This window comes from Hakea prostrata, chromosome 5, assembly GCF_041222555.1.
Source record: "Hakea prostrata isolate BN-2017 chromosome 5, UWA_Hpros_2, whole genome shotgun sequence".
NCBI lineage: Eukaryota > Viridiplantae > Streptophyta > Magnoliopsida > Proteales > Proteaceae > Hakea > Hakea prostrata.
Window position 1 is genome coordinate 48,017,447 of NC_142604.1, and position 72,089 is coordinate 48,089,535.

The 72,089-nt window shown below is 34.6% G+C and overlaps 2 protein-coding genes and 1 long non-coding RNA gene across 3 annotated transcripts in view; 1 reads left to right on the forward strand and 2 right to left on the reverse strand.

Annotated features, from left to right (window-relative positions):
• The window catches only part of LOC149016255 (uncharacterized), a 2,190-nt gene extending 1,404 nt beyond the window's left edge, over positions 1-786 (reverse strand). Inside the window, exon 1 of the mRNA XM_089157389.1 lies at positions 1-786. This exon is cut by the window's left edge and continues 262 nt beyond it. Within this exon, the coding sequence (XP_089013515.1) occupies positions 1-618 (618 nt within the window). The 5' untranslated portion in view covers positions 619-786.
• A 42,058-nt stretch (positions 787-42,844) lies between these two features.
• Positions 42,845-58,471, forward strand: LOC149016256 (C2H2-like zinc finger protein). The gene is made up of 3 exons (XM_089157394.1): positions 42,845-45,134; positions 47,493-48,069; positions 57,919-58,471. Exon 1 carries the CDS (start codon positions 43,058-43,060, stop codon positions 44,297-44,299), a length of 1,242 nt encoding a protein of 413 aa, XP_089013520.1. The 5' UTR covers positions 42,845-43,057; the 3' UTR covers positions 44,300-45,134; positions 47,493-48,069; positions 57,919-58,471.
• On the reverse strand, positions 50,008-57,054 carry LOC149016257 (uncharacterized). Its single transcript, XR_016173695.1, has 3 exons — positions 56,860-57,054; positions 53,721-53,773; positions 50,008-50,109 (listed from the first exon to the last, which is right to left on the reverse strand). It is a non-coding gene; the product is annotated as an uncharacterized LOC149016257 (long non-coding RNA).
• Positions 58,472-72,089: the final 13,618 nt, after the last annotated feature.

Sequence of the window (72,089 nt, forward strand, 5' to 3'; positions counted from 1 at the left end):
TCTCTTAGCTCTGTGGAGGCAATCAATTTCATCATTTGAAACAGAGATAATGGTGACTTCGAAATAAGCTTCTTGAGGGAAAGGACTATCGTCGAATGGAGGTCCTGGTAATGGCAGAGAAGACTTGATAAAACATGAAGGACTTGAAGAACGGCTACCTATGTCGATTTTTTTCAATTCAGGACTGAATCTAATCTTTTGCATATGATCCACCGACCCTTCACAAACGTCCCAGCATATTTCCATGGCAGGACAAGAAGGATCGGCGGCGAAGGCAAATCTGGACCAACCATACTCAACAGCCTCTGAAACAAGCCAAGGATGATCAGCCCAATCGAACCAAGAATCTGGAGGAACCCCACGTCGAAAAACACTGAAACTCATCCTGCTCGGCATGTCTGAATTATTGAAACCAGAGAAGCTATCTCGATCTTTGGATTCATTGGTCATGGAAACCTTTCCAATCCCTGATCGGAAGCTCTCTGCTTTCGACTTTGGTGTTTCATCTTTGCGAGTAACTCTTTTGTAATGACAAAATTTCCAAACGAGCACGATCAGTATCATTATAACAACAACCACGGACAACGCCGCAACTGCAACATTCACCATTGAGAACATCTCCACCCTTGAGTTTTATCCTCTCTTTCTCTCTTTATCAATATATATGTGAGGCAGCCTTTCTTCTGTTCTCCCGGAAGAAGAAATGCAATTGGGAAAGCTTGGAATGGCATTAATGGGTTTGATAAATATTGACAAATGATGCCAGCCAAGGCTCGTTGACAAAGACAGACCGAATAACAGCATGAGAATGCAGGCAACAACCAAGATGAAATTGACGGTTTCATTAATGGTTTTCACTTCAATAATCAAATACAACTAGCACATTAATAAAAGACTTGAATTAAGCTTCCAAAAGAGTGAGAGAGAAGGATACGGTGGATTCACTGGAGTCTTTTTGCTCTGTTCTAAAAATATTAGAAATTAGGTGAGTGACTTCAGCAGATCATTGAACAGGTCTTCCCTTCACCTTAGGAGGGGAGAGAGAGGAGAGAGAGAGAGAGAAGTGCAAAACGGCTATGTAGTAGCTGACACGAAATTCTTTTAGCAGAATTGTTTTTTTTTAGCTGAAACACCCTGTTTCCCATATTTTTATTTTTGATGGTTGTTGTATTCCAAATCCGCCATGAAAGACAAAAGAAAGAGTTTACTTTGAGACCTGCTTTGATCTATGTAACTACAGAGAAGTTGGGTTTGCTATGGAAGATTCCTACATCTTGTGATTAAGGCCTGAAGCACAACTGTTTATTGGTATTAGGCAACGAGGTAGGAATTAGGATTTGGATTTCTTTCTTTAATTGACATTAGAGATATGGAATTCATAATTGGCGTGTCTGATCAGGGAAGAAATCTCCTCCTTCATGTAAGGAAACTTCACAAAAAGATATTGTCATAAATTAATAGATACTTTAATGTGGATAATGGTAAGTAGGCATAAAGACTTGATAAGGGAAGTATAGTTGTGATCTTACCTCTTTCACATGCTAATCAATTTATAATGAGGCTTTGTCTTTAATCCAATTAGAATTTTTGATGAATGGGTTTTCAATTTCAATCAAGTCTAAGATTGATATTGTTATGTATGTGAGCTTGATTTTGCGTGACTGTGGAGTTGTGACAGGCAAAGTGAGCAAGTGTCGAGTTTAAGAGGGCAGTGCTCCCTTTACGTTGTGAATTGTTTGGTGAAGCCCAACTCACATTCAAATTCTTTATTTGACAGCCCATATTTTCTTGACAGATGTACAATGTTGATTATATCTCAGATCAAAGTTTTGATATAAATATGTAACTCTCCTCTCTGTGTAACTGATTTTTGACAATTGAAATTGACGGTAAATTTTATTTGTTAGGGATAATGGATGCACAACCACGAACAGAGAAGAACACAAGGAAAAAAGACATGATGGGAATTTAACATAGTTCGGCAAAATCATGCCTAGGTCCACCAGAGAGAAAAAGAGTTCCACTATTTCCAGGAAACCTCAAACCACTCTCACACCCACAAAGTACTACCATTTGCTTGCCCCCCATCCTTATCCTCAGGATAGGTTTCCCCAATTCTACAGGGATTGATTCCCCAATCTCCTACATAGATTAATGCCTATAGGTTATCACACAGAGACTATTTATAGGGAAACCTAAAACCTTAATCCCAATGTAATTACAATTTTGCCCCAATATTAATAATTGACCTAAAATCTGTTTCAATTAAAAATACAACTAAAACCATAATTACATGATCCACAGAATACAAGACATCCAAACCCAACATTCTTCCCCTTGAGAGTTTTTCACATAAAAATCTTGTGTCTTTGCATTGATTCTTTTCTTTTCTTCTATTGTGTGATTGTTCTCAAAATTCAATCCTAACATATGTAAGCATTTCAAACATTGGAGCATGGATTGATAGGAATATTTATTGTCTAATTCCAAAACTAATGGTGAATTAGACAATTAGTGTCTCACCACTTACTTTAGCTATTAATCACTCAGATCTAAGAATGGCAAAGAAAACACAGAGAGGATTGGGATTTGAAAGCAACATGAAGACCTAGTCAAGATTTGAGACCAGACAACAAAATCACAATGCTATTGCTACTATTTGTAGAATTGGGAACTCCAGCTTTAATTGGATTTTGCATGACTCTTTTCAAAATATTTAATTAAGCAAACAAGCTAAGTTCCATCATTGGTTAGAAAAAGATAATATAGAATGTTGTTGTGGCTGTTCTAACAATCATTGGGTTTGATTGAGGAGAATATTTGATTACCTAAAAAAAATCACTAGTAGGAGATGAAGACAAGGGAATACGTGACAATATTTTATATAAAATTACACCATTTAGATTAAAATAATATTTATATTAATGGGTTTTTTTAATTTATTATATATAATTCTTTTACTGATGTATCTGAGTTGATTTCAAAAAGTTGTATCCGAATTTCTTCGGTATAGTTCGGTTTCAAGTATTCATACAATCGATATGTACTGAAACCATACCGAATAGGTATCGTACAAAATTAAGGGATAGAAATGTAATTTTACAATTAAAACACTTTACCTTTTCCCTATCACTAATTCTCTGTTTTAGTTTTTCGTTTCGTCCTTCACTCTTCTTCTTAGATTTACTTGCTTTGTCTCTATTAATATCAGATTCTATTAATTGTTTGATTGCAATTTCATTAGGATCTTTATGAACTAATAATAAAAGTGGCATATTGTACCACACTAGATACCGTATTTAATTCGTTTTTTTCGCAAAGATTTAATACCAAAATCGTACCGAACCATTTTTGCAAATATCGAAACCATACAGTACCGTGTAAATTCAAATACGGTACGGTTTTAGTTTTAGGTATTCAAAGTTGGTACCATACCGAATTACCGAAACCGTACCGATTGACACTCTTATGAAGAGAGGGTCCACCTTCGAAATCTAATAAGGTGGATGACCAATCCTAAATGTATAATGTAAGGGGTCAAAAATCATTATAAACTCCCTTCCAGGGAGGTGAATCAAACCCCACCCCACCTCAACCATATACTAAAGTTTTTCTCATATGTGTGAATAGAAAAAGAAATTTTTTTTTAAAAAAAAATCTTTTTTTTTTTAATAAAAAAAAAAAAAAAAAAAAAAAAAAAGAAGAAAGAAAAAAAAAAGGAGGAGGGGAGAAGTAGTTGTTTTTTAATGCTACCGGGTTAAAGAAAGTTACTATAGAATTAGCTTCCAAAGCTTGATAATTTATTTATAATTGAAGAATAATCTTAATTAACAGGTCAACCTAGACCTACGTTGTTCCTAATGTTAAAAAATGCAAGTGGAAGATTGATACATGCATTTTGGTTATTATTGGATCATAGATGGGTTGACAAAAACATGTACAATCTCAAAACTAAATGTTTGTATTAGTGGCTCACCATATACATATTTAAGTCTTTCTTTTGTAACTTCCTCTTAATATTTAGCTACGAGTTGGGATCCTCTACTTGTGAGGGTAGATGATTGTGCTTGAATGGTTCACAAAAGGAATTGTTCTATCTTGAAATTTCACACGCATCAAACCCTTCCATCATATATTTTCAGTGTTTAGAACTGAACTCCTTTCTAAATAAATAATGAAAAGATGTAAGAAAAACACAATTTTTTTATACACAAAAAAGTAAAGGATTAAGATTTGCTACCTATTAATTATTTAATAAACATATTTTTAAGATAAATTAATATTAAATTTATTTATTTATTGATGAACTTCTACTAATTTTTTTTGTCAAATTATCACATCAAGTTTTTTTAGAAGGTTGGCTTGTTCAGAAGCTTCTTGAATAAAGAGAAAAAAAGGGCAGGCAGGGAAAAAAAGGGTCAAGGATTCAGGAAAAAAATTAGAAATATAATGCATATTACATAATACTTTTCTAACATTATTATTAACTAACTCCAATCATTTCAAATTATATTTTGTTAAGAGATATATTTTATTTTTTTAATTAGTTCCCCTCAATGTGAAAAATAGATAGAGGCTACATATGAAAAGTAAAATTAATAAACATTATAAGAATTTCAATTAAATTAAATAACAATTAAAAAAAAAAAAATCTTCTTTTGCTACATTCATATGTACCTCTACGCATATAGTGTAATTATAATTTGCACATTAAATTTCAAAATATGTATACCATCCTTGGTTTTATACTTTAATTGATAGCCTCGTTTCAAATGCCAATTATTCCAGAAAGCATGGGCGGTATATGTAATTTCTAAAGTTTGATGATTAAAAATGAGATTAGTCCTATTTCAAGAGAGCTATGCATAAATTTTCATTTTTTTATGTTGTTTTATGAATTACATGTAAGGGTTTAATATTTTTTTTTTTACCACATATGTTTTTTTTTCATTCTAAAATGGGAGTTTAATAATTACATGAGAGATTCCACAAGATGACCTGTTCTTCTATGTCAATGCCTGCTCTACCTATCAATATAATAAAACAAAATAGTTTAAAATTTTATTGGAGAGATTATTTAAGTGCTAATAAAAAAAATTTGGTAAGAAATGTTAATAATATTTTGTAGCATTCAAACTAATACAATTACATACTTTTCTTTCTTTTTTTTTTGTCAAGAATACAATTACATACCAATATGGTATTCCAACATTCTAATTTTGTGGATATAAATATTGTTGGTGCCATGAACCATGACTAATATAGCTCAAGTAAAGGGTTGATTTAGTAATTGACTAATTGATTAATTGCATTTATTAAATGCTAGCCTAGGCAATATTAGCTCGAGGTTAGGTCTTGCAAGCTCTTGATTGGAAAATTCAAATGAACTCAACTTAGAAGTTCTTAGTACCGATTGATTCCTACTATAATCCAAGACCAATCTATTAGTAAGTAATGTCAAAAAGCATTTTTTCTTATATGAGCATGGAGATATTATATATACTATCAGCAAAAGTTGAATCCACAAACTTTTCACTAAGATATGTTAGTATTACCAATCAAACAACTCTGTGTTGGCATATTTTAGGCATTAGTTCCTTTAATGTCTCTTGGCGGGATGTTTATATACATTTTGGTCTCCATGTAATTATATAATTAAATTGTTATAATTAATTTCTGATAATAAATAAGTTTTTTGTTGGGGTAAGATCTCTATGTCAAATTATACCAAACTTAGAAGAAATTTTTATTGTATTATTAATTTTTTTTCTGGTGAAAAATAAGAAAATTGTTATGATCTAACATCACATACTCAAGTTCAAACAAAATAATTAGAGAACCTCAGAAACTTAGAAAAACAACTATTACACTTTAATTGTCTTGTCAAGTTGAGAACGATCTAACCAAAACCCTATACAAATCCTTACATAGTCAAATTCAATATCTTGGACTTTTCATCTTCGTCAAACAACATCTACAGATATTAGACACATGGTACATTACTCAATGGAATCGAGTTTTTAATTTCTTCTATCTTTTGGTGGATGGGCAGGTCAGAAGATTACATTTCAATAAGTTTTTCTTTATATTTTTTTCATCTATAGTCATATGATGATATGATATATGAACGAATGATTCCATTGTTTATTTTTATAGTTTTCAAAGTACACCTCAACTTCTTACACCTAAACCTTATGAAATATTGAGAAAAATTATAATCATATGATTGTGACAAAGATTTGTTGTTCTTCGACAAGGATCTCTGTCATATAAATGGGAAAGACAAGTTTTAGTGCAAAACGGCTGCTTGGTAGCTGACACGAATTACAGAAACAGAAATTTATTTCAACTGAATACGTTTTTCTCATTTTATTTTTATTTTTGCTGGTTGCTGTATTCCAAATCCACCATGAAAGACAAAAGAAAGAGTTTACTTTGAGACCTGAAGCTTTGATCAATGGAACTACAGAGAAGTTGGGTTTGCTGTGGAAGACTCCCATATCTTGTGATTCAGGCCTGAAGCACAACTGTTTATTAGTATTAGACAACGAGAACGAATTAGGATTTGGAATTTAGAGATATGGAATTCATGATAATTGGCCTATTTGATGAGCGAAGAAATATCCTCCTTCATGTAAGGAAACCTCACAAAAAAATATTGTGATAAATTATTAGACTAAGAGAAGATTAATCTATACTTTAATATGGATAATGGTGAGTAGGTAGCAAACGTGATTAGAGTAATCTTCACACGCTAATCAATTTTACAATGAGGCTTTGTACTTATCCAACTAGGATTTTCGATGAATGGGTTCCCAATTTCAACCATGCAAAAAGTCGATATTGTTATATATGTAAGCCTGATTTTGCATGATTGCGGGAGATGGCAAGCAAAGCGAAGCGAAGCTTGAGTTTTTTACGACGGCAGTGAAACCCAAACTACATTTGGATTGTTTATCCAACGGCGTAAATTACCTTGAAAAATGTACAATGTGTGATTGTTCTTAAGATTCGATCGTAATAGATATGAGCATTCTAAACATTATAAAATAGATTGATAGGGATATTAATTGTATAATTCTAAAACTAGTTGTAGATTAGTGTCTCACCACATACTTTAGCTATTAATCACTTGATAGATCAAGGAGGGCAAAGAAAATACTGAGAGGATTGAAATTTGAAAACAACATGAAGACCTTGTCTATGTGCTAGCTTGGCAGATTTTAGACCAGACAACAAAATCACAATACTACTGTAATTTAGTGTTTTATAGAATTGGAACTCCAGCTTTGATTGAATTTCTGCATAAGCTAACAACCTAGATCCATGATTCATTACAAAAGAAGATAATATTGAATGTTGTTGTGTCAGTTCTGATAATGTGTGATTACTTAAAGAAAAAATCACAAGAAGATGAAAACTAAGGGAATATGTGATAATATTTTATACAAAATTATATCATTTAGACTAAATTAAATATTTGTATTAATGTATTTAATTAATTGATTACATTATTTTTTACTGATGCATCTAAGTGATTTAAAAAGTTGAGTTAACTACAAAGTATACTAGATAAAGTAAGAATTAACACGGCAGATGCAGTGAATATAATTGACGCTTTGGTTAGGAAGGCCTTCTTCATTTCGTTTATACAGTAATCCAATATATATTTTATTACAAAAAATATATATATAATAAATGACAATAGAGGAGAGATGAGGAGAGGGTCCACTTTTGAAATCAATAATGTGGACGACCACCCCTAAATGTAAGGGGGGGGGGTCAAAAATCATTACTTGCTACCCTCTAAGAGAAGTGAATTAGACCCCACCCCCACCTCATCCACATACTAAAGTTTTACTTATATAATTTCTTTTTCATTTTAGGTTAAATATAGAAGAATAAGGAATGGAAGTAATACCATAAACAAATGCTACTTACAATTAAAAGGTCAACATATAAAAAAATGTTACTAGAATTAGTGTCAAAAGCTTGATATATAGTTAACTCCCCCTTCTTAATCTATTTATAATTTAAGAATAATCATAATTAACATGTCAATCTAGACCTATAATGTTCTTAATGTTACAAAAATGCAAGTGGAAGCTTGATATATAATGAACTCCCCCGTCTTAATCTATTTATAATTGAAGAATAATCATAATTAACATGTTAACATAGACCAATAATGTTCCTAATGTTACAAAAATGCAAGTGGAAGCTTGATACATCCATTTTGTTCATTAATTGGATTATAGATGGGTTGACAAAGACATGTATAATTTCAAAACTAAATTTTTATATTAGTGGCTCACCACATACATGATTACAATTTTTATTTTGTAACTTTGTCTTGGTATTTAGTTATGAGTTAGGATCTTAACTGTATTTCAGTTGTACCTTTTTATCATGCACATACTTAGAAAGTTTGTCTACTTTTATCACTCTCTTTTGTAAATCTATAGTGAAAAAGTGTGAGAAGAGCACAATTCTAAAGCGACGAGAATAAAAATTTCAAATTCACTACCTATGAATTATTTAAAAATATATGTTTTTAAGATAAATTTCTATTAAATTTATTTATTTATTGATGTACAACTACTTATTATTTGTCAAAATTATCAGATAGGGTGTAATTGTCATAAAATCCAACTTCTTTAAATAATGAGGGTTTTAGATGGTTGGTTTGTTCACACTTCTTGAATAAAGAGGGAGAAATGTCAAGGGGAAAAATAAATAAAAATAGAATAAGAAATATATATAATAATTCTCTAATATTGTTGTTTAACTAACTCCAATCATTTTACGTTTATTTTATTAAGAGTTATATTTTACTTTTCTAATTAGTTCCCCTAAATGTGAAAAAATAGATAGACTACATATAAAAGTTAATAAACTTAATCAGAATAACAATTATTTCATATCTCAAGAGAGCTGTGCATAATTTTTCCTTTTTATTTTTTTAATGAATCACACGTAAAGGTTTAATATTTGTTTCTTTTACCAAAAAATGTATATATTATAGTTAAATGAGAGATTCACAATATTCTATGACAATAGGGATTCACATCACTACATGACCTGTTCTTCTATGGCAATGCACATTTTACATATCAAAATAATGAAAAAAATAATAATAAATGAACTTATTTAAGTGCAAATAATAGTTTTGAAGCATTCAAAACTAATACAATTGATATTATAGCATTTTAATTTTGTAGATATACATATTGTTGGCACCATGAAACCTAAGTAGTCCTGTTTAGCTAACACGGGTTGATTTAATTATTGACTAATTGCATTAATTGAATGCTAGTCTTGGCGATGATATATAGCTCGAGGTTAGGCATACTTAGCTTTTCAATGAAAATTTATAAGTCCATCGTGCCAATAGATTCTAGTCGTATAATCTAGGACCAATCTAAGTATTACTGGGTGACGTCCCGAGCCAAATGAGCAATGACTTTTGGTTGTAAGCAATTATCTATCCATTAATATTTTCTAATAAAATGATAATGAATACTATCCTAAATAATAATAATAATAATAATAATAATAATAATAATAATAATAATAATAATAATATAAATTTACTTGTGAGTTTTCTTAATCAAGCCTAAATTACATGTTAGGTGCTTTTAGTGGGGATTTACATGTAGGTATAAGGGCTCTAACACCTAGGGTAGCCGTTGGTTGAATTCAAATTTTAAAAATTAAAGGACCAAAATACCTCCCAACAATTATAAATATAGTTTTACAAAAATATTTTCATTCGTTATTCTTAAAAACCATATAAGATGGTGAAGGGTTTTTGGGTTTTGTTTTGTTTCTTCTCCTCAATATCTTGAATTAAGTTCCCATAGGAATGAGACAGAAAGAAACGGTGGCTAGATTCAGGTACTCCCGGCTCCATAGGCGGTGATTCACTGGAGTCTTCTTTTTAGGTCAGGTTCTTCCCAGGACTTACTAAAAATATTAGAAAATAGTTAACACGTTAGTGAAAGCAACATTGAATTCCTTTGACTTAAGCAAATCATTGAACAGTTCTTTCTTCACCTTAGGAGGAGGAGGAGGAGAGAGAGATTAGTGCAAAAGCTAACACGAATTACTGAAAGCAACATTGAATTCAGCTGAGCTAAATACCCTTCTTCCCATTTTATTTTTATTTTTCATGGCTGTTGTATTCTAAATCCACAGTGAAAGACAATGAAAGATGTACTTTGAGACCTGCTTTGATCAAATGAAACTACTGGGAGTTAGATCTTCTCTGAAAGATTCCCACATGTTGTGATTAAGGCATGAAGGACAACTGGTTTATTAGCTTTAATTGACAATTAGAGATATGGAATTGGATGCTGGAATTGATGACCTTAGCTTGAAATTAGAGTTGGACTTCATGCAAATAAAAGGATATGAAGTGATAAATTACTGGACTAAGAGAAGACTGGTAAGATTGGTCTTTACGTTAATTGTGGATAATGATGAATGGGTGCAAAGAAATTGCATGTTCACTGTGGGACATAAAGGATGTTGGAGATGGGCTTGAAGTCATGTAACTTAACCTTTTGTATTCTTACGGAGGAGAACTCTTTTGCTCATTCCCTATCTTGGAGGGTCTTGTCTGTTGCGGGTGGAACTGGGTGGGCCTTTCCCGCCCCCTGATTCTCTCTCTTTTTTTGGTTTTTTTTTTTTTTTTTTTTTTTTTTGGGTGGTTGTTGGTCCCCCCCCCCCCAAAAAAAAAAATAATTATTATAAAAAATAATAAATAAATAAATTTGTGACCTTAATCTTCATATGCTAATCAATTCTGTAATGAAGTTTTGTCTTTAATCCAACCAGGATTTGAGATGAATGGGTTTTTGATTTCGACCAAGTGGAAGGTTGATACTGATTTAGCACTACTGCAAGGGACTGCAGGGAAAGCAAACGAAGACCAAGTTCATGAGGGTGGCGCTCACTTTGTGCTGAAAGTTATTTTGGTGAAGCTTAAATTACATTCTGGATTCTTCATCCAACAGCCCAAATTACCTTGAAAGATGTGCAGTGTTCATTATATCTCAGGTTAAAGTTTTAATATAAATATGTAACTCCTCCTCTCTCTGTAAATGATTTTTGATGATTCAAATTAGTGGATTGTTGGCGGTCGTAAGTTTTTTCTGCCTGAGGATTTTCACACAAAAATCTTGTGTCTCTGTATTCTTTCTTTCTTTCTTTTTCATTGTGTGATTGCTCCTAAGATTTGATCATAAAAGGTACAAGTATTATGAAAATTGAAACATGGATTGATATGGATATTAGTTGTCTAATTCCAAAACTAACGGTGAATTAGTGTCTCAAGGTGCTACTAGCTAGGCATTTTTGAACTAACAGCAAAATCACAATACAACTGCTAGTGTTTGTAGAATTGGAACTACAGCTTTGATTGAAGCTTTGCATGACTTTTTTCTCCAAAATTTTTAGTTAAGCTAACAACCTAGGACCCAAGCTTGGGTTCCGATGTTATAAAAAGATGATATAGAATATTTTGTGGTTAATTCTTGATAATCATTGGGTTTGATTGACGAGAACATGTGATTACCCAAAAAAAATCACAAGAAAATGAAATTCTAGATTAAAAAAACAAACTTAAGTAGTTGTTTTCAAAAAATTTGTGTTGATTAAGCATATTGGTAGAGTAAAAATTGACACACTAGTTACACAGTGAATAATAAAGACCATAAAGGGGAGTGACTATATTTTACAAGTTTAGATCATTCATCAGTAAGAGTAGAGAATGGTTCTCTTCTTATACCTTCTTACCACACATTAGGAGAGAGATCTACCTCTAAGTCCTAATAAGATAAACTAGAGGTGGGGCCTCCTTTTGAATATGTGGTGAAAGGGTTTGAGGTTGGAGCAGTCCTCGATCTATCCGCAATCTCAACTTGTTATTTAGGTTTAGAGAGAGGATCCCCCTTTGAAACCTGATAAGGTGGACAATCAACCCTGAGTGTGGAGAACCCGTTAGTGTGTTTCTCATCCTCTAAATCTCTACGCTATGTTTATCTATCTTCTCTTGGGTTTTCATTGGTTTATGCAAAATTTTTGGCCTTCTCCTTTATTGGTTCAATGATCTCGTTGCTAATTAGTTTGTAGCATTTGATGTTATGTTTGTGCTTTATCAAGTGCTCCTTGTTTTCATTCAACAATATCAAAATTAACTCCTGGTTTTTATTTAAAATCCAGTTAGTGTGTTTCATGCTTTTCTATTGTGAGAACTCGTGTAGTATCTCCTTTTGCCTGAGGTGGAAGCGGATCTTGAAGAAGATTTGGTGCAAGCACTGTTGGCCTTCTACCTTCTTTTTTCTAAAAGGAAAGATAATAATCCTCTCTTGGAATTTATGGGGTATCAATGACAAATTCACCATGCAGCGTCTAGGGAAACTTTGTAGCAAGTTTAGTCCTAACGTGTTGTTTCTTTGTGAAACTAGATATAAAGCCTATATGGATGTAATATCAAAATTGGAAACAACTCCTTCACTTTTCCTCTATCTTTGAAGTTCCCAATAGGTATGTGAGAGAGTTTCAAGGAGGTATCTGGGTTTTGGCTTATAATTCTATCAAATTCAATATCATCTTTTCCTCTTCCAATTTTGTGGGCATACAGTTCTTTTCTTTGCACATCTTTTGTGGTTGTTTTCATTTACGCCCCACCACAATACCCAAATTGAATTTTTTGTTGGCAATCTCTCTTGCAAGCACTTCACTCCATAATTGAACTTTTCCTTCTTTGTGGTGATTTATTGAAGTCATGTTTCGGGATCTTTCCAACAACTGGTTAAGTCTAGGTAATGTACCTTTTAACCAAAAACTTGTTGTCCTTGCTAAATTTCTCAAAAGGTGGAACAATGACAAGTTTGGGAATGTGAACTCCCTTTGTGAGCGATTGAGGTTGAACTTTGGGCTATTGAAGCTTCATCCTCCCCAAATTGGTTAGAATACAACCAGAAAAAAAAAACCTGGCTTGGTTGGATCTACAATGCCCAAGAAAGGTTCTGGTTCCAAAAGGCTAGAAAGCAATACATTGCTAGTGGTGATAGAAATACTAGATTTTATCATCTCTCCTTGTATATTGATGCCAGAAAAAGAAAAATTGAGTTCTTAAAAGAGGGAGATTATTTGATTACTAAACATGCCTTGATTGCTAATTGTTTTGCTAATTATATGATCAACTTATATACTTCGCCTAAGCCTGTTAATACTAATTTTCTCTTTGACCTTTTTCTTCCCACTTCTTCCATTCTTAATTCTACTTGCATTGCTAATGTGCTTGATGAGGTAGAGATTAAATATGTTGTTCTTTCTATAGGGGCTTTTAAAGCGCTAGGTTTTGATGGCTTCTAAGCTGTTTTTTTACCAAAAATGTTGGGAACTTGTAAAAAATAAAACTGTTGATTTTATGCAAAATTTCTTCTTTATTGATCTGATAATATGATATATGAATGAATCGAGTTTTTAATTTCTTCTATCTTTTGGTGGATGGGCAGGTCAGAAGATTACATTTCAATAATTTTTTCTTTTAAATTATTTTTCTTCTTTATTGATATGATAATATGATATATGAATGAATAATTTCATTGTTTATTTTTATAGTTTTCAAAGTACACCTCAACTTCTTACACCTAAACCTTATGAAATATTGAGGAAAATTATAATCATATGATTGTGACAAAGATTTGTTATTCTTCTAATGTGACAAGGATCTCTGTCATATAAATGGGAAAGACAAGTTTTAGTGCAAAACGGCTGCTTGGTAGCTGACACGAATTACAGAAACAGAAATTTATTTCAACTGAATACGTTTTTCCCATTTTATTTTTATTTTTGATGGTTGTTGTATTCCAATTCCACCATGAAAGACAAAAGAAAGAGTTTACTTTGAGACCTGCTTTGCTCAATGGAACTACAGAGAAGTTAGGTTTGCTGTGGAAGACTCCCATATCTTGTGATTCAGGCCTGAAGCACAACTGTTTATTAATATTAGACAACGAGGAGGGATTAGGTTTGGGTTTATTTCTTTAATTGAAATTAGAGATATGGAATTCATGATAATTGGCCTATCTGATGAGGGAAGAAATCTCTTCCTTCATGTAAGGAAACCTCACAAGAAGATATATTGTGATAAATAATTAGACTAAGAGAAGATTAATCTATACTCTAATGTGGATAATGGTGAGTAGGTACCAAACGTGATTAGAGTAGTCCAGTTGTGATCTTAATTTTCACACGCTAATCAATTTTATAATGAGGCTTTGTACTTATCCAACTATGATTTTCGATGAATGAGTTCCCAATTTCAAACATGTACAAAGCGAGCGAAGCTTGAGTTTTTCACGAGGGCGGAGCCAAGGTCAGAAATGTCGGACAGTGTCGCCGTGTCGGTGGCTGGTGACACCACCGACACGGCGACATTTCGTGGATATGACAGCAACTTTTGGCAGAGATGTCGATGAAAATTTGATCCCTAGTTTTGGGGGTCGTTTTGGCTTGAATTTTGTTGTGTAACCTAATTTGAGGCCAATAAACACAATGGGAGTATTATTTTGGCCTAAAACATCACTTAATTTAAATTTTCTAATTGGCACATGTGAGGCGATATGCGGGCAAAACTAAAAATTTGAAAAACTCATATATACTAATGTAAACATGCAAAGAGAACATAAATACATAACTAGTGAAGAGAAGTATTAAAGTCTACAATTCATTATACAATTATGTTGAGTATGACTCATGTTTCACATTATGTTGCCGACGGATACGGGGTCCCACTCCCTAGTGAATGGGTGGGGGTCCAGGTAAGCCGCCCTGGCGGGAGTATGGGGTAGCGCCCCTGGAGCCTGTAGAGGTCTTAGATCACTTTGGCAAAAGTCGAATGAAATATCAGTGATAAACGAATGAAATTCTGTTAAATATGGTGAATTTTGAGATATATAGCCGAAAAATCAACTTTTCGTGATATATCGTCGATATTTTGTATATGTTGTGTCTCTGGGGGGATTCATGTCGTCCCCCAACAATAGGGAGACATATTGCCTCTGTGTCGGTGATATATCGCCTACACTTTGTATCGTGGACGGTGCTTGCCTTGTGCTGAAAATTATTCTGGTGAAACATGATCTACATTGGATTGTTTTATTCGACAGCCTAGATTACCCTGAAAAATGTACAATGTTGATTATATCTGTTAAAGTTTCGATATAAATATGCAACTCTTCTCTCTCTCTCTCTCTCTCTCTCTCTCTCTCTCTCTCTCTTTGTAAGAGTGTAACTCTCCTATCTCTGTAACTGGCTAACTGATATTTGACAATTGAAAGTCGTGAATTCTTGGAGGCCATGAGTTTTCTTTCACCTGATGGTTTTTCAGATAAAAATCTTGCGTATGAAGTCATTTTATTCTTCTTTCTTTTATTGTGTGATTGTTCTTAAGATTCGATCCTAATAGATATGAGCATTCTAAACATTATAAAATGGATTGATAGGGATATTAATTGTATAATTCTAAAACTAGTGGTAGATTAGTGTCTCACCACTTACTTTAGCTATTAATCACTTGATAGATCAAGGATGGCAAAGAAAAAAAGAAAGAAGAAACCGCCGGGGGGACCGACAAAACAAACGAAGGGGAAAGAACAGGAGAAGGACAAAAAAGAAAAAAGAACAGGGGGGAAAGGGGGGGAGAGAAAAAAAGAAAAAAAGGAAGGAGAAGACCGGAAGGGGGAGAAAGAGCGGGGGGGGGGGGGGGGGGGGGGGGGGCGGGGCTATTAGAGGAATAAGGAATGGAAGTAATACCATAAACAAATGAAACCTACAATTAAAAGGTCAACATATAAAAAAAATGTCACTAGAATTATTGTCAAAAGCTTGATATATAATTAACTCCCCCTTCTTAATCTATTTATAATTTAAGAATAATCATAATTAACATGTCAACCTAGACCTATAATGTTCATAATGTTACAAAAATGCAAGTGGAAGCTTGATATATAATGAACTCTCCTGTCTTAATCTATTTATAATTGAAGAATAATCATAATTAACATGTTAATATATACCAATAATGTTCCTAATGTTACAAAAATGCAAGTGGAAGCTTGATACATCCATTTTGGTCATTAATTGGATCATAGATGGGTTGACAAAGACATGTATAATTTCAAAAACTAAATGTTTATATTAGTGGCTCACCACATACATACTTAAGTTTTTCTTTTGTAACTTTGTCTTGGTATTTAGTTACGAGTTCGATCTTAACTATATTTCAGTCAATACATTTTTACCACATACTTAGAAAGTAGGTCTACTTTTATCACTCTCTTTTGTAAATGTATGATGAAGAAGTGTGAGAAGAGCACAATTCTCTAGCGACGAGGATAAAAATTTCAAATTCACAAAAATATATGTTTTTAAGATAAATTCCTATTCAATTTAGTTATTTATTGATGTATAGCTACTTATTATTTGTCAAATTTTCAGATAGGGTGTAATTGTCATAAAATCCAACTTCTTTAAATAATGATGGTTTTAGATGGTTGGTTTGTTCACACTTCTTGAATAAAGAGGGAAAAAATGTCAAGAGGAAAAATAAATAAAAATAGAATACAAAATATATAATAATTCTCTAATATTGTTGTTTAACTAACTCCAATTATTTTACGTTTATTTTATTAAAATTTATATTTTACTTTTCTAACTAGTTCCCCTTAATGTGAAAAATAGATAGAGACTACATATAAAAGTTAATAAACATAATCAGAATAACAATTAAATTTGGAAAAAATTATAATAATTTTCATTAGGATATACGGTCATTATTGTAGAAAGTTTGATAATTGAAAATGACATTATTTCATATCTCAAGAGAGCTGTGCATAATTTTTTCTTTTTATTTATTTTTTAATGAATCACACGTAAAGGTTTAATATTTGTTTCTTTTACCAAAAAATGTATTTTTTATTTTTTAAGATACGTGTTTAATAGTTACATGAGAGATTCACAATATTGTATGACAATAAGGATTCACATCACTACGTGACCTGTTCTTCTATGGCAACACACATTTTACATATCAAAATAATGAAAAATAATATTAATAAATGAGAAATTATTTAAGTGCGAATAATATTTTGAAGCATTCAAAACTAATAAAATTACATACTTGTATGGTATTATAGCATTTTAATTTTGTAGATATAAATATTGTTGCCACCATGAAACCTAAGTAGTCCTGCTTAACTAACAAGGGTTGATTTAATTATTGACTAATTGCATTAATTGAATGCTAGTCTTGGCGATGATATATAGCTCGAGGTTAGGCATACTTAGCTTTTTTATGAAAATTTATAAGTCCATCGTGCTGATAGATTCTAGTCGTATAATCTAGGACCAATCTAAGTATTACTACGTCCTGAGCCAAATGAGCAATGACTTTTGGTTGTAAGCAATTTTCTATCCATTAATTTTTTTTTAATGAAAATAATAATGAATACTATCCTAAATAATAATAATAATAATAATAATAGAAATTTACGTGTGGATCTTCTTAATCAAGCCTAAATTACATGTTAGGTGCTTTTAGTGGGAAATTTACATGTAGGTATAAGGGTTCTAACACCCAGGGTAACCGTTGGTTGAATTCAAATTTTAAAAATTAAAGGACAAAAATGCCTCCCAACAATTGATAAATATAGTTTTACAAAAATATTCTCATTCCTTATTCTTAAAATTAAACCATTTAAGTTGGTGAAGGATTTTTGGGTTTTGTTTTGTTTCTTCTCCTCAATATCTTGAATTAAGTTCCCATAAGAAACGGTAGATTCAGTACTGGAGTCTTCTTGTTTAGGTCAGGTTCTTCCCAGGACTTACTAAAAATATTAGAAAATAGGTGAGTGACTTAAGCAAATCATTGAACAGTTCTTTCTTCACCTTAGGAGGAGGAGGAAAGAGAGATTAGTGCAAAAGATAACATTGAATTCAGCTGAGCTAAATATCCTTAGATAATGATGAGTGGGTGCAAAGAAATTGCATGTTCACTGTATGACATAAAGGAGTTGGAGATGCGCTTGAAGTCATCTAATTTTTTTTGTATTCCTACTGAGGAGAACTCTTTTGCTCATTCCCTAGCCAGGAGAGTCTTGTCTGTTGCAAGTCGGACTAGCTAGTCCATTTCCGATCCCTGAAAAGTTTTCACGTAAAAACTTGTGTGTCTCTATATTCTCTCTCTTTTTTTTCATAGTTGCCCCGTAGAGCTCCCATTCTCATGCATTCAGAAGAAAATCTAATTGGTGTTGGTGCTTAGCTGCCGCAGCTGCTATTTTTTAGTAGTTTTGCAAATTCAAATGAAATGTGATGACCCAAGATGCAACAGAGATGGGATGACAAGCACAAGATATGCTTGATATCATCTGCGTTTTGAAGTTCTGGTCAAGCATTTCCTGATACCAAGTTCAGTTCAACAATGCTTTGATTGCATGGATTTGTTAGCACTGTTGGGTCTACAAAGGCCTGCTGTGCCCAGCTTCTAAGATTTGATCCTAAAAGATACAAGTATTATGAAAATTGAGACATGGATTGATATGGATATTAGTTGTCTAATTCCAAAACTAACGGGGAATTAGTGTCTCACCACCTAATTTACAATCAAGGATGGCAAAACACACAGAGAACGCGTCGGAATTTGAAAGAACACTAAGACCTTGTCAAGGTGCTGCTAGCTAGGCATTTTTGAACTGACAACAAAATCACAATACAACTGCTAGTGTTTGTAGAATTGGAACTACAGCTTTGATTGAAGCTTTGCCGTTTGCATTACTTTTTTCTCCAAAATTTTTACTTAAGCTAAAAACCTAGGATCCATGATTGGGTTCCGATGTTATAAAAAGATGATCTAGAATATTTTTGTGGTTAATTCTTGATAATCATTGGGTTTGATTGAGGAGAACATGTGATTACCAAGAAAAAAGAAAAAAAAATCACTAGAAAATGAAATTCTAGATTAAAAAAACAAGCTTAAGCAGTTGTTTTCAAAAATTTGTGTTGATTAAGCATATTGTTAGAGTAAAAATTGACACACTAGTTACGAAATGAATAATAACAACCATAAAGGGGAGTGACTCTATACTTTACAAGTCTAGATTCTTCATCCGTAAGAGTAGAGGATGGTTCTCTTCTCACACATTCCTACCACGCACACATTAAGAGAGGAATCTACCACTGAGTCCTAGTAAGGTAAACTAGAGGTGGGGCCTCCTTTTGAATATGTGGTAAAAGGGTGTGAGGTTGGAGCAATCCTCGATCTATCCGCAATCTCAACTTGTTATTTAGGTTTAGAGAGAGGATCCCGCTTTGAAACCTGATAAGGTGGACAATCAACCCTATGTATGGAGAACTAGTTAGTGTGTTTCTCATCCTCTAAATCTCTACGCAATATTTATCTACTTTCTCTTGGGTTTTCATTGGTTTCTACAAAAATTTCGGCCTTCTCTTTTCTTGATTCAATGATCACGTTGCTAATTAGTTTGTGGCATTTGATGTTATGTCTGTGCTTTATCAAGTGCTCCTTGTTTCCATTCAACAATATCAGAACTAACTCCTGGTTTTTATTTAGAATCCAATTAGTGTGTCTCTTGCTTTTCTGTTGTAAAAACTTGTGTAGTATCTGCTTTTGTCTGAGGTGGAAGCGGATCTTGACGAGAATTTGGTGCAAGCACTGTTAGCCTTCTACCTTCTTTTTTCTAAAAGGAAAGATGATAATCCTCTCTTGGAATATACGGGATATCAATGGCAAATTCACCATGCAGTGTCTAGGGAAACTTTTAGCAAGTTTAGTCTTGACATGTTGTTTCATTGTAAAACTAGACATAAAGCCTATAGATGTAATGCCAAAATTTGGGAAACAACTCCTTCACTTCTCCTCTATCTTTGAAGTTCCCAATAGGTGTGTGAGAGTTTCAAGGAGGTATCTTGGTTTTGGCTCATACTTCTATTAACTTCAATGTCATCTTTTCCTCTTCCAATTTGGTGGGTGTACAATTCTTTTCTTCGCACCTCTCTTTTGTGGTTGTTTTCATTTACGCCCACCACAATACCCAAATTGAATTTTTTTGTTGGCAATCTCTCTTGCAAGTGCTTCACTCCATAATTGAACTTTTCCTTCTTTGTGGTGATTTATTGAAGTCATGCCCGCCTCTGATAAATGTGGGGGGTTGTTCAGACCCTCCCTAACACTTAACTTCCTCCAAAATTTCGTCAATTCGTTTTCCTTGGTTGAGCTGCTAGGTGCAGGGTTTGCTTTCACATGGTAAAACCATTAAAATAAATAAATAAAAAAATAAATAAAAAACCCACCTTTCTTAACTCGGAGAAGTTGGACTATTTGTTCCTATCTCTTGCCATTTTGGGCATCTTCCCAAATCTAAATCTCTCTAAACTTGTTGCTGTTGGTTCTAATCATTCACCTCTTCTACTTAATACTAACCCTTCTATGTTGAATGACAGAAATTACTTCACTACCAAGCAGCTTGGCATGATCATGCAAACTTTTTTCGGGATCTTTCCAACAACTGGTTAAGTCTACGTTATATACCTCTTAACCAAAAACTTGTTGTCCTCGCCAAATTTCTCAAAAGGTGGGACAATAACAAGTTTGGGAATGTGAACTCCCTTTGTGAGTGAATGAGGCTGAACTTTGGGCTGATATTGAAGCTTCATCCTCCCCGAATTGGTTAGAATACAACCAGGAAAAAAAAAAAAAAAAAAAACCTAGCTTGGTAGGATTTACAATGCCCAAGAAAGGTTCTGGTTCCAAAAAGCTAAAAAGCAATACATTGCTAATGGTGATAGAAATACTAGATTTTATCATCTCTCCTCACATATTAATACCATAAAAAGGAAAATTGAGTTCTTAAAAGAGGGAGATTGTTTGATTACTAAACTTGCCTTGATTGCTAATTGTTTTGCTAGTTATATGATCAACTTATATATTTCTCCTAAGCCTATTAATACTAATTTTCTCTTTGACCTTTTTCTTCCCACTTCTTCCATTCTTAATTCTACTTGCATCGCTGATGTGCCTGATGAGATAGAGATTAAATTTGTTGTCTTTTCTATAGGGGCTTTTAAAGCACTAGGTTTTGATGGCTTCTAAGCTGTTTTTTGCCAAAAATGTTGGGAATTTGTAAAAAATGAAACTGTTGATTTTATGCAAAATTTCTTTCGACATGCTACCTTACCTTTTGGTGTTACACACTTTGTTTTGCTTCATCCCTAGAAAGATGAACATTCAGTGTTGACTAATTTCAAGCCTATCACTTTGTGCAATGTTTCCTATAAGATTATAGCTAAAATCCTAGCCTGTAGACTGAGATCCTTGCTAGGTGGTATCATCTCTCCCTTTCATGCTGGATTTGTGCCTTCTAGACAGATTCATGACAACATTATGATTGCACATGAAATTTTCCACTTCATATCTCACACTAAGGGAAAGCAAGGTTATATGGCTCTCAAGCTTGACATATCTAAAGCCTATGATAGAGTTTAGTGGAACTCTCTTCTGAAAACATTGCAATACTTAAGCTTTAATCCCAAGTGGTGTTATCTTATCTCTACCCTTAATTCCTCTACTTCTTTTTCAATCAAAATTAACTGTTCTCCTTTTTCTTGATTTTCTGGTAACAAAGGGCTTCATCAAGGGTGTCCTCTAAGCCCATACCTTTTCCTTCTTGTCATGGACGTCCTCTCCAGATTACTCTCCATTATTAGATGCGTCAATGATTTCCAAGGTTTAAAAATTGTCAAGACTGCCTCTAAAATCTCTCATTGTTTTTTTTCTAATGATACATTTTTGTTTTGTAGAACCAATGTGGATGATGCATGTGTGTTTCAAGCTATCCTTGATTTATTTCAAATATTACAGGACAGATAATTAATTTGGAGAAGAGTGGAATCTTCTTTAGCAGGAATGTGAATCAACAAACTAAGGATAAACTTGTAGATATCCTGTGAATTAAACAATCGGGCAAAAGGCCTCCTACCTTGGTACCTCCTCACTCTAGATTTAGAATCAATGATCACAACCACTCTTGACCAAAATGCACAAAAGATTGAGTGGCTAGAAAGCCATCTGTTTAACTTATGCTGGGAGAAATTATTGTGCAATCAATGTTATATGCTCTGCCCATTTTTCACATGCAATACTCACTTTTCCCAAAGAAATCTGCAGAAAAATGAACTCTTTGTGTCATAGGTTTTGGCTTGGTACATTGATTCAAGTAAACATCTCACCCTTATAGCTTGGGATAAATGTTGTATTCCTAAAGAGAATGGGGCCTAGGTTTAAAAAAAACTTGAGGATGTTAATGATGTCCTACTCCATAAGCAAGGGTGGAGACTAATTATTGAACCAAAGTCTATGTGGGCTAAGTGCCGTAAGGCTAAATACTTTCCAAAAACCTCTGTCTTTGATCCCAAAACTTCTCAAAAGAATGGCTCTCTTGTTTGAAACAGTTTGAGAAAAATTTTCCCAGATTTTGTAGCCGGATGGTTCTTAGGTGGGGAATGGACATAACACTTCCTTTTGGTTTGATCCTTGGGTGGAATCAACATATATAGAACCATTCCATCAGTGAGCTCAATCCTCATTTCCAACCTAGGAATATTAGTTTGGTTGAGGTGATACAATGAAGATCTTCTTTGACAGAAGAAATCAGGTCATATCTCTCAACTTTGTCTCGCTTGGCCATTGATAGTCTCTCTCTAAATCGGAATCCGGACTGCTGGGTTTCACTACTTCCTGTGAATGGTTGCTTCACTACTAAATTTGCTTACAATAGAATTTTGAATCAAAAGTATGCAATTTTTAGTAATTCCAATAGAGCATGGTGGATATTTTTCTGGAAGTTACCCTTTCATCCTAAGTTTAAACTTTTTTCTCACACTGCTTGCATACAAGGATCCTTGTCAAGGCGCTTATTGGTCGATGGACAACAATCCAATCTGATTGTGCTCTATGTGGCAAATGCAAGGAGACACTATGGCATGTGCTTATGAATTGCTAGTAGAGTAGATGCATCTAGGTGTCTGGAGACTTTGGACCATTAGGCATTAGAATGGACCATATCCATCATAATAACCTTACGCAACTTTGCCTTTATTTTTTCAGTCTGGACTTGATAAATCTACGCTTATATGGTTTTTCAACATTCTTATTCTCACTTGTTATACAATCTGGTTGTTTCGTAATGATATTGCTTTTAATAATACAAATCCAAACCCAATTAAAGCTATTGAGTTTATAAATAAACGATCATCTGATATGCACATACACCCGACTAACATAGGAGGGGAAGAACTAGGAGTTGCTCTTAATTGCCCCCAGTTATGCATCTGTAAGTCTCTCATTCATCATCAACAATGCAATGATTCAATTTAATTTGTGCAAGGAAGTGACAGCACAAGGAAAACAAGACTTAATGGATATGGGAACTTCTTGAGAAAGACACAATCACATTCCTAGAATGGGGAAGCATGGATGTCATTGACACAATGAAGGCAACATTAGAGGGAATGGCTCATGGATTGAACTAGATGGCCAAGAAGAATATTTAGATTCACAAAGTTTGGAACAATGATAAGCAAATGGATTGCATTCTTCCACAACCAATCTTGACACCATGGCATACACAACACATCTCTCAACTCGTTACTATTCTAAAGAATTTAGAAGACACCACAATTACACTCTTTCAGGACCATAACATACAACACTGGGTAGAACAAATTGCGGCTACATGACCTAAATGCACATATTTAGGGACAAAGATCATAATGCCGCAACATTGTATTTGTAATACCATTTTTTAATGCATCTAAAAGAGAAAAAAAAAAATCAATCCTTGAATGTCAATGGTATCATTATACGCAACTCCTCTAGGGGAGGTGAACCGGTCCCCACCCCACCCACCTAGTGAGCACATAGAGGAATAGGGAAGGGAACTAAGACGCTGAAAGTAAGAAGTTGGGAGGAACAAGAAAGTTCTTTTTAAATGTTACCTACAAAAAGTCAATATATGAAAAAATGTTGCTAGAAGTCTAGAAGCTTGAGATATAATGAACTCCCTCTTCTTAATCTATTCATAATTAAGGAATATTTTTATTATTAACATGTCAACCTAGACCTTTGTTGGTCCTAATATTACAAAAATGCAAGTGGAAAAAGGGTTGACAAAGGCATGTATAATTTCAATACAAATACTTGTATTAGTGGCTCACCACATACACGTATAGTTTTTCTATTGTAACTTTCTCTTAGTTACAAGTTAGGATCATTTATCCACCAAATGCGAGAATAGAGGACTATACACTTTTCACACTCTCTACCACATATTTATATAGAGGATTCAGACTCTCTAACTACTACTATTTTAAACAGAGAACCCACATATGGTCCTCCTTATCACTACATAAATGAATATCTCTCTTAAATGTGTAGTGAATTGTGTGAAGAAAGCACAGTCCTCTATCACAAAGATAGAGGATCCAGACTCTTTAACTACTAATTATTTAAAAAATATATTCTTAAGATAAATTGCTATTAAATTTGTTTATTTACTTATAAACTACTATTAAATATTTATCAAATTATCACATAGGGTGTGATTGCCATAACATCCAAGTTCTTTAAATAATAATGGCTTTAAATGGGAAACGAAACTAAAACATATATTGATTTTCTAACATAGTTGTTCAACTAACTCCAAACATTTCGAATTTATTTGATTAAGAGTTATACTTTGCATTTCAATTAGTTCCCTTCAATATGAAAAATAGAGAGATACATATAAAAATTAAAATTAATAAACATTATAAGAATTTCAATTAAATTAATTAACAATTAAGAGAAATTCAACTCTCTTATCTCTAGATGTAAAAAGAAACAGTTTTTTCCAGTTCTAACCAAAATAAAAAATTTATATTAAAAAAATCAACTTGATATCTATTTGCACGTTTTCTTATATGGATAAAAGCCATATATTTTTTTCACCAAAAAACACAAGAGGAATATTGAAAATGCTACTTTAACATCTGAAATCCCCATAAAATGAATTTTCTTTTTTTTCCCTTCTTCCAATTTGATGGTTAAAATAACAGAGATTTTTTATGTAACAACCCAACCTCCCATGGAGAGGTCTTGGGTTCACACCCATTCAGCAGCTCATATATTAATAATACCCCCCCCCCCCCCTAATAATATCAACTTGCCAGCTCCCAAAAATATATATATGAGATTACTCGGTATCTCAGAGAAGGTACATATAAAGTTTCCTTTTTTTCTTTTTCTTTTACAAGTCACACATGAAGGTTTGATATTTATTTTCTTTTACCAACAACGTTATTTTCTTAAACTACGAGTTCATGTTTTCATCAAAGAAATAAGGATTGCTACATCATCTGTGACATGTTCTTTTATGTCAATGCACATTTTTCATATTAAAATAAGGCAATACCTAAAAAAAAGAGAAGAATTTTAAAAATAAGCAAGAGACTATTTAACTGCTGATAGTATTTTGAAGCATTCAAAACAAATACAATTACATACCATTACGATATTATATCATTGTAATTTTTTGTTGATAAAAATACTGTTCGTTCCATGCGAACCCTAACCAGTCTAGTCTAGTCTAGTTTAAGTGAACAAGGACTGATTTGGTATTTGAATATTAGCCTTGGCAATATCAATTCAAGATTAGTTCCACTTGAAAGTTTGTTTGTTCTTTTTTTTTTTTGATTCAACAGAAAACCTCTATAAAGTTTACACATAAGGGAGTCAAAGAGAAGGACCCAAGATAAAAGGGGGGGGGGTGAGGAATGTAGATATGCACATCGATCTTGAGATATTGTTACATTTTTTGCCTGCGTGTCTGCCACCACAAAGTTAGCCTCTTTGGGAATATGAAAGTTTGTCGTGCCAATTGGTTTGATATAATCTAGGACCAACCTATTACTAGGTGATGTCCCAAGCTAATTGAATAAAGGATCATTGTTATAAGAAACCTTCTAACCATTCAATTTAATTCTTTTTAATAAAAAGGATAATCAAAACTATGTTAAACAAAACAATAATAATACATACCATCATTTTTTATTTCTTTGGTATCTTTTAGTAGCCTGCATTTGGTGAGTTATTTTTATCTATTTTATTTATTTTTTATTTTATCATCATTATTAGGGGTAATTATTGATGTCTACTTGTTAGTACCTTAATTATAGTGGACCCACATTTTAAATTATCATTTGTTAGAGCATTAATTTCTCTTACTGTTGTATTATTTTGGTTCTAGTTGAGTGTTTTAATTTTAGCTAATTATATGCCTTCAATATTTTAGGCATTAATTCCTTTAATGTCACTTAGCTGGATTTAATTATATATTTAGTTAAATTATTGCAATTAATATTTTTAGATTAAATCTCAACAAAATTACTCAAAGACAAGAAAATTTTAATGACCTAATAGATTAGCAAACCAAATAATTAAGAGACATTAATTTTTTTCGTAGACTCATGTGCAAATATTCATATATATAAAGCTTGATCTCATGTTAAAAGTTTTCATCCATGTTAATTAGGCACATGAAACATTACTCAATTGAATAGAATTTTTAATTTTTTCTGTCCTTTGCTGGATTGGGTTGATCGAAGACTTCATATAATGATTTTTTTTGGATAATTATTGTTGTCCCCTTATAGTATAGCTTAATTATTATTTTATCCCTTATATTTTTTGAAACTATTAATCCAACCTTAAACTTCACATATAATTATTATTGCCCCCTTCCATTAAACTCCATTAGTTAAGTGATGACATGGTAATTTTTATTTTTTAAAAATCATAAAATCACCCTAAGATTTTATTTTACTTATTTATGTTTTATACTAAATTATATTATTACCTTAGTAATTAGAAAAAAATTAACCCTAATTAGGTAGCTCCTTATTTTTTTAGCTTTCTTATATTTATTTTTTAATTTGGTGTTGCTTTTTAGTTTTTATTATTCACTTTTCAAGATGTTATCAATTTTAAGAAGTTCATTTTCTTAACAGAAAAAAAAATAATATAGGTAATCATTTTTTTGGAAATCAAAATAATAAGAATACAGCTCTAAAATTGGTACTTGATATGGTTTTTTTCACACCTATTTTACTTGGAGCAACAAACAAAAACCCACAAACTTTGTGAAAGAAAAGCTGGATTATGTGTTTGGAAACCCAACTTGAATACCCATGTTTCAAGCAAGCTTTAAAAAACTACGTGTAACCTGCTTTGATCAAAACCCACTTGTTTTGTCATCTGCTACGCCCACCACCCATGAAAGAAAACTCTTCCATTACCAGATAGCCTGACACCTACACCCGAAATTTAATAGGGTGGTTAACATGGCCTAGGATGATAGCAGAGACGAGCCCCTAGAAGGTAAGTTGGCGATTCTTTCCCGTTTTCTTCAAAATTGGAACAAAACGGAATTGAAAACATCAGCCAATTATTTTGGAACCTCTATAATAAAATTGACATCTTAGAATTTACGCCCAACCTTGACTGGGATGCCATTGGAGAGGAAGGAGAAGAAAAAAAAAGATATTCTCTTGTTGGCCCTTAATGCTGAAGAACTCTTCTAGTTCAAAAAATCTAAATACTCTTACATCTTTGATGGTGATAGAAACACCAGGTTTTATCATTTGACATTGTTTGCAAAATAAAAGTAACCGCAAGTGCACAATATTGTGTAGCTAAAGAGTCGATCTTAGGGAGATATGCCACTTAAAATTTAACCTCTTAATGGTAACGCGAGAGTGCAAAGATTCAAATTTTTAACTAATTAATTAAGCTAAATGAGCGGTCCTAACACATACATCTAACGAATAAATAAAAGACAAGAATAAAAAATACAAACAAACAATAAATAAATAAAATAAAGTGAAGTAATCTGAGTGTCAGCTCTGGATCCAGGGAAGGGGAGTATAACTTAATTAAATAGTTGGTCCAAAGCACCTATTATATCAATTGGATAAGATCCAATGCAGTGGTTCAATCAGTCCAATGTGCCTTCAGAAAATAATTTCTTTTGTCAATGGTGGGTTAGTAGAGCGGTTAAAAACCCAGACTCCCATGGGGAGATCTTGGGTTTGCATCCATTCGGCCAGGCGATGTTTAATTTCCAGTATTAAAAAAGCACCAGTACCAAAAAATAAATAAATAAATAAATCTTAAAAGTTTACAAATACACCCTAGAAAAGACTCTCAGTGTTGTTTGCACCACAACAGTATTGAAGGCACCGAATCATACACCCTAGAAAAAACTCTTGGTGTTGTTTGCACCACAACAGTATTGAAGGCACCGAATCCTCTGAAATTTGGATTTTATCTTCGCCATCTGTTACCGTCTACTTAGCGCGGTGGAATCCGTTCTCATCCATGATCTCCTAAAATTTATAGGTAACTTGTGAAACAATGGGTGTGTCTATTCCAACTGACTCACCTTCACCTTGTAACTTGTGAAAGTGAAGTTTAATGGCTTAGATGTCAAACCCTCTTTTAAAAACCTTCATTAAATTATGCTTCTAAAGACCTTTAAAAACTTCACGTTTAACACTGGAGCTTTCACTTCAGATTCATCGGTTTCTGTGTTAAGATCCCCAAGTAGATCATCATGATCAGAATCTTGCCCAAGAATTTGACACACTAATTGGTATTGGTGTCACTCTATGGGTATTCAGATTGAATCATCTTATCAAACTTGCTAATTAATATGGTCTCCTTAACTCTTTTTCTTAGAAGATCATACAAACCCAGTTCAAATTCTGAAACTACATGATCTGATCTAGTTCTTTGATATAGAAATATAGAAACCAAACTTGGGTGCAATCAATCTAATTGAGAGAAGAAACCTACGGGCTGACAATCTCATTGCCCATGAATTATTGTAACAACAAGAAGACTTGTAACAATCACGAGCAAAACCATTCAGAGTAGGATTCCCCCACCAACAACTTGCACGTTTCAGCAATGGACTAGTTCTCCGTAGCAAAGGAGAAGAAGCAAGTATTGTGTGCTCCATGAATAGCAGCAAGCTTATCATGGTCATGGCAGAGAGCCAGCAATGAGAACTCTACCTTATGTTTACTACCAATTGAATTTCTATAGAATCTAGTTTTTCATTAACCTAGGACATGATCAAGCCTTGAGCACAAAGGCAGGGAATCTGCACTTTGTAGTAGTTAGTTTATTTTGTCACCAGATTGAACAAACTATGAACATAAGCATAAGATATAATGGCTCTTATATGGACAAACTACTGCCCATTTTCCTAGAATTCGTCACCAGATTGGAAAAACTATGAATATAAGCATAAGCAATAATGGCTCTTATATGGACAAACTACTCCCATTTTCCTAGAGCCTTTATATGGAAACTTGAAACAACTACAACCCATAATGGGAGCGGGAGCAGCCACGGGCACGCCAAGCAAGAGCGGCAGACAAGAAAGAAAGACCCACCGGAACAGCAGGCAAAAAGCAAAGGAGACCGGAGGGCAACCCGGACCGGGACAGCAACCAAACCAAAACAAACCAAGAAAAAGGCACCAACAGGATGACCATCGCCCCAAGAAAAAAATAACAAGAACAGCAGAAAGCAAGGGAAACTGGGGAGGCAAATAATAGGAACAGCAAAAGCAAGTGAAACTGGGGAGGCGTTGAACACAGACACGGAAGGGGAAAACCCAACAGAACAAGAAGAACAAAGCCAAGCAAAAGAAAACAACGGACCAAGGACCGAAGGAGCCAAGAGGAACCAGAGGAAGACGGGCGAGTTTGGCTGTGAACCACCACAAACCAAGAAGGGGAAGAGAGAACGGGAAAGGAAGCAAGAAGAAGGGAGGACAGCCACGGGCAGACCCCCACCGAAGAGGAAGAAGCCACAACCCTTGGCAACGAGAACAGACAGACCAAAAACAGAAGAGGCGACCCCGGGGGAAGCCCTCAACCAGATAACCCATACAAACAACCCAAGACAAAAGCACAGCAAAACGAGACAACACCCCCACGCAGGCAAGACACAGGACTGCCGGCAAACAAACAAAAGAGACTGAAACAACGCACGGGCGAGAGGGGACGGGCGGAGAGAGGACAAGAAGACAAAGGGAAGGCAGAAGGTTGTTGGTGGAGAAGAGACCCAAAGGAAGGGAACCGCAGAACACAGAAGAAGTGGCGCGATGGGCCAGAAGGGTAGAGGAGGGCCGCAAAAAAGAGGCAGAGATGGAAGAGAACAAGGAAACACACCGATTGCAAAGAACGAGAAGGAGAAGAAGAGCACCAGAGAGGGAGGCAGAGGCGGAGGGGGAGGCAGAGTCAAAGCCAGGGACAGGAGGGAACAAGGGGAACGCAGCCCAACACAGAAACCTAAGGTAGTAACTCCGAATTTCAAACAAGGTCTTATCTTGTCTTGAAAAAACAGGGAGAAGGGAAGGCCGCAACCAGAGGGGCGGCGCACCGCAGGGGAGGCGCCGGCAAACAGCGTCAGCCGAGCGTCCGTAGGAAGCAAGATTCGTTTGGTTCGGTATGAACGGACCAAGCCTAAACCGAGTCACAGCCACTAAATAATTTTTGACATGCTGATAATCAACAGTGGAGATCTAATTCAAATCAGATTGAAATCTGACCGTTCACTGCTTGGAGCAGTGCCACGTAGCCACTGCTCCCAAGCAAAATCCCCCATTAATGGCTCTTTTGGTTCAGAAATAAATATTTTCTTTAAGGATAGTTGCACGCGGTATCTCCTCCTAGGAAGAAACACCAGTAACTTCACAATCTATGAGAAGCAAAATCTTTGTCGGGGCTTGGTTTTCTCACAGATTAAATCCATCAACTTGCACTCCACCATTGAATGAGAATGTGATAGTCCTGTCTTCGGCTCTCAGTGATTTCCAAACCCAAGCCCAAATTCCTTAACAGAAACAATAAAAGAAAGCAAAGGTTTATGGTTTCGAAGGGTTTCCATGTTTGAAGTTTCAATTTATATTCGAAAACTTAATGTAATCTCCGCAAGAATATCTCCCAATAAATTGCTCTTGAAGACATAATTTCTCCCTTTTTTCTCTTCTCTCTCTTCTCGAGCCCTTTTATTCAGTGTCCCTTCCTCTCTTTACTCGCTCTTCATGCAGTCTTGCACAGGAGGGCCGAGTCATGTCCTGCAGAGTTCACGTTCTTATGTTGTTCGGTCAGTAACCACAATTTTAATAAGAGAAAATCCATAAATGCAGAAAATTTGATTATGACATGAATTTCAGAATTTCTTATCCTTAGGTAGCATCACAACAAAGGCTGAATGTGGGTTTGAACTTTGAAGATGACAATTGCTTTCTTCATTTCCAACAAGCCAACCCATCTACCATGAACACCGACAACAAAAACAACACAAAATAGAACATCTCCCTGGGTTCTCGCTTAGATGCTTTCTTCCATTACTTTGACCTTCATATCTGTCTTTTAGATCTAACTTATATCTAACATCGAACATTCTGCGGCTCATAATGGTTAGGTAGCCAAGAACAAAACTGGAGTTCCATATAGAAGGAAAACAATGAAATCTAACGAAATACAAAAATCTAGGCTCAAAACCCAAAACCAATGTATCATATGCAAATACAGATGTATGAAGAAGGAATGGTGGCAACTCTTTGAAGGATCAGGACTTTTCATCACAGTCACATTTCAGGTTTGGAAAAATTCCCAAAGAACTGTCCAAAAGTAATGATTGTATGGACTAAAATAACAACAAATGAGAAACCTTATGTGGCATCATGAATACACGTAACAGATAAAGCTTATATATCTAACTTCCTTCTTCATCTGAAACAATTCTTAAAATGTATGTGTGTGATTACTCTAACAGTCCCATACCAAGTCTTATACAAGATTTTAAATACCTTAAAATTGTTGGAAATATGAAGTCAAAGACATCGTATAAGACATAAAATAGAATATCAAGTATTGAATATGAGAATTTATCTCTTTCAAAAGGCATGGATAATCTCATTGTGAAAACAATGTTGTGTACATTCATTAAGTGATACTAGAACAAAGTTGGCGGAGTTGATGCATGTCGGTGGTGGCCAGCACTTTCTTTAAGGTATATAAATGCCCCGAATAGTGCACACGGGTTCTAAGTGTGTTTTCATCTCCAAGATCAAACAACCCCTCCATTGCAAACGGTGCACTCCGTCGCGATGATCTAAGGGATCCGAAGCTACATTCACCAATCTGTTGTTGACAGAATTTTCAAAACAACTTTACAAAACATAATGTCTCTCACACTTAATAAACAACCCCTCTCACCTTTATATAGGAGAGTAAAAAACACTACTAAGGGTTGTCTCCAAGAAACACAACTCTTCCATTAAGACTTGTTTGTTAGCTACCAAACTAGCCTCTAATAAGAACACCTATTGTCCACTTAGGTGTCCATTGAAAAAAAAGAAAAAAAAAAAAAAAAAAAAAACTAATTAATCAAAATGAAAATTTTGAATTTTCAAATAAAATTAAAATTACAAGAAGGTCAATTAAGGTTAGTCTACCCAACCTAGCTAGACGAGGGTCAATCAAGACAAGCTTGGACTGGGTTGAACCTAAAAGAACTGGATTTGAATTGAGATCTTCAATCCTTGAATCAAGTCAAAATAGACTTTGAACTAAGCTACTGGATGCCAAGATTGGAGTAAGATTCACAAAACTCAATCCAATCTAACGCAATCCGATCATGTTTTATTCTTCCCAGTAGTTCCTACGTTTTCACAAAATTTCTACTTTATCAATTAGTTTTTATCTTTTTTTTTGATAAAATTTCTATCCAAATCAATTTACTGAAAAATATAGAGTAGTGATAAAAAATAATATCCACCAAGAAAATCAAAAGATAAAATGCTATAAAAAATTAACTAAAACTATAAATCTTCAAGGGTTGGTAGCTTGATTTCCAATCATTATCGATGGTTGGCAACAGAATAATCAAAAGAAATATAGTGTGGGTACTTCTTTTTTTTTTTTTGTGGAAGGTGATTTTATTCATAAGAAGGAAATGGGGAAACAGACTACTGTAACTTGACAAAAGTATAAATAAGTAAAGAGATAAGTATAAAGGTATTTTGGGGGGTTTTTGAAAAAATATAAAGATGACACATCATCAGTAAACTAACGGAACTTAACGGTAGGGGGAAATAGTAATTGCAGACAAAGTTAAAGGTTGGATTAGTAATTTTGAAAAGTATAGGGGATACAGTAGTAATAAAATCAAAGTACATGGGACAATAATAATTATCCCTAATACAAAATATGAGCATTTGTATGTAGATCTTTACTAGGAGAGTTAATAGGATGAACTCAATATCAAAGGCTTATGCAAAAGTAGAGTTTAGAGAAATATTTTCCCATGCAACCTAACCCCAATAATTTTGCTAAAAATAATATTGAATTATGAATTATTTTATTATCTTATAATTCAGGTCAAAATTATAAAATATATATATATATATATATATATATATATATATATATATATATATATATATATATATATATATATATATATATATATATATATATATATAATTTTATAAATATATATACACATACTAGTAAAAAATTACACGTATACATGAAAAAAAATAATAATAAGGAAGAAAAGAAAGAGATTACTCATGAAATATAAACATGGAACTTTGAATGCATATATCTTAAACTTCAAGGTCATTAGTTAATGGATGTCTATGGCAATAGATGTTTTATTTGCTTAATCCAAATAAACTTAATTAAAATTGTTGTTTCATTTATATCATCTAATGCTTAAGTATTCCTTTGAATTTGTCTTTGTTTTTTATATTATTTTCTTTGGTGTTCATTTTTGACAATACTCTTTTTAATGTATGACAATTTCAGCTTTGAAACTACAAAAATCTTTATAAAGAATGTTTTACTTACAAAGCTATATAGAAGAACAAATGAGAATTTAGCTATATTAAATTTCTTAAATTGTATGTTAGCTTCTCACTTTTTTGATTGAACTCCACCTCATCATAGAGAATTTAGAATTCAAAATACATATCTATAGAGAATTTGGTTTGGTATAAAGAAGCTACTTATTCTTTTAGTTGTTATTGTAGGTAATAAGCACCACCTTATAAACTTGCCAATCCTTAAATCACTGGTTCGTCAATGGGTATTGGCTTTCTCATCTTATGTACAATCAAGTAATCATCTTTCGCACTTGACGGAATTTCAACACCATAATTGATGCCCAACTAATTACTTGATGCATTAAAATGAAAGGACATGTTTAAATCATAAACCAATATAAAAACTTCATTTGAGACAATTGATGTACATTACGTAATCTTCTTTTCTATTTTAGCGACCTATTGTTTCAAATGATCAATTCAAAATCCATCGGCAAATAGTAGAAAGACGGATCCACATTAAAAACAAAAATTTCAATTGGGTGCTTTGACACTCTAGCAATTAATTTCTCTTGCCATTTAGTCCTTTTATTTTTGTTTTTAGTTAATTCAAACATATTTTTGGCATCGAGTGCATTATGTCGCGTGATTGGATTTAATTACACATTTAACTAAAATGTCGTATTTAATTTGCACTATAGCTTGAGGGGATGCTCAACGTTGATTTAGCGCGCCTATCAATCTCTTTTCTTGAAGAAGTTGTTTTGCAGGTCATTTTTCCTCAGTATTTCTAAACGTGTATCAAGTAAGAAGAAAACGAGAAACAGATTAGTAAGAGGGACAAAAATTAACACAATTTCACAAAGGTTACTTTTGTTTCACATTAACTCATTAGGCATTCCCTTACCTCCCCTAAAAGAAAATTCATTAGGCATTCCTTCCTCCAATGTTTGAACCGCTCAAATTGTCGGATCATAGGTCCTAAAAATTCAACTTCAAGAGTTGATTAAATTATAAAAGATCAATACATCATAAGTAAGAATTCAAATTTAAATCTGCTTAAGCCCTGCCTTTCTCATGCATTTGCCTCTCATTTTGTGAGGGATTAGCTTCAAAAGGAATTAGAAAATTTTTCATTAAAAACACGAACATTTACTCGATGCTAGTGGTTATCAAAAGATCTAGACTTGGAAACCAATTTAACTACCAACAACGACTTCTTGAATTAAAAGATTAACCGATAAAAAAAGACTCCTAATCTAACTAAACCACAAATTCTAAAAAAAAAAAAAAAAAACCTTAAGATAAGAACCCTTCTTGTAAAAGAGTATTACCTTATCCACAACTTTGACCAAGTCAAACATAACTCAATAAACTAAAAAATGGGCGGTAATTCTCAAAATACCAACCCAAATAAAAAAGTAAAAATAAAACTATTTCCATAGCCCTCGGATCGAGGGGGATTCCAACTAGATCCATATTGACCCCTAAAGGGACAAAGAAAATGATCTAATAACACCATGATGGATTCATTTAGTAGGATTAAGGGGTTCTTGGGGCCCACTTTAGGGCTTGGCTGGGGGCTCAATCAGTGATCACATCACCAAGAAGAAAATCAAGTTTTCTCTATTTAGTTCTTGATCAACACATAAACACACCATCCAACAACAAATACCACAAGATCTCTACTGTCTCGTTTTTGTTCTATGTTTCTCTTACCTTCATTGTCCTACCATTACTCCCTCCAAAAACGAAGAGTAGGTTAAATTCATGCACTCTATAATAGACAGGTATCCGCATGTCTCACCTCTCTTTTGCTTCATCTCCTATTCTTTTTGTTCTCCACTCTTGTGTTACTGTCTCAACTCCCTGAAAAATAGAAGAATGCATTGAAAAATCTTCCTTTTTATCCTAGTGAAGAGGACTGATAGAAGTCAATAAATAAATGAATTTAAAAAATAAACTGAAATAAAGAAAGTTGTTAAGAATGACATGAATGAATGGATTCAAAAATTTAGCCTCATATACTTAGTGCAAGATTTTCAAGATTGTGCTAACACAAATATTTAGGTGTAAATACAAATAAGAATGCTATATTATTTTCTTTGGAACTTCAAATATTAGATGATATTCATACCTTCTGAGAGCAAAAAAGGAATGGCAGAATAATTCTTCTAGTTGTGATTTATGAAGTCGGAATAAATAGTCCTTCGCCAAAGATTTATGAAGTCAAGAAGGAACTTAAATTCATGATCTATCACCGAAAATAAAAAATAAAAAAATTACCACACAAAAAGAACTCAGTATTATATGAGTTAAACATAATAAAATCACAATTCAATTACTAAAGTCATTCTCAAATCAATAAAATCACAAAAATGTAGAAATTAAGGATGGGAAAGCTAGGAACAGAATAGAACACCATTGAGTATATGCAACTTACTTTCCCTTCATGTAATGAAATTCAAGAAAATTATCATCATACAACCAACCAGCTAACTATAGAAAGATTATGCAAAAATAACAACAATATTATTAAAGATTGAAAAGGGAAAAAAAAGAAGGATTCAGCTTCATGCAGACCTTCATAGAGGCCATGCCAACATAAGAGGGTAGACGGCCTGCATATACAATAGCCATATGGAGACTGCTTCCAGAAAGAAAAAGAGAGAGCCTTAATTGAAGTGATAGAATACATTTTACCACAAAATTAGTATAATTCTAATGAACCCTTAAAATTCTAACTCGTGAGACACTAAAGAAATTTTATAAATAAATCAGTAGGAAGACTTACCAGAAACCCATTTCAAAAGGAAGCACTTCCTACTTGTAGAGACAACATCCTGAGACACCCTAAACACAAAACAAGGATTTTAGCAGGATTGATCCATTGAAACTTGAATCAATGCATAACAGAAACAATGTAGGGGGGGTCAACCTGATGATAAATTACCTCAATTTTCAACCTAACAAAATTCAATGACAAAAAACATGAGACAAAAAAAATTTTGAAAAAATAAATTCTAACAAGCTAGCATCTTTACAGTCCTCAAAATCATGCTGTCAAAGTGAGAAGAACTATTGGGAACAACTGCCCAATTGCCCAAAAATCAGGGATTGAGGTAAACAAAGAGAGATTCACATGATATGTGCTCCGTCTTCCCTTTATGAGAGGAGGAGATTGGGAGAGATCGAGAAAGACTGAGAGAGAGTAAGAGAATTCATGAGAAGAAATTGAGAGTACCTTCATGGATCGTTGAAATCTTGAAGATATGTGATTCAATTTCTATGAAATCCCTAAAGAAAAATATGAAAGATATAATATTTAGAATCTTATTTTATTTTTGGGATTGCATTGCTCATTTGTGATTTTTGTGATATCTCTATAGAAAATCCTTTCCTAATATGATTTTCACTTTATAAAAATATATTGTTCCTTCCTATTGTACAAGTTTTTTTTTTTTTTTTGAATCTTGAAAATATGTGATTCGGTTTCTATAAATCCCTAGAGAAAAATATGAAAGTACAATATTTGGAATCTTATTTTATATTTTGGGTTGCATTGCTCATTTGTGATTTCTGTGGTATTTTCATAGAAAATCATTTCCTATAACATACATGAAAATTATGGATACATGAAAAAAAAAAAAAAAAAGGTTTCTAATAATCGATTACAAGGAAAATTGTTTGAGATTAAAAAAAAAAAAACAAATATATATATATATATACACTTTCTATTTTTAGAAAAAATATCTTCCTTATTTTATAGAGGCTTTTATTAGTGATTTATATGGAAGATTGTTTGAGAATGAAAAAAAAAAATCTTTTCTATGAAATTTTTTCTCCATTTAATTTAATTTTACATATTTAAATAAAAAAATGTATAAAAAGGGTACCAATAATTTATGAATAAAAATAAAATGACAACAAAGCTAATACAAAAAAAGATGACATTTAAATAAAGATAAAGAATACAATAGTCAAGTGAAAGATTTGCAGAAAAAGAAGAGTACATGCTTTTATTATAGTAGTATGATATATATATATATATATATATATATATATAATAGAATTTCTAAATTTGATCAGTTCTCAACCAAATAAATCAATTACAATAAATAATAATAAGTGACATTAGTTATAAGAATGTTGGATGTATTATGAAGGCAAATAAGACCCATACTTCTCAGTGGAGAGGTCTTGGGTTCAACCCTTGCGGACAGTATTACATTTCTAATATTAAAAAAAATCACCAATACCCATTAAAAAAATAATAATATTTTGAATTGTATAATGTGAATTAGTGAATTAAATAAACACAACAAAATGTTTAAAATTGTGATGTTTATTATAAATGCTAATCACGTGAACCGTTTTAAGAGTATATCATTTATTTTTTATTGTTTCTTAGTAATTTTGAACTACTTTGTTCATACACTATGCATGATATTTATTGGAAAAACTTTGGGACACTCCAAGTTAATTGACGAAAAGCATAGATAACCCAAAAATATGCCAAATTGGTAATGACTTCCTTTTTTTTCGTTAGAAATATTGATTAATTAAAATAAATGACAAATGTACCTTAGTTGTATTGTTCTAGATCTTATAATATAAAATGAAGAATTAAAGATAAAGCAACAAGATGAAATTAATGATTCAATATTTTGAGGGCAACATTGTAAAGTAACAAGAGATTAATAGTAATGTATGAATTATGAGACTATCTAAGGATGACTTAACGGAATTTGCTAACGGGAGTGTACCATTATGAAAATTTAAGAGATATCTTTGGTTGTAAAAGTCAAGTTGATATCTTCCTTTTTTTTCGTTAGAAATATTGATTAATTAAAATAAATGACAAATGTACCTTAGTTGTATTGTTCTAGATCTTATAATATAAAATGAAGAATTAAAGATAAAGCAACAAGATGAAATTAATGATTCAATATTTTGAGGGCAACATTGTAAAGTAACAAGAGATTAATAGTAATGTATGAATTATGAGACTATCTAAGGATGACTTAACGGAATTTGCTAACGGGAGTGTACCATTATGAAAATTTAAGAGATATCTTTGGTTGTAAAAGTCAAGTTGATATCTTTCTGGGGTGTCCATCATTTTTGTGAAATGTTTTGGGGTGTCTCTAAATTATTATTATTATTATTTTTTTAAGAAATACATTATGCATGATTGAGTATAATAAATAATCATACAAAAATCACATTAATAATCAAAATGTTTGCGGCTATTGTATTTAGTTATTCTATGTATTTATTCATAATTCAACACAATGATTTTCGATTTATCTTTTTTAAAGAAGATGTTTGACATACTGGAGGCAATTGAAATACTACTAACATATAAGAATAAAATCTCAGGTAAATTTTAATTTCTAATGTCATCAAAATATGAATTAAATTATACTATTTATTTCTAATAGTTGAATGATTTTTCAAATTCTTCAATTACAAAATGTAACGTATTTATATATATTAAATCGTTACATTTGTAATTGTAAGTTGAAAATCTTCCTTGAAATAAAAAAAAATATATATATATATATATATATATATATATATATATATATATATATATTACGTGCTTCAAGCTTATTCTTTTTATTATTAATTATAACTTTAAGTTTTATTAAAATAGAAAAATAATTATAATTTTGAGTATTATTATATAAATTAGCTGAATAAAATTACAAATTTGCAATTGATAATTTTGAATATTAAAAAAAATACAATATATATATATATATATATAATATATATATATATATATATATATATATATATATATATATAAATATATATATATATATATATATATATATATATATATATATATATATATATATATATATATATATATATATATAAAATGAAAGAAAAATATTGATAGATAAGAAGACAATCATACTAAACATTTAGATATGATTTTATGTTTGTTTTTCTTTTTAAATTACATTTTAAAAAATTACCCAATATTTTGGTCAACTATAAATAGATTTTGATAAAAAAAATGAATATAGAAGAGAGATTTAAATTTAGAAAAATATTTTAATTATTTTTGAGATAGAAAGAATTTAATAAAATTAGGAGAATTTTTTTAAGGCAACTAATCTATCAATAATATCCCCATAACTTCTAATTAAAAATAAAAAGTGAAACTCAAATCGAAGAATGAGATAAATCCATAAGACCTTATTTATTAAAAATAAAAAATAATCGAATCTCAAACAAGGAATTTGGTTTTTATCAATAATGGAATCTCAAATCGAGTTTTTATTTTTTAATTACCTTTTAATAATTTACCAAATTGTACCCTATTTCATTATTTATTAAGAAAATAATATATTTTAAAGTTTCTCAATATTCCTATCTCAAACTATATTTGAATAGTATGATATGATATGATAGATTTTGATTTTTTAATAGAATATTATAGATATTGGATGGATTGATAAAAAATGACTGATGAAATTTAATCAAAAGTTCTTTATCAGTGATTAAATCGCATTGCATTTAAAATAACAATATTTATGAGTTATTTTGTATAATTTCTAATTTGAATAATATTTTCTTTATTAAAGATTGATATAAGAGAACGAAATCAATGGGAGAAAATTCTCTTTCCTAATTTTAATTTAATTAATTTACAAATTAAAATAAATAAAAATTTACAAATTGTACCAACAATTTGTAAGGAAAAATAAAAATAAAAAAGATAAGAAAATTAATGGACAAAATATGACAATTGAATAAAAATGAAGGATACAATAGTCAAAGAAAGATTTGCGGTGAAAGAGGAATATATGCTTTTATATAATAGTATAATAGTATAATATATATATACTATTATTTGAGTATTTGACATGAACTGACCATGTATGATCAGGATCAAGGTTAGGGTTAGGCCCAAGAAAGAAAACTTAAAAACCACTAGGCCACTAGGCCAAGTGCCAAGTAGATCCTGACCTTTTCGATTTCCCATTCTAGTGACTAGTGATATAGGTTGGACATGATAGACTGCTCTTAACTTTCCCCAAGAAGACATGTTGAGGTATGGAAGAACATATGGAGCTGTCACACATTACCAAAGATCCGAAATTTCCTTTGGATGGATTGTGCAAGAGGTGCAACAGGGGAGGAACTTGTATTCCAACAAATTGAGATTGACCCATCATGTTCTCATTGTGGTTGTAACCTTGAAATAGTGGACCATATTTTATTTGAATGTTCGATTGCGAAGGCAGTATGGTTCAGTTGCAGTCTCAATTATATCCCCGTGGAAGCATCCTCAGTCGTTGGTTGGATCAAGAGTTGGAGTAAGATAAATGAAAGAGGAAGAACTGTAAGTAGAGCTACTCTCAACCTTTGTTCCTTTATAGCTCGACATCTATAGATTGCAAGAAATGATAGAATATTTAAGAAACAACAAAGCTCTCCAATAGAGATAATTGCAGCTCTCCAATAGAGATAATTGCGGTAGCTCAGAGAGCACAGGCAGAATTTGAGGGGGCATAGGAGGTGGGAAGTGAGGACTCAAGTTCAAAATCAGGAAGATCATGCACAGTGAGAACCTCCTCTACAGATAGACTTAAATTAAATTCAAGTATCTTACTAAGCAAAGAAACAAAGGCGGGAATAGGCTTCACTCTTCAAGGACAGCAAAAGAAGATTATGAAGGCAATCTCGGGACCCAATTCATGCTCATCTATAGAAGAAGGTGAGGCATTGGCAATGAGAGCAGGTCTATGGTTTGCCTTGTCTGAGGATTTCAACAACCTTAAAGTTGAGTCAGATTGCAAATCTCATGTGCAAGATATTCAAAATGTGAACAAACCCCCTCCCCTTCACCTAGCTTATTTGATAGAAGATATAAGAGAGCTAAGTTCTACTTTTTTTAGCTTGCTCATTTTGCTATATTTCAAGAGCAGTTAATGCAGTTGCACATGCTCTTGCTAGGAGGGCCTTGTCAATTTTGTGTGCGACGGTTTGACCTAATTCCGTTCCATGTTTCTAGGCTCTATGCCCGCCTGTATCCTCAATTGTATTAGGGTTTTCTTCTAACTAGTGACTTTGCATACTACTACCCCCCAAAAAAAAAAAAAAAAAAAAAAAAATTCCTTTCACATTCTAGTGACATGGGCTTGACATAATGGGCAGGGCCCACCAACCAGCCTCGAAAGTCAAAGTTGAGAAGAATGATTGGACCGTCTGAAATTGGAATTGGATTAGACTCATTGAGTTGGGACCCATCCGGATTGGTGACGGCAAAATGGAAATTTATCCTATCCATTTCCTTGTAGATGTATAACATGTGTCCCATCATTGTATCAAATGGTTGTAATCCATTTATAAGTTACATCAGAGAATTGTGATTAATTTAAAAAAAATAATGTGACTTGCAAATGGACCTCAAACTTTTGATGTGATGTTGGGACACATGTCACACATTTAGAATAGACATGATATTAGTCCTGACAAAAGTCAGTTTGGGTTCTAAGTGAAGAGGTCATGAGTTTGACCGGAAGACATTAAATTTCCAGTATTAAAAAAGTACCAGTACCAAAAAAAAAAAAAAAGAAAAGAAAAGAAGAAGAGTTGCCAATGTAGTGTTGGTTAAGTGGTAAGATCCAGGGTTGGTCATATGAGAGGTTATCTTGGACATTTCCAGTATTAAAAAAAGCATCAGCTCCAAAAGAAAAAGAAAAAGAAAAAGAAAAGAAAGAAAGAAAAAGAGAAGAAAGAAAGGAAAAAGAAAGAGAAAAAAGAAAAAGTCGATTTGGTTTTTCTCAGGGTTTTCAGTCTGGGTCCCACGCGGTGTGTTTCGGTGTTTCTCATCTTACCCAGCTCTTGTCCAATCAGCAATCAAGAAATCTTCGATGTTGTGCCAAGAACGCGATGAGCTGCTCTGTGCTCTGCTTCTTCTTCAGCCGAGAAGCTTCAGTAACCGTGAATGGTAGAGAAGACAAGACGTGAGGGGATCGATTTATGGTCGAAGCGAAGCAATGGACCATTTTCTCTGCAACCCTCCACCTGAGGTTCTTCCTTCTATGGCGTCTCCTCTTCTCCTCCACAAAACTACCCTTTCCTTCCCCTCTACGGCAGCTCCAATTTTGAGTGGCCGTCCTCGGATTCAACCTAGAATTTCTCTCATACCCAAGGTCGCAATACCCAGTCTCAAGCACCGGAAATGGCGTATTAGGGCATCTGCCGCCGATTATGCAGCCTCGGCTGCAGCGTCAGAGATCGATATGGCGAAGAACAGTGATGGGGTTTGGGCTGCAAAGCAGAAGAAAGTGGTGGTTCTGTGGGATCTCGACAATAAACCACCTCGAGGTCCTCCTTACCAGGCGGCCATGGCCTTAAGAGAGGTGGCGCAACGCTTCGGCGAAGTTGTCGACATGTCCGCATATGCCAACAGGCACGCTTTCATTCATCTCCCTCAATGGGTACTCGAAGAACGCCGAGAGAGACGCCGCTTGGACATCCTCGAACGGAAATCCCGCTCCATCCCAACTGAGCCCTATGTCTGCGGTGTTTGCGGACGCAAGTGCCGTACTAACCTGGACCTCAAGAAGCACTTCAAGCAGCTTCACGAGCGCGAGCGACAGAAGAAGCTTAACAGAATGCGTTCCCTCAAGGGCAAGAAGCGTCAGCGTTTTAAGGAGCGTTTCATCAGTGGGAACCACAAGTATGAGGATGCTGCGAGGTCTTTGATCGCTCCCAAAGTTGGGTATGGCCTTGCTTCGGAGCTTCGCCGTGCTGGGGTATTTGTGAAGACTGTGGAAGATAAACCTCAAGCAGCCGATTGGGCTCTTAAGCGGCAGATGCAGCATTCCATGAGCCGCGGTATTGATTGGTTGTTTTTGGTTTCTGACGATTCGGACTTCTCTGATATGCTCAGAAGGGCTCGAGAATCTAACCTGCGAACTGTTGTGGTGGGTGATTGGCAGAGGACTTTGGGTCAAAATGCCGATTTATGGGTTCCTTGGATTGGAGTTGAGAACAGAGAGGTGGTGGAGGAGGACTTCTTGTCCGGCGGCAAGAGGACAGTTGAATTCTCGGATAGAGATGATGATGACATTGATGATGGTCTACTCTCCGTAGAATTTTCTGATCTAAAGAGCTATGATGGGAGCGATTTGGATCGCATTACGGATGAACTTGTTGGGAAAGACTCTCAATTTGGAAGTTTCAGGATTTCGGCTTTTTCGGAGGGGGAAGAAGAAGATTGGATAACAGAGTGACCCTGACGAAGAAGGTCATGGTCTTATTCAGAAGACACATTTGTTTGTGAATAATTAGTTATAGAAAACAGTGGAGGAAGATGGGTACTTGCAGAACGGCAACAGTAGTTCCTCTGCTGTGACTTGTATACTCTGTTCATTCTGGTTCACCACCGAAATAAATTGAATCCTTATTGGCAACAGGTTGACCATATCTTTTTCTAATTATATAGTATTGGTATGGAAATTCTCAGTTATAAGATATATTTTTGAAGTGGTTAAGCTGTTTTGACTCTGTTTGGTGATCAATTTTCTTTTCTCCATCGATCAATTTTGCAAGTTTAATTATTATTATTATTATTTTTTTTTAATGTCAAAGGCCTTCAGTGAAGTTTGAATTTGTTGAAATATTATTTTCTGTTCTTGAATTCCATTATTTTTTTATTTTTGTAAATGATGCCACATTTTTATACAAATTGAATAGGCTTGTTTTATATCCCTGTATCTGACTCAACATTGTGAATACTTCATTGCCCATTATCAAAAGGTCAATTGAATACTTTAATGATATATCTCTATAAATGACACCACTCTTTTATATAAATCTAATTAGCTTAATTATATCCTTGTAAGTCTTTGAACATTGTGTATTGTCCATTATCAATGGTCAATTGTGTTTTCTTTGGTTTCCATTATCAGCAGTCAATGTAGATGTTTCTGCCTCTCTGTAAGTTTCCCCAGATGTCAGATGTTTGTTTACTAACTCAATCATGTCCTGATGGTCATTTACGTTGACAGCAGAGGTAGAAGTAGTGGAATTAATTTTGCTCTCTGGTTGCTTCCACAAATGCAACTGGTAAGTAGTAGCAAATGTAACTTTCTCATTTGACCTGAGAGTTATTGATTATCAGGTTAGAAGGCTTCCTTTGATGCCAAATTGAAGTTAAAATATTACATTTCATTGATTTTTTTTATTGTTTTGGACTAGTTTCTTCATGATAGATGCAGAATTGATGTTTAGTATTTGGATTGGTCCATCAAAAAATTATCTTCAGTGGACATTGGCTTTTGGTTTCATGTTTCCAGGTTATATTTACCTTTAGTTGAGTATGGATCAATAATGTTTGTATAGAACAACACTTTGCCTTTTCTTGTGTTTTTAGTTATACATTACCTGTTTGTATTCTTCATGCATATCCTAATTATATTGTAGTGAACCAACTATAAGTCTATAACAACACTTTGCCTTTTCTTGCATCCATTACCTGTTTGTATTCTTCATGCGTATCCTGATTATATTGTACTGGACCAACTACACTTCATTTTTATTAATGGAAATTACTTATTTTTGGCCTAGTTATTTTGTCTCCTCCCGTATTAATGGATTCTTTTCTGCCAAGGAGTGAACTTATTTAATTTTTGGGATTGATTGAAAATGTCTACGAGGTCCTCGTTTCTTAAAAACAACTGTTGCTTAAATTGTTAAAAGAGGAGGTGCAATTAGTTTTAGAAAGATTTCTTTTGGAAGTTCTTATGTGTCAAACTTATTGTCAGAAGCATGCCTTGGCAAAAGAAGTGAAAATAAATATTTGTGGGATTACCAGCTGAGGTTGGTTCCCAATGTCTCTTTTCTAGTGTTTGATGGGCTTCAGGGGATCTGTTGAGTTGAATTATGCTTGTTAGGAAACAAGCATTAAATAATGAAAACAGCAGCTGAACTTGGACAAAGAAAAGAGAGAAGAAGAAGAAGAAGAAGAAGAAGAAGAAGAAGAGAAGAGAGATGAAGAACTAGTAGAAGAGGCTTGTGATTCTTGCTTAAGAGTCTAGAATCACAAAGCCCTTTTATTTATAGCTTCTAATGAATCTAATACAACTTGAGAGACAAGTAATTGTCCTCTAGAAAAAGGAAACAAAAAAGTACAGCTTTAGTAACTTCCTATCTCCTAAAATAGAAAGTTCCGAAAATAGAAACTATGCTTTCTAAAAACTCCCAATCTTATGTAGTAAGACTCCTACATTAGAAATAGAAAGTACGGTAGCATCACTAGCATCATACAAACAGATTTTACTGTTCACGTGAATAGTAAAATAATACTTTCTTAGTTCGCGTGAACAAAATCAGTGAATAGTAAATATTTCAAAGTGCATATACTTCAACACTCCCCCTCAAGTTGGAGTGTACACAAAGAAAACTTCAGCTTGCATAATAAGAATATACTTGAAAGGTAGCACCAATCTTGAATTGTGTAGCAATGGTAGACGTTGATAAACAATGAAAAACTTCACCCAGAAGATAATCAACACCACCTTAAAAAAACTTTAATTCTTCATGTCCAAAGAACCATCCAATAATGAGAACAATCGACGATGTTGAAGACGAACAAAGTCCACAAGTATAGCAGGATCAAAGACACTATCCACATAACGCCGGTAGAAAATGCTAGCATATACAAGGAAATCAAAGAAAAACCAAATGAAGAAAGCCAAAGCAAGAAATTTAAGTGCAAACCTGATAAAAAGAGTCAAAGTAGAGATTCACAAAGATAACCAGACAAAGTAAAGCCAAATAAGAGACTTAACACCAGCCGAGGAGAAGAGTGTAATAGAGCAAACATGTATCATTAAGAAATTGCCTGACCAACAAATACAGAAAGATACAAGTCATAAGAAAAAGCAAAAGCTAGATACTCTTTTCATTATTATGAGTTTCAGGCACTGGTTTATGAGATTAGATATAGCAAGCTAAATTTAAATATTTTATTTACAGCATTTGCATAGCATAATTTCGTATATGATGGGCATGATATGAATGGTATTCCTTTTCACTGAGTTAGTTTCTCACTCTCTTAGCTATTATATTTTTATCGGGCACGCACACATGTGGTAAGTATGCCAATTATGTCCACAAAGCTAAAGACTAGGTGTCTAGATGTCCCAATAAAGGATTGGAAGGACATTTTATATGAGGTTATTTGGTTTTTGAGGACATTTTATGATTCTCAATGTGTTTGAGTTTCATCTTGCATCTTGGCACTTGACTTAGAATATATAGGTGTGACTGATTCTTTCATTCCTAAGATTACTTTTGAGTATAATATGTGAAGCTAGAGGTGCTTGTCATTTGAGCTGAACATGGTTATGCCGTTGATGTCTTTCTCTGACTATGCAATACATTGAGTATATTCAATAGTTGGTCTAAATAATGAAAATGCAGGAATCAAAATGGACAATGTACCTCTGAACCGATTAAGATCAGAATGCGTAGATCGAGATTGGTATATTCAACAGTTGGACCAAACGCTCACAGAACATCTCAGGTCAGAGCAGACTTAGAGGTCTTCAAATCTCTAATACAGAGCGAACCGCATAATCCTCAAGGGTGGATTGGGAAATCCCAGGCTGAAGCGGCTCTTGGCCATGTGGAAGTCGCCAAAACTGTTATCCTGGAGGCTGTTTCCCTTTTTCCTTGGAATGACGAAGTTTTGCTGCAACAAATCAAACTGGTTGGAAATGACATCAAACTGCTTGATGCAGCTCTAGAACAAATTCCGTCTTCTGAAATATTATGGTTTCATGCTGTGCGACTCCAAGGAGAAGACAAGCACAACAAGAGGGATGTATTGACAAAAGGCTGTTGCAAATAGCAAGAAGTCTATTAGATTGTGGAGAGCACTTATTGAGTTAGCAGAAGAAGAAGAGAAGTTACACTATCTTATCGCTGCAAAGGAAGAAGTTCTTTTGGACAAGGATCTGGAGACAGAACTGAACCGAACCCTGAGATTGTAAAGCAGGTACGTCATGCTTGTTACAAGCCATAGCTCAAAGTATGTTCCACATTGTTATCTTAATTTCAATTCCTGACTTATCTAATTTATCACTCAGACCCCTCTATTATTATTATTATTTTTAATATTACCTTCACACATTAAATGTCTAGAAATATACTACTTGTGTTTGTTATCATTTGCTCTTAAATTTTGGGAATTAGATATAGAAGCATTAATTTATAATAACAAAAAGGGTCTCGGGTCAATAACCCCACTGTGATTAAAGCCTAAGAACATCTACCATTCATAATACAAAGTGCCACAGGAATCCAGAAACACATATCAGAATAATAAATATTGTTGAGTGGTTTTGAGCTGCCACCCCAGAAGAAAAGAAAACCACACACCAACCCCGCCCCAGAAGGTATATGCTCCCCTCACGCTTCACCATACATTAAGGAGAAGCTCACATAGAACCCACTGGGAGTCCCATCTTTTATTTATTTTATCAGTATCTAGAGACAGACTCTATCTTTATTGTGTGGTAAAAAAAGGTGAAAGGAGCACATCTTTTATCTGTGATTGTGAGGATCCAGGGAAAAAAAAAAAAAAACCCACCTGTGCATGATCATCATATCATAGTACCAAAAAACAAATTATTTTGGGTTGGCCAAAGAAGCTGACCTAGTTTTTTTTTGTAGAAAGAAGCTGACCTAGTTAAGGACATGAAATGCTTAACCATTTTGCAAGACTGAAGCATAGACAGAATCAACATGGCATACTAATAACATAACAAATTATTTTTGGGCCAGCTAGAAAAGTTAATCTGGTTGTGGCCATGACGTGGAAATATCTTCTAAATTAGTCACTGCAAATTATATTCCATCAAATATATTACAACCCCACTTGACAATAATGAAGCAGTTAAAAATGGATTTTGTGAATGTGCAAGTTCCATTACACTACATGAGAAACAAACTACAAGCAAAGGCCTTCGTGATAAATAAACTTGAGTAGGAAAACTGTAAAAGAAAGATTAAGATCCAATAAATAAGATATTATTCAACTCTATCTACTAGCAGTTGCATCTAAGAGAAAGGATAAAATCCCTCTTTTACCAGCACACAGTGACTAATACTAATAACCAATGATACCCAATCTCCCCCCCCCCCCCCCCCTCCCTCCCCTTCTCTCTCTCATAGACAGGACTAGTCTCTTTTTTTATGTCTATCATAGGAATACATATGTTAACTAAAGATTATACATAAATAATATACCTCCATTATCTGTAAAGAGGTAAATACTTGAACAGCCATTAAGCTGCTGTCTGTTAAGAGTGCCTTACTTTGGCCAAATAAATTTCTTCTGTAGAGCAACCCAGATAAAGGCCAGATGATCCAGTAACCTCCCAGGATGGTGACCTAAAAATACATTCCTAGCAAGCATTTCATTCTGTTCTTTCGCAGGCATGCTTTATCTAAAGGGCAGCTCTAACAACATTTCTTCTCGTAATGAGTCCAACCTTTTTTGGGGGGTAGGGAAGAAATTGAAAAATAGAGGCAATTCAGAAATTAGCAAAGAAAAAGGAATGACAAACATTGAACCTTAATAAAATCATTCAGGACCCCTCACCAGTTTGCCATCGCTATCAACTACTGGAAGTCGACGGTACTTTGTCTCAAGTAATAATCTGACAATGCAAAAGGAGAAAGAAGTTCAGTTTCATGAATCCAAGTAAAAAGGCTCCAGCTATTTAACCTTCAAACCACAACAGCAGAAAAATTATATTATGGTGAAAATATGGGACATGCCACCCTAGGGAGGCTGCTGGTGGAGGGCACCAAAAGTGTTTTTTTTTTTTGTATGTCCCCCCCCCCCCCCCTTTTTTTTTTTTTTTTTGGGGGGGGGGGGGGTTAAAAGACATCAAAAAGTTAAAAGGTAAAGAACCCTAGCGGCATCTTCAAGGTTGGTAGTTTCACTAACAACAAGTGGGGCAGGTGTCATCACATCACCAATAACCTTCCCGTTGGTCTTGCTGAGCAATTTCTGTAGTGCATTGAATGTCTGAAACAAGTATGAAGAATTCTAAGGACCAGCAGTTCATAACAAAAGAAAAAAAAAAAATTCAAACCACAAATTCATAGATAGATGAATACCAAATAAGACAGCATGGAGTGCACAAAAAATGCAATAAATTATATCAGAGCCACATTAAGTTCAGAAATACACCATTTAAGAAAATTCTTTATGTGAATCTACAAGTATATAATCCATTATAATAATTGCATTAGATAAAGAAGATGCATTCTTCATTGGGAAATTTTGTTTGCCCGAAGGCTAGTTTGGTTGACTAAGTTGTTAAATAAGATTATGAGCAAAGGAAAAATGTTAGATGAATGGAAGAGAAGTATTGTGGTTCCAATTTACAAAAATAACGGAGATATTCAAAACTATAGTAACTATAGGGGCATTAAATTGATGAGCCATACTATGAAATTATGGGAAAGTAATTGAAACCAGTTTGAGACACTTAACCACAATTACGGAGAACCAGTTTGGGTTTATGCCGGGAAGATCTACAACGGAGGCTATTTACCTAGTTAGGAGACTTAAGGAAAAGTATAGAGAGTGTAGCAAATACCTTCATATGGTATTTATTGACTTTGAAAAAGCTTATGATAAGAGTGCCTAAAGCGTTAATTTGGCAAGTATTAGAGAAAAGAAGTGTTGCAAGTAAATATGTAGACATATTTAAAGTATATGTATGATGGTTCAATGACAAGTGTAAGAATAGTGAGGGGACAAAGTAATGAATTCCCAATTATAGTTGGGCTATATCAAGGATCAACTTTAAGCCCATATTTATTTGCACTTGTAATGGATGAAGTTGATGTGGTGAAACTTGACAATAAGGAGATTTCCTCGGAGAGATTGTTTTAGGTACCTAGGTTCAATCATAAATAAAAGAGGTGATATAGAGGATGATGTTTTCCAATGAATTAAAATAGGGTGGATGAAGTGGAGAGGTGCATCAGGGGTCTTGTGTGATTGACGTATTCCATTAAAGCTTAAAGGAAAATTCTATAGGACCATCGTTTGACCAGTTATGATGTATGGTGCAAAGTGTTGGGCTAAAAAGAATCATATAGATAAACTCAACGTAGCAGAAATGAGGATGCTAAATGAGTGACAATACTAGGAAGGATAATATAAGGAATGATCATATTAGAGTTGGTCTGGGAGTTGCTCCCATAAGTGATAAGCTTCAAAAAAGTCGTTTGAGGTGGCATGACCACGTTCAATGAAGACCTATAAATGCCCCTGTGTGGAGAAGTGATATAATCTAGATTGAAGGAACTAGAAGAGTTAGGGGTAGACCTAAGATAACCTTAAGAGAAGTTGTGAGAAATGATACGCATAACTTAAGGCCTTGTATCTAGCATACTCTTAGACAGAGCGGATTTGAAGGCAAGAATCCATGTAGCCGTGGGACAAGGCTTATTGTTGTTGTTAGTGTTGTATGCAAGTGAGCAACAAATACGTGGTTCCAAGTTTCCACAAAAGTTTGAAGTACTCTGTCTAATTAATGGTCCTAGAAAAAATATTTTGCACCTTATTGGATCATATGGTGGTAGTGGTATTGGTCTATGACATGTGGGGTCAGTAGAGTTAAAGAATAGATATGTGATATTAGGTGTAGGTGTTATTTAGTAATTACCACTCAATATGATTCCTTTTTGGATTATGTTTTAGAGAACTATAAATAATGGAAAATGCACTAGTCAGGTTACTCTAAATCTATTGCTAGTTTAGATCCTCAAATTCTTACTATAGTTTTATGGTTCTCTCAAAGCTCTGCCAATTACTGTTAAGACACCAACAACTGAGGGGTATACCATAGGGCAATAAAGGGACTGTAGGACATCAAACCAAATGACCATGTGGGGGACAAGGACAAGGGGCAGGGGTTCATTGGGGAGCAGCCACATTTCATGTTGGCACCTTTTAGAGGATATGGCTTAAGTGCAAAGTAGACAAGATTCCGATTATATAGAGGAGGGCTGGGGTAGGAGGTAGGCAAAAAGCAAGTAAGAGAGGGGCGAGCTTTGCTGCCAAGGGAGAGGAAGACTCTCGTTAGGAGCAATTTGAGTGGTATTCAGGTTAGGGAAGGTCCTGTGTTGGAATTGGCGTTCATTGTACTGCTATCTCTAAGATTGAGTTAGTTGAATCAATCCATTCAGAGCCTTCATCTAGCTCTGTTTATCTTCAGTTTCACTGTCTGTGTGTGTGTGTGTGTCTTTTTTTCTTTCTTTTTCCTTCCGGGGGGGGGGGGGAGGATTTGGTGATATCATGTGTTGCAGGGGTTTATCTTTGAGAATTCAGGGCTACCAAGAGTTGGAATCCATGGTTCGACTAAGGGAGTAGCTGGATTCCTATCACTCACATTTTAAAAGAGCTCCCGTAAGTCGGAATTTCTTCATCTTCATTCTGGTTTAGAGACTCCCATCCAGACTGAGGGACTGACCTATACAATCTATGATGATTGAAGGCTCTACTTACCAATTTTATGAAGCATAACTAGAGCCCTTAGGGATCTAATATGTCTTCCATGGGGTTTTCATCATTCTTATCGCAAGTACAAGACATTTAGATGGTTGTGGCACGTATTTTCTGCAGATTCTTACTTTTTGAAAGTATGTGTTGAGGCTTTTCTTTATCTGCAATTACTCTACTATCAGCCAACAATCTTATCTCAAACCTTGGGTCCACAACCCCCACCACCCCAAAACAAAAATCCAAATAAGAAAAATCTCATAGTAAGTTTTTCTTCAGCCTTAGTATTAATGATCAGATGTCTGGTTTTTGTGGAGTTGCTAATTGAAGACTCCAATCAACAGCACATCTGACCCTCTTGATCTTATCATTAAAACTTAATCTTGTACACAGAACTATGAACCAAATTTGGGCTTATAAAGAGGCACATTATATTAATGAGCCCCAAGATCTATAACTCAATCATGGGTCATAACGAAGCCTTCTGAAAACAGAGTGGCTGGATTGGACAATCATATATAACCACATCAAAGGATTCACACGTCTCTATAAGTCAATATGGCACAATACACCATCGAGAGAGCTCAATGCACCATTGAGAGTAAGAGCCTTAAGTTCAAACACACACACACCCTCTCTCTCTCTCAAAGGAGAGCTAAATTTCAATTTTCCAATGGGTCTAGCAGATAAAAAGCTTAAGACTTCGATGGAATCATCCATAAAGGGAGCATCTCGCATATTGTTAGACTTCAGCTTCATGATATCCTACTAACGTGAAGCCATTTTTGCATATTAGCAACGTAATACCAGTGGAAAGCACTACGGATTGACTGATAGAGGTCTGTGATGACCAATCAGTGTGGCAGATAATCTCAGCAGTTTTTCCTTTCAAGATTTCTTAAGAATTTCAATTGACTACTTGTGTGCTGCATCACTTAGCATCTGGGAAATTAAAACCCCAACTGCTTTCACTTAGCAGAACATCACCATATGACATTAGGAAAAGGAAAGCACAAGGGACATAGCAATATCAATGTAGAACAATTACAAATAAGAATTTCTATTGATTTTCAATTAACAACAATGAATAAGCAAGCAAGCAAATGATAGTTCTTATGTACCTTCCAAGTGCTATCAACTTCAGGAAACATGCTTGTGTCAGTTCGTCCACTACCTAAATGAAAACAACTGGCAAATAAGCCATAGTCTCAATTCACAGCTAAAATAATAGTTTTCTGAGAACAATAGATCACTCCTTTTCCATGAATTGCTTCAGAAGCAACCACAGATATGTGCAATGCTTCACCAACAGATGCCACAAATCCTTTTAACCTCCTATTGTTTTTTTCTTGCTTTACTCATTTACAGTATCAAAAGATTCAAAACCACAAATAAAGGCACTAAACACTAAACTCTTATCTCCTATCTTTTGTATCCTATTCTCTCCATACCCCATCTCCTCATGAATCATTTGATCTCTTTTATTCTCCCATTATGAACAAATCCTCTAGGGTATTCTATGGAGCCATACCAAGAACAAATACCATGACTAACAATAATTTGTCTCCAATTCATCATCTAGGTCTAAGACAAAAGGCACAAGTGCCACCTGTCTGTTGCAGATTAATTTCCATAACATTACTGCAGAATTGTCTATAGTTCTCTGAGGACATCTATGAAGAAAAGTAGTTACATTATCACCAACATAAAATATGGCTTCACTGTTATTTATTGTTTGTTGCAATAGTGTGTTCTTTTGGAAGTTTTATTTGTTTCCAGTGCGTGAACTGTTTGTTTTAGGGGCCCTTCCCCGTCTTTTAGGCTAACCAGAAGGGGGGCCCCGCCGGGGCGCCCCCCCCTCTTTGCCCCCCCCCCCCCCCCCCCCCCCCCCCCCGCGGGGGGGGGGGGGGGGGGGGGGGGGGGAAGGGGAAAAGAAAGAAAAGAGAGGGAGGAAGAAAACAACACCAAACACAATAAGCCTTTTCCCAACTAAATGGGGTCGGCTACATGGATTCTTGCCCTCCAATCGGTTCTGTTCAAGGCCATGCTAGATACAAGGCCTAAGCTATACATATCCTTTCTCACCACTTCTCCTAAGGTTATCTTAGGTCTACCCCTAGCTCTTCTAGTTCCTTCAATATGGATTATATCACTTCTCCGAACAGGAGCATTTATAGGTCTCCGTTGAGCGTGGCCGTGCCACCTCAAACGACTTTCTCTAAGCTTATCACTTATAGGAGCAACTCCCGGACCAACTCTAATATGATCGTTTCTTATCTTATCCATCCTAGTTTTGCCACTCATCCATCTTAGCATCCTCATTTCTGCTACCCCTGAGTTTATCTATATGATTCTTCTTAACGACCCAACACTCGCACCGTACATCATAGCTGGTGGGACAACGAGTCCTATAAAATTTTCCTTTAAGCTTTAATGGAATACGCCGATCACATAAGACCCCGGATGCACCTCTCCACTTCATCCACCCTATTTTAATTCTTTGGGAAACCTCATCTTCTAAATCACCTCTTTTACTTATGATTGAACCTAGGTACCTAAAACAATCACTCGAGGAATCTCTTTATCGTCAAGTATCACCACTTCATCATCGCCGATCATGACTAAAGTTACAAACTAGATATTCGTCTTCGATCTACTAAGTTTAAAGCCTTTTGATTCCAAAGCTACTCTCCATAATTCTAATTTGGTATTAATCCCCACTTGGGTCTCATCAATCAACACAATATCATCCAAAAGCATACACCAGGGGGCCTCATCTTGAATGTCTTTGGTTAATTCATCCATTACCGGTGCAAATAGATATGGGCTTAAAGTTGACCCTTGATGTAGCCCAACTGTTATCGGGAATTCATTACTTTGTCCCCCAACGTTCTAACACTAGTCACCGAACCATCATACATATCCTTAACTATATCTACATATTTACTTGCAACACTTCTTTTCTCTAGTACTTGCCAAATTAACGCTCTAGGGACTCTATCATAAGCTTTTTCTAGATCAATAAATACCATATGAAGGTCTTTCCTACATTCTCTATACCTTTCCATAAGTCTCCTAATTAAGTAAATAGCCTCCGTTGTAGATCTTCCCGGCATAAACCCAAATTGGTTCTCCGTAACTATAGTTAAGTGTCTCAACCGGGTTTCAATTATTCTCTCCCATAATTTCATCGTATGGCTCATCAATTTAATGCCTCTATAGTTATTACAACTTTGAATATCTCCTTTATTTTTGTAAATTGGAACCACAACACTTCTCCTCCAATCATCGGCATTTTCCGTGCTCATAATCTTATTAAACAACTTAGTCAACCAAACTAGTCCATGGGTTCCTAAGCTCTTCCATACTTCAATTGGGATTTCATCGGGACCTTGTGTCTTGCCGAGTTTCATCCTCCTTAAAGCTTCTTTTACTTCGGACATCGAAATTCTACGAATATAAGTTCGGACACCGGTGCCTTGGGGAAAAGTGTAATCGTCCGAACCATAAGTGTGAAGAATGCTCATTTAGTAAACTAGAGAAATAGGTTTCCCATCTTTTCTTAATATCCTCCTCACAAACTAATACTTTACCATCTCCATTTTTAATACATCTAACATGGTCAAGATCTCTACTCTTCCTATCCCTCATCTTAGCTATCTTATAAATAGATTTTTCCCCTTCCTTTGTGCCCAACTTATTGTATAACTCTTCATACTTCCTTTCCCTCTTTTCCCCAATTTTCTTAGCTTCATTTCTATCTAACCTATACCTTTGAAGATCCTCAACATCCTTAGTTCTTTGCCATGTCTTAAAACTAGCTTTTTTATTCCTAATGGCAGCTTGAACCTCACTATCCCACCACCACGTCTCTCTATAAGAATGGATCTTTCCTTTTGATTCACCTAGAACATCTTTAGCCACTTTCTTAATACACATAGCCATCTCATTCCACATTGCATTGGTATCCCCTTTAAAATCCCATTTTCCTTGTTTGACTACTTCATTAACGAAGGAGCAGCAGCAGCAGCAGAAGAAGAAGAAGAAGAAGAAGAAGAAGAAAAGAAGCTGATATGGATTCAAGCAATAGGTATGAATATGAAACAATAAAGATTCAAATCAAATAAGGAAGTGTTAAGTTGAAAGTTTCCCACAACAACTTGTATTAAAGAGGAAGAAAAGAAAATCAATCAATAAGAGGAAGCTTTTCATCAGCATAATAGAATGACAAGGTCAGTTATAGTTTTGAAGCTTGGAAACCTGATATGGAGTCCAATGCTAGCAAGTCATAATCAGAAACTACACCAACCTGCAATTAAATAAAAAAAAAAAAAACTCTAGTTAATGTGTTGAAATAAGACAAAGTAATAGACTTTAGTTTGAAACACAGAAAAATCAATAGAGATTTTTGAAAAGATCATACAATTATTGATACAAGAATAAATAAAACCTGAATCCCAAGTAAGAAAGACTTTATTCACTAATCACCCATAGTTTACTTCCTAATAAACTACATAGATCAAAGTCGATGAGAATAACAAGTCAGTGTGACTCGTCTGGCAATGTCAATCAGATAATCAAGCTAGCCCAGAAAACTGGATGATGTTTTGTGTAAGGAAACTGTTTAATCCCTGTCTATGGTGATAAGCTCGAAGCTCATTCTTTGAAAGTATAAAGAATAACAGCACTGTTGTTATGTCACCTTCATTGCCATCAAAAGTCAACCACAAGGTGAGGCAGAATCAATCATTTTAAATAGCTCTGATTGGCTTGCAAGCAATGGAATTGGCCTAACAGTTGAACGGGGAGGGGAAGGGGAAGGGGAAGGGGGAAGGGGGAAGAGGGAGAGAGAAGGGGGAAAGAGAGAGAACATCTTACCAAAGAAACACAGAGAGAAAAACTACAGCCATCACTGCCACATTGCAAATCAATTCATTCAATTTCAACCATGAGGTAGTACAGCCTATTAATTAAACTATTTTATTAATAGAAACTAAAATAAAATAACCTAGATTGACTCAATTACTATGACTTTCCTAACTAGACAACTAATCAGTACTAGTTAGAACCTTGTTGGATGTGTGGCTGGTAACTGATGCCTATTAGAGAGTAGAGATATTCGATGGTGGGTGGTGGTGGATAGGATATTAGATACCTCAAGGTTAAGGTTTAGTTGGTGGTCTTGTTTTACACAAAAATGAAGATGAATGTATTGCATCAATGTCTAGTTTTTGTAAATAGTTAATGTGGGAAAAAAGGTGTTTTTTGGATGGTTTCATGCTACCTTTTGCCTATATTTATCTTGGATGGTTAATGCAGGGATGATGATAATTCCTACACGCACCCCTTATAGCCTTTCTCTGTCATGCCATGTTATCAACTTTGTCATCCAAGGAAGAATGTTGTGGAGAATGGTACCTTTACCTGAATTTGGGGGTCTTCGATATTCTTAAGAGTCACAATAGAAATTTTTGTGGTCACTCATATGCCACTGCCGAAGAAGTTGAAGTTCTACAGGCTACATCTGGATATTGGTTAAAGTTGGATTTGTGGAGGGCGAAATATTGGTACAATCCTTTGGGGTTAATTGTGTGTAATGGTAAGCTCTTGAACTGGAAAAACTGTGCAACCCTTTACTGCTTGAAACTTCCCATTCATCATTATTTTCCTTTCATTTTTAAAATGATCATTTGACTTTGTCAGAAAGAATTACTGTAGCCAAGTTAGCAGCTTTCCACAACTAGAGAGAAGCCAAAAGGAGAGAATGGGGAAGAAACAGTCAGAGCTGAATGTGACCAAACCTCTGAGGATCCACTCTTTTGCAGATCCAAACCTCCACCAAGAGGAAAGATAGAGTGATGTATCCAGCCCCCAGGCAGCCCCAAAAGAGCCTAGAAGGGGCCCAAGCCCATCCGAAACAGGGCCTAAACAAAGGGAGGCTGAATCTGACCAAGGGGCAAAATGGTCATTTTCTCCCCTAGAATCGAGTCTATTTAGTAGGGTTAGTTCAGAATTACTTCTGATTTTTAATTTTGGTTTTATTTTCTAAAAGAGTCTTAGTGATCAAGTGTGTGTTGTTTCCTTTATTAAGAGTCTTTGAGTTGTTAAATTAGGAAAGAGTTATTTCCTAATAAGGACTCCTAATTTTTAGGTGCTAGTCTAGTATGTTTGGGTTGTTAAGCAATCAAGTTTCCTTATTTGAGTCCAGGGTCCTTTGTTTCAGGCTATAAATAGCCTTTCTAGTGTAAGTTATTTGGAGATTGGATTGATTGAATGAGTTGAGTTTTGAGAATAGACTGGTATAGTCGTGGGATCCCTGGGAGGGTGACCTGTGGCTGGAAATTGCTTCTGTTTCTGCAACTTTAATTCTTCTTCTCCTCATTCAAGCTTCAGCAATACTGTGATTCAGGTTTTCCAGGTAAGTGCAAGCCCCCATACCCCTTACCCAAACCCAACTGTCCAACTGTAGCCTTCCCCTCCCCATTTCCTTCTTCCTGCAATATCAGCACCCCTCCCCCTCTGTTAAACCTACTTCCCCAGCCCTTTAGACCCCAATCCCTTCCCCTAGAGTTGCACCAGGCCTTAGAACATTGCCTTGCAGCTCCCTTCCCAAATAACCCTCCTTCCTGAAAACAAGAATTTCCTGCAAACCTTCTTCTTCCCTGCGACAACAAGTCTAACCCACTTAGGATTTGCTGATTCCCAACCCCAAATCCTCCTTACTTCCCTCTCTAGAGTCACAATAGCCTGTAGACGCCAGTCCTAACCTCCTTGTCCCTAACCAGCCCCTCTTTTCTGAGTTTGGGATTTTCTGCACTTCCATCTTCTTTGTTGAGAAGTTGCAGAAATTTCGAAAATTCCAGAAAATTCTGAAACTTCCCAATTCCCATCCCTTTCTCCTTAGTTCAGTTCTGAACTACAGAAAACCATCAAACAGCCCTTAACAGCCGCAGAACAGCAGCTCGGGCCCTAATTTCAACCCTTACCGAAACCCTAAGTTTACCCTCAAACCCTAGTTAGTTGTTGCAACCGTATTTGAAGATCCTGGAGGATTAACCCTAAGCCTGGGTTTACATCATAGAGGCCATAGATCAACTTTGCCTATAATCTGGATGAAAAACCTCTCTAGGGTTGTATTCACAAACACTACCAGTATGGTGATGAGTTTGCTGAAACTTTCCTGGACTTAATGTGATGTCTTTGAAATTCAAACCACTAGGAAAAAACCATTCTGAACACCCCTAGCCCATAAAATTAAACCTTTTAGAATTAGACTAGATACTTCTTTGGCAGATGAAGAATGTCTAGAAGATATTCAACTGATTTACCTTTTGTCATGTACAAATGAGAGAAACTTAAGGCAAAAGAAACTTCATTTCATCTCATGCTGACTTCTGTATGCACCTTTTATGAGTGAGGGGTTTCCTATCGCAATGCGTTACCGGTAGATTTGATGTGAAGCTTCCAGATGGCTTTTGAAAGGAACAGTCTGCTAGGATGTTTAGGCCCTCAAAGCATGATGTCTCCAACGGGGCATTTTTGTTTGCCGGAAGTGGTACTTCCATTTTTATGAAATTCATTCTTTTATTTGCTATCCTCTGCTTCAGCTGCTCTTTAGTTTTTCTGGGAAGAGAAATAGGAAATGCCACCATTCCAGGCTTTAAAATGAGTTTTGCTTACCTTCTCAGTTGGCTGTCTTTGATCTGATTGTATTCTAGTATTTATCCTACTAGATGAGTCTAAAGAAGATTGTCGAACTTAACCTGCAATCCTCTTTACAGTTTTCAGTATGCGTTGTATGTATGAGCAGTGATTGACACCAGTCACATTCACTGCCATTAAGAGTCTACAAAGCATTGAAGCCATTCAGTGGCATTACTTGTCATGGCTGGCTTGATAATGGCATATCAAGAGTGAGACAGGGCATTTGGTTTGTAGAATACTTGATCTTGAGTATTTGATATCCTGTTTCAGAATAGTACCTATTTTATAGATTTATGATATTATTTACCAGAGAATACTGTCATGTTAATTTTCTTTGAAGTCATGATACTGGATATTTACTGTGTCATACATGCATACGATAAAAATTGAGACATCAAATAGAACATGCAATGAATAAGATATACTTCTGTACTTTATTGAATGCAACTGGGAGCCAGAAGAGTGAAAGGGATTGGAAGATTGAGCAAAAAGGTGAGAGAAAAAGGTAGATGGAGGACGGGAAATTCAAGGGGAACAAGGACAGCAGCATGCCTTTAAGCTTTAAACCAAGGGCTGGGATTTTGGAGTTGAGATTTAAAGAAATCAAGCGAGAAACGGTGTGGTTCTTCATAGGCTAAATGTTCTTTCTTAAATGACTTATATTTTTTGAGATGGGAATCGTAAAATCAAAGGGTTTAATGACTTCTTTTTTTCCCCTCTAGGAAATAGAAAGTATATGGAGGAAGAGTTGACGGAGGGAGCTGTTAGGATCGAAACCGAGGAACATTTGTGCAATGAAAAAAAAAAAAAGGATCAAACATGGTACACTCAAGATTTTACATGGGAAACGTTCAAGGGCAAGAAAATTCATGGCTGCTAAACAATTCACTAATTTCAACAAACTGAAAAAACGTTACAGAGGAGGAGAGTTACATATTTTTACCAAAAAACCATTAACTAAGATATAGTCAACACTATCCATATCTTAGGGTAATCTGGAGGTCAAATGAAGAATTGTTCTCCCACTTGGGACTAATTCTCAACTATTTCTTCATGGAGTGGATTGAGGTGACGTCTTGCCAAAAATTACGTAGCAAGACCAAGAGAAGTGAAACAAAACTTCAACTTCTCCCTAAAGACTGACTTGGTGAGCATATCTCCAAGATTCTTACTTATGCAAATCTTCTCTAACCTGAAGGAATCCTCCTCAAGCAAAGACCGAATAAAGTGATATCTAACCTCAATATATTTGGACCTTGAATGATATACAGAATTCTTCGCCAGGTGAATTGCACGCTGATTGTCACTGTGTAATCTGCAATCTACCTGCTCATGCCCTAGTTTTGTTAACAAACCCTGCAGCCAAGTCATCTCTTTACAAGCTTCTACTGCAACAACATACTTAGCCTCGATAGTTGATAAAGCAACAATCTTTTGCAATCTTGACACCCAATAAATTGCTGCACTACCAAGAGTTAACACATAACCTGTAGTACTCTTTCTTCCATCGACATCTCCATGTGTAACTCAACAAAACCACGCAACTATATAATAGTACCTGAATGGTACAATGCCAACTCCTTGTTACTTGCAAGATACCTAAAAATCCATTTTAATGCATTCCAGTGCTCCAAACCAGGATTAGACATATACCTGCTAACAACTCCCACTGCATGAGAAATATCTGGTCGTGTATAGACCATGGCATACATGAGGCTACCCACTACTGATGTATATGGAATCTTTGCCATCCTTTTACGTTCTTCAGTCTTGGGACTTTGCAATTTTGAGTGTTTTTTAAATGCCCTGCTAAAGGTGTGCTAACTGGCTTAGCACTCTTCATGTCAAATCTTTTCAACGCCTTAGAGATGTACTCCCTTCGGCATAATTTCAACAACTTCGTGATCCCTGCTCCTTTCAATCTTCAATCCCAAAATTTGCTTTGCAGCACCCAAATCATTCATTGAAAATTCTTTGGACAATTGATTTTTGAGGTTCCTAATCTTAGTCATGTTAGAGGCTGCAACTAGCATATCATCCACATACAAGAGCAAGATGATGTATGGATTTTCAAACTTCTTAAAATAACAACAATAATCTGCATGACAACGAGTATGATTATTTCCTAACATAAACTTGTCCAATTTCATATACCATTGGCTTGGGTCCTGCTTAAGTCCATATAGACTTTTCTACAATTTGCACACAAGGTGCTCCTTGCTAGTTTCTATAAGTCTCTGTGGTTGCTGCATGTAAAGATCTTCCTCCAAATCACCATAAAGGAAAGCGGTTTTGACATCCAACTGTTCTAAATATATATCTTTAGCAGCAACAATACTTGGAACAATTCTAAATGTAGACAATTTAAACACATGAGAAACAATTTCAGTAAAATCGATACTTGCCTTTTGTTGGAAACCTTTCACCACCAAACCTGGCTTTGTATCTCTGGGAGCCATCCTGTTCCTATTTCAACCTATACACCCATTTGTTATGAATTGCCTTCTTCCCAATTGGAAGCTTAACCGATTTCTAAGTCTAATTTGCAAATGGAGAATTAATCTCATCATCCATAACTTTCTTCCATTCCATCTTCCTATCAACCTACATTGCTTCATAGTAGCAACTAGGCTCGCCACCATCTGTGAGCAATAAATAATATAAGGATGGAGAGTAACGGTTTGGGGTAGTAACAGTTTGTCTCTCACACCGAACTACAATGAGTGGAGTCACTGGCTCCCCTAGAGTTTCCTGTTCATCAACTTGTTCTACAACATGCTGCCCAAGTTCATTAGAAGAAATATCATCAAACTCAGCATGTTTTTGTTCATCCAGTTTGTTCTTCTTTTAGATCTTATCCTTGAGCAAAACATCCTCAATAAATGTCGCATCTTTACTTCTGAGCACTTTCTTGTTATCATGATCTCATAGCCTATAACCAAAAGGTATCTCCTCCATAGCCTAAGAAGGTGCATATTTTTGATTTTGCATCTAACTTAGATCCATTTTCAGCATCAACGGGAACATAGGAGATGCAACCAAAAATTTGTAAATGTGATAGTTTTACCTCCTTTCCTATCCAAGCTTCCTTAGGCAATTTGCAATCAATTGTTATAGATAGTCCTTTGTTGATCAAGTATGTAGTAGTGTTTATAGCTTCAACCCATAATTGTTGAAGTAATTCAACATTCAACAACATGCTCTTGGCACGCTCTCTAATGGTTTTGTTTATGCATTCATCTACGCCATTATTCTGTGATTTCCTTGGAACAGTCTTCTGTTGTCTTATGCCACTCACAACACAATACTCATTAGACTCCTCATTGCAATACTTACCTCCATTATCTGACCTTAAGCATTTTAGTTTTAGACATGTCTCATTCTCAACTAGACATTCCCATTTTTTTAAGATATCAAGCACATTAGATTGATTTTTTACAAAATAAACCCATAACTTTCTAGTTGAATCATCATTAAAAGTAATAAAATATTGAGAGCTTTTAAGGGAAGGTACCTTTGAAGGTCCCCAAACATCCGTGTGCACAAGCTTTAGCTTCTTAGCTTTGGGAGTTCTACTAATTCTGGAAAAACTGACTATTTTCTGTTTTCCAAGCATACAAGCTTCACAAAAAGGTAAGTCGACATTCATCTAACTTCCCTTTTGACGTTGGTATTTTCATTCTCTTTTTACTCATATGCCCAAGACGTTGATGCCACACCGTTGCACTAATCTTCAAAGAAGTAACATTAATGTAGCTTTCATTAAGAACCTTGTAGAGAGTTCCCTCTCTTTGCCGTTGTGCTACCACTATTGCACCCTTGATGATCTTCTAAGACATCTTAGTGACTTTTGTGTCAAGTCCTGCATCATTAGTTAGTTCACCCACTGAAATTAGATTTCTTGTAAGTTTTGGCACATGTTTGACCCATTGCAATGTCAGTTGTGTCCCATTTGGCATTCCAATTTGCACATCTCCTCTATAAATTATGTCACATGATTCATCATTACCAAGATATACCTTGCCAAAATGCCTTGTCGATAATTGAGGAAACACTACCTATAGGAAGTAGTACAAAATGATGTAGCAAAGTGTAGTATCCAACAAAATTCACCTTTCCTATCACAACATAGAACTTGATTCATTAGAGACGTTCATTGAACTGCTGCTTTTGTCGTTTTGTTCCACTTCCTTCTTTGGTGCTTTACAGTCATGCTTGAGATGACCCTTGTTCTTACAATTCCAGCATGTCAACTGCAAACCGCTTGAATGACTCTTCCTAGACTAGCCAATGGTGGGTTAGTTGAGCGGTTAAAAGCCCAAACTCCAATGGGGAGGTCTTGGGTTTGCACCCATTTGGCGGCACCTATTTTAGTAATATCCCCCCCCCCCCAATATAAACTCACCGGCTACAAAAAAAAAAGACTCCTCCTAGATTGCGACCATCCATTCCCTTTGTTGTCCCCCCATTTTGAAGATCTAACTCATTCTGCAACATTTAAGGCAAAACTAGATGTTTCTCCAAATGAGTTGTTCTTCCTCCGTGTATCTTCATCAAGAAGAAACCCTTCCACTTCCTCATGCTTGAGAGCATTAGACTTTGAAGAGTTACTCACAACCATAAATAGACTGTCCCAACTATCAGGTAGACTCGACAAAATTACAAGGGCTAAAACTTTTGTCGAAAGTAATTCCCACAAATTCTGATTGACTCATGATGGTGTTAAAATCATTCAAGTGCTCTTGAATAGACTTTGTTTCAGATTTCTTCATATTGAATAATCGTTTCATTAGGAATTTCTTGTTTGACGCTGAAGGTTTCTCATGCATCCGCGGTAGGGCTTTCATCACATCTTCTGTGTCTTATCCTTGGGGATGTTGAAGGCTACCGATGGTGATAGTGAAGGATGGTTGCCCCTAAGGCTTTTCGATCCAATACATCCCACTTCTTGTGATCCATATCTTTAGGTTGTTCTTTCTTCCCGCCGAGTGACAAACAAAGATCCTTCTAATATGGGTAGTCTCGATCTGAATCTTCCAAAATCCAGAGTTTGAGCCATCAAACTTCTCGATCCGCAACTTCTCTTCTTTCGTCATTGCTCCCATTTGAAAATTTAGCTCTAATACCAGTTGTTAGGATCGAAACCGAGGAACAATTGCACAACGAAAGAAAACGAAAAAATGATCAAATACAAAACACACAAGATTTTATGTGGGAAACCTCAGGGGGACAATCCACTAATTTCAAAAAATTGAAAAACGATGACAGAGGAGGAGAGTTACATATTTATACCAAAAAACCCTAAACAAAAATATAATCAACACCATCCATATCTCAGGGTAAACTGGGCTGTCGGATGAAGAATTAGACCCACATACATAACAGAAGCTGCTGCCCATGCATTGCTACAATACCCAACACTCGGGCAGGTAGGCTACCAAGCCCTTCCTCTGAGAACATGATTGGTTGCTATTCTAATATATATGTGTGTCTGTTATGCTACAATTGAGTTTTTTTCCTGGGGTACTTGTAGCCTCAATCACAGCCACCAGGAGAGGGAGAAATAAAGGGTGAGGGATTGCTGACTCTGGGATGTATACTACATGTATTTGTTATCACTAGTTAGAACTCGCACGTGCAAATGCACGTCGCTGCCTCTACTCTTTTAAATATCTGGTGTGAATTGTCTTTGTTAGTTGTCATATTTGTTTTGATACATTTGATGATTCACAATTTCGGAACTTATGGTAGGTAGGGTTGCATACATATATTACTCACGAGATGTCAACGTAACACCAAAAGTTGATGTGATTAGGTCTTTGGTGTTACAAATTGCGCATGATCCCGTATATTTCTTAAAGTGTGCAACAAATAGAGATATTGAATATTTTAAAACCAAGCTGATTTTTCAACAATAATATAAAAATTTGTTTGCTACAGGTACACATTTTGAATGCTATTACTTAATTGTTGTCGAAATTTATAGTGTACAAATCTCTAAAAGTGAAGCTAACACACTTTGAAATTTTAAATCTTTGACTTAAAAAAATTCTATTGGGATAATTACTATTGCCCCCTTATACTTTGGTTTTATTACTAATCAAACCTCTTTCTTTATGAAATTACTGATGCCCCCCTCACTTTTAACGGTGTTAAGTGGTTGTTAACATCAAATGAGTAATGTCTATTTTGCCCTTTATTAAAATTAAGAAGTTAAAAAATATAACATTACCCTCATCTTTAGAAACTATATTGAATATCAATTATATCCTTAAAATCTTATATTTTACAATAAATTTTGGCTTTGGTGGGACCAAACACTTTGTACAATGGTTAGCATATATTAGGAGATTTTCAATTTTCAACTTTGAATTACATTTGATATTTCCTAATATTTTAGTTTCTATTTTAAGTTTTATTTAATCACATATTTCCTTTATTCGGTGAATTATTTTTAGAGAAGAAAAATCAAGTCTTTTCTTTATTCGGTAATTTCTTTTTAGAAAAGAAAATTTAATTTAAAGTTAATTTTTCTCCATAGTTAATTAAGGATAGTATTATAACTTGCAAAAGAGTAAATAAGTAAAGAGATAATTGTAGGGTTATTTTTGGGTTTTTAAAAAAATATATAGATGCTACATCATCAGTAAACTAACTGAGCTTAACGGAAGGGGGTATTAGTAATTTTAGACAAAGTTAAAGGTTGGATTAAGAATTTTAAAAAGTAAATGGGATAAAGTAGTAATAAAATCAGAGTACAAGGGGGCAACAGTAATTATCCCAATTCTATTTTATCAAGGTATAATAATAATTGATGATTATGTTAAAACTTATGTATTTATGATACTGATAATTTGTTAAAATATCACTATGTGTCTTGTATTTGAACTATAAACAACAGAAGAAAAAAAAAATACCTTAAATGTATGGATCCTAATTTTTCATAGTTGATCACCATAAACACTCTATTTTTACCAAAAGAAACCCATAAACACCTTCTGATGGGGTCATGCTTCTTTTTTTTTTTGGGTAAACTGGTTTTCAATTAGAAGGGGGGCAAGCAAAAGCCAAGACATCCTGATTACAGACTTCAAGAAGCCAAGGAGTGGAAAGCGGCCAAAAAGTCCTACTTGCCACGGACTGGGCCTTCCTAGTTACAAAATTAGCCCATCTAGAAACAAACAGAACCGACCAAGACGATTCCAGCGACAAAAAATGACAGATGTCCTCAACCACACGATGAGCATCCAAAGCCACAGGGATAAACGGGTCATCAAAGTAGTGAATCAAGGTCTTGGAATCACTCTCAAAAACCACGTTCTTCAAGGAGACAGAACTCGCCCAAATTACAGCATCCCTGAGCGCCAACGCCTCACCAGCAATAATGGAGGAAGGGGCAGAAGGAAAAGAGGCTGCGAACAAGCAGGAACCATAAGAGTCTCTCAACACGAACCCTATACCAACGCGATCTTCATCTGCAGATAATGAAAAATCAACATTAATTTTGAAGAAAGGCTCTGCCGGCGGAGACCAAGCCCTAAGCACCTTCTCCAATGGAACATTAGGCAAACTCAGAGCATCACAGAACTCCTGATAAGCCTTCCAAGAAGCTTCGATGATCCGCTTAGGGTTCCAAGATACACCATTGAAACAAAGATCGTTCCTTGCCTTCCAAAAGAACCAGCATGTGAAAGCAAACCGACCGAAGATCTCCTTGCTCATCTTCGAATCAAGGAATTGAAACTTGTTCCAATTGTTCAAGATCTGGATCAAGGAAGCCTGAGGTCGGAATTCGGTGACTCCAAACAAACCCATTCCAAACCAGACAGGCTCGAGACAGTCGCATTCAAAGAGCAGATGCTCAATTGACTCAACATCTTTCCCACATCTCCTACAGGTAGGATCGATCTTGATCTGTCTCCTCATGAAATTCTTCCCAGTAGCTAGAGCTTGATTTACAGCCTTCCATAAGAAAGAGCGGATTTTTGGGTAACATTGGCCTTTCCAAATCAATTTCCAGGAACTGGATGCTACTTCCTCCCAGCCGTGACGACGTGAAGACGAAGGAGAGAGCTGAGCTTGGGCATCCCTGTCATTACAGAGCAAGTCGTAGGCACTCTTAACCGAGAAGATGCCATTTGAAGAGCCTCCCCAACTGACTGAGTCTTCAACAGGTAATCGACTCAGATGAATTTTTAGAATCTGTTGAACTTCCTGATCTGTAAATAAATGGTGTAATAAACTCCTATTCCAATCTCCTGAATGGGGCTCAATAAGATCGGAGACCCAAAAGAGTGGACATCCACTTGGCTTGATCGAGGAAATGCTGAAGTTTGGCAGACCTGGAATCCACTTCGATCCCCAAATTGGGGTTTTAGCTCCATTACCAATCAAGTTAATCAGGCCTAATTGAAGTACCTCCCTGCCCTTAAGGATGCTTTGCCACACCCATGAGGAGCTAGAACCTTTCCGAGCTTCAAGAAAGCTGCAATGAGGAAAATACACCAATTTAATAAACTTTGCCCAAGAGGACTCAGGATGGGCCCACAACCGCCAGGCCACCTTGGAAAGTAAAGCCCAGTTATGCAAGATAGGATCCCGAAAGCCAAAACCACCCTTCTCTTTGGATCTACAGAGTCTGGACCAAGACATCCAGTGTAATCTATTCTCATCACCTTTCTATCCCCAATAGAAGCTAGATATTGTCTTTCTTATATCATTGTGTAGATCCACTGGTAATAGAAAATGAGATCCTGAATAAGAGGGGATTGCGGAAGCAGTGGATTTGATGAGAACTTCCCGCCCCGTCTGAGAAAGCAATTTAGCTTTCCACCCTTGAGTTCTTTTGCGGATCTTCTCTCCCACATCTTTGAATATAACGGATTTTTTTACGCCGAAATCAGAGGGTAAACCCAAGTATTTAGACGGGCCATCTCCATACTTGATTCTTAGAATTCTCCCAAACCATCTTTGAAACCGAATGGGAGTGTTCGGGTTGAAAGTAAAGGACGACTTGCTCTCATTGATAGCTTGACCGCTAGCTTGGCAATATAACTCCATACATGATTTGAGTTGACATACTTGTTGAAGACTCACTTCAGAAAACATTAAACAATCGTCAGCAAAGAGCAAATGTGATATTCTTAGGGCCCTATTCCTTACACTGATACCCTTAATCAGACCCTGGTTTTCTGCCGAATACATGATAGAGCTGAGAATCTGGGAACCCATGATAAAGATAAAGGGGGAAATGGGATCACCTTGACGAATACCACGAGAGGGGAAAAATGAACCCTTCTCCACTCCATTGACCAATAAAGTGTAGGAGACCGAAGTTATACATTCCATCACCAAATTCACCCAGCTCAAAGAAAAACCCAGTTTTAGAAGAGAGGCACTGCTAAAAGGCCACTCAAATCTGTCATAGGCTTTCCGCATATCCAGCTTCATGGCTAAAATTTTTTTTCTTCCTTTTTTCCGATGTTGAACATAATGAAAAATCTCATGAGGGGTCATGCTTCTAGTGATATAGCAATATTCTACTTAATTCCATTATCAATTGTCAATAACTTAAAAATTGTTTTATTTTTATAGCTAAACTTAGGTTCTTTTTTGTATTAGTTACCATATATCATTCTCAATTATGAGAAATTTTCATTATTTTAAATTGTTTGGTATATATTATCAGTTTTATTTTTATTTAAAATATTAGAAAAACCTCCAAAATCCATAATAGACTTTTTGTTTGTTATGGATATGGTGAGAATTTTATTCTCTTCATTTACATGCAGGTTTACTTAAAATTTTATAGTTAAGATGAGGGTAAAATAGTCAATACACATTTTTTAATAAAAACCATACTTTTTCGTCTTTTCTCACTTGCTCACTATCATTTTCTAACAATTTCTTATTTTGACACCAAACTTATTTTTCATTTCATAATTTATTTTGGACAAAATTCAGCAAACTATTTTTCATTCTCAACTAATTCTATGATTAAATAACTACTTCTCTTGCCACCTGTAGCTTATTCTTTGCAAAAGTGAACATGATAATCTTGCCAATGCACTGCAACAAGATTAAAAAGGCATATCAATTACTATTTACAGTCTATTCTTGCATATTCAATATATTTGTGGACATAAACTAACCTGAAATGTATTGTTGTAGTTATGGAAGAACTTCGCAATAGGTCTTGCATGATTTCATATGATGGTCGAAGGTACTATGATTAAATAAATATTTCTCTTGCCACCTAGAACGTATTCTTTGTAAAATTGAATATGATAATTTGCCAATGCACTATAAAGATTAAAAAGACATATCAGTTACTGCTAACAATTTACTCTTGCATATTTAATATATTTGTGGACATTACCTAACTTGAAATGCATTGTTACAGGTGTGGAAGAACTTCGCAATAGGTCCTGCAAGACTTCATATGCTGGTTGAAGAGAGATGTAAAGTGGGAGCAAAAAAAAAGTATAAAGTATACATGTTTGTTATTAATGCGATATTTTATAGTTTGTCATTTCCATGAAGTAATACAAATGTTCTATGTTATATTTTTCTACTTTCCCTTTACTTCCAAGTTCCTAATCTCTTCCTGAACCTTCATCATGACTTTAAGATGCCTAGCAAGTTTCAGTTATGGTCCATAAGAAGAAAAATACAAGGGGTACCAAGAAAAAAAAAAATTAATAAAAAAATTAAATGACAAAAAAATTAATATAAAAAATAAGATATTTAAATAATAGTAAATGATATAATAGTCAAGTGAAAGATTTGCCCTAGTACATGCTTTTATAATATATATATATATATATATATAAGTTTTCAAAATTGTGTACAATAAAATGTTTAAAATTGTGATGTTTATTATAAATGCTAATCACGTGAGACGTTTTAAAATTATATCATTTATTTTTTATTGTTTCTTAGTAATTTTGAACTACTTTGTTCATATACTATGCATGATATTTATTGGAAAACTTTAGGGACACTCCAAGTTAATTGGCAAAAAGCATAGTTACCCCAATTACATTTAGTCAAAATGTTTGCTGCTATTGTATTTAGTTATTTTATACATTTAGTTATAATTCAACATAATGATCTTCAATTTATCTTTTTTTGAAGAATATGCTAGACATACTGGAGGCAATTGAAATACTACTAGCTATAAGAAGAAATCTCAGGTAAATTTTTATTTCTAATGTCATAACAATATGAATTAAATTATACTATTTATTTTTAATTCGTTAAATGATTTCTCAAATTCTTCAATTACAAAATGGAACGTATTTCAATATACATGTTAGGTGCTTCTAGCCTTTTTTTTTATTTATTATGAATTATAACTTTGAAGTTTTACTAAAATAGGAAAAAGAACTATAATTTTGAGTATTATTATATAAATTAGCTGAATAAAATTATAAATTTACAATTGTGGAGTAAAGTTCTATTAAAATTGTTGTGATATAAAATTAATTTGATAAGAGGACTTTATATATATATATATATATATATATATATATATATATATATATATATATATATATATATGAAAAGAAAAACATTGAAGTATAAATTTGAAAAAAAGTAGATAAGAAGACAGTTACACTAAACATTAATTTATCTATGCATTTTAAAATAATTAATTGATGTCTATAATATCATACATTCTATTTTTAATGGTATTGCTTAACCTAAATAACAATAAAGTTGTTATTTCGTTCATATCATTCTAATGCTTAGATGTTCATTTGGATATGATTTTATGTTTGTTT

Excerpts from the sequence above, each read along its gene's own strand:
- LOC149016256 (XM_089157394.1), top strand. The coding sequence starts at position 43,058 with ATGGACCATTTTCTCTGCAACCCTCCACCTGAGGTTCTTCCTTCTATG.